We start from the raw sequence: 71,471 nt of genomic DNA, 5'->3' as shown, positions 1-71,471 counted from the left end.
GGCCGCGTCCGCCACCTTCCCTGTGTGACACGTGTCCAATTGAGGGCGAGCATACCATCCTTCATCGAACACGCTTCTGCAACAAGTGCTATGTTTCTGAAACAGACGCGATGTTGCAATGGACTATGACGGTTTATGTTTTGCAACAAAATCTCTGTTGCAGAAATTTTTCTGCAACAAGACCTTAGTTGCAAAAATTGCAAAACAAACTCAGGTAAAAAAGAAAAAATTGCAACAAAACATCTGCTGCAACAAGACTCGTGTTGCGAAAATAAAATAATTTTGCAACAAAGTATGTGTTGCAATGGTGAAGACGCATTCAGCCGCTCCATGCAACACATCATTTTGGCTAGCGACCCGGCTGATCTGTTAAAAAGATCAGCCGGCGGACGCGTAGCACGCCCCATATAATTCACTCATTAAAGGAGGCATCACTCACTGTTCAAGTCTTAGATGTAATTTAGATCGGACAATAATAATGCAACTTGCACATTGAATTTATGGAAATTGAGACAAAACAATATGCACTAAGAAGTTTCGAAAATTCAATATGGGTCATACTACTATATAGTCATATTATCTGCATCGTCGGTCCTTATAGGGATTTGCCATCAAAGGGTGTAATGAGCCGTATTGATATAGGGTAGGCGCTTTATGTACAGTGTTTCTGACATGGAACAGTCATCATTTATTGATGGACCTATCATGCTGGTACTCTATGGTCTCGCTGTTTACCACTTTTCATAGACCGGCTTACACACGTTCTTGGTCCGGCTCCCAGGCGTACGATGGAAGCCAGGGCAGGCGGGACTGGGATCCAGTGACTGCATTCACAGCAACATGCGCCCAGTCCAGCCATCCAAACATTGGCGCAAGTGAAAACAACCCCCACTTTTCTTTTTGACATGAAAACTGCCCAACACTTGACGCTCAGGCATTCAGCGCAACAGAACATAAAGGAGAGACTCGGCCATTAGACATACAAACAACAATTTGTGTTCGAGTCATTAAAGAGTACAAACAACATTTATATATTCAGTACTACCGAATTTGATACATTAAAATTTAGACTTAGCAGTCCTTAACACATCAAAAAATAGCAGTCCTGTATGTTGTACCAAATCATCAATATTTAGGCCCCATTCGGCAATGCGCCGGCTCCTTGAAATCCGTGGATCTGTGGAGCATCGTTTCGCCCGCTCCAAGACTTTTCACTGCAGCTCCGTCCGCTCCCGGAGCGGAGCAGTGGAGCGGATGGACACCGAATGGGGCCTTACACTCAGAAAACCCATTCATCACAAGAAATTTCAGAAGCACTTAGTTAGAATTCAGTACCACTTGTCATTGACATATTAGAAGCACTTAGTTAAAATTCAGTACCGCTTGTCATTGAAATTCAGAAGCACTAAAAATTCATATTCTGGCCAAGTGCTACTATTGATCTCGTTGCTAAACAATACAAGAAGATAAGCACGGATGTGAAAAAAGGAAAGCATTGGAACCTCTCTAACTTGGAATGCATGCTGCCATCAGTACATATACATGATTGGGCTTTATGTGGAAACATGAGCAGAGAAGATACTTCAGTTATTTGAAATTGATGCGAGTCAAGGATATTTTTTAAAGTAGGATATGCCAAATAAATGAAAGGATGCTGCAGATATGCACTTTTATTAAGACTAAGACAAGCTGTCAGGCGGTACATTTAGAGCGTCGACCCTGCCCTGCCCGCCGGCATGGTTCGCCATCGCAGGCATCACTTTCCCGTCCAGCTCGCACTCACCGGCTGCCTCTCCCGCGACCCGCTACACAACTACGGGGCTCCTGCTTCCATGAAAACGCAATATAATTTATATTCACCAAGAAGCAACAGAAGTAAGATCACTACATTGCATCCTAGTATGATGAACCATTTATGCCGAGATACATACGGAGCAACACATAGGTTAAAGTTAAATCTAGCAATATAGTACACTTGGCACCGGGTAAACCACAGATTAAACAATGTGGTAGATAGTTGTTTACTTGAATGCTGACAGAAGTATACCAAGTAACAAAGCTAGTTACTAGCAAAGCTCAATGCCTCCAAACCAAAGTTTAACTCCTAATACGAAATGTCTCCGAATCAAGCTAGTTGTGGCCAAACTTTGGAACCTGAAAAAATGGAGTGGAAAGCAAAATTAGGAAATGCAAGAGAAAGAAAGTAACATAGGATAAAATGACCTCATTGCTCCAAACATATACAGTACTGCTAAGAAATCTCCTTATTAGTTCTTTTTATAGAATTAGCCCATTGATGAGATAAAGATACTAAATATAGTTATTTCTTACAATAATCTCTGGAAGATTAGTATTACACCAAATGTTGCCAAGAAACATATACACCAGGAGAAATGGTTCTGTTTTAGAGAACTAACCGAACAAAGAGACTTCAACTAATAAAGTAGCACATAATCCGTGATGTAATCCGTAGCCACACACTTATGCCACCTTAGCTCTACCCTATTAGTGAAATAAAAGATGACATATTTTTAAACTTAATTATTATCACATCAACAAAGAAAAAAAAGTAATTTACTACTCCCTCCATCCCAAAATAAGAGTCGCTGAAACTCATCATGCAACGGAGGAAGTACTATAGTTTAGCACGTTTCTCTTTCACAAGTATAGCAGTTGAATAATGCGCAGCAATCTGAAATCCTTCACTTACAAAGAAAGAGGGAAGACATAATACATGCTTGTTAGCTCACCCATACACAGATGAGTCAGTGATGAAGTGGATTGCCAAAAAGAACATACGGGGAATAATCATATCCATGTGTGGCATACTCAGCTCCACCCTTTCTCATCACTATCTTTGGTCACTATATTTGCTAGCACCACACCAGAAGTATGAAATTCCTCACGTTGAATACCTATAAACAAAAGGAGAAATAGGAGGTTATGTCAGCGACCAATCGAAATCATCGAAACTTCAGCACATCAGTACAATGTGTTGTAGATATTTGATTAATGGATGCAATCAACTTACGCATATTTCTTCATCTTCGGATTCAGGGGTGCAGGTCCTGGATGGATTCTGTGGTGCGCCTCTATGGTCAATGCAAGCTGCGGGGAAAGAAAAGTTGAGATGTGATATCTTCAGACCAAGAACTACAATTACAGGTTCAGATTTGCTTCAAATCATTTAGGCGCAACCAAGAATACCGAGATTAAACGTTCGCTTGTAGCCCTTGATGAATCTCAGGATCTTCTCGTTGAAATCGAAGTCGGGGTTCCAGATCAGGGACCCATACCCGAAGACCCGCACCACCATCTTGTTGTTTGTTTCCCCTGCAGACAACAACAAACTGAGCGCACAAGAAGCCATTCCCCTTCCTCGAACAATAATGTCAACATCGCCCCCAAACCAAAAGCCCCAAAACAGTTCAACAAAATCCCCCCAAAAAGGTACATGTAGGGGTAGGTGGATTCGGTTACCTAGCACACCAGAAAGAATGCCGCTGGTGGGTCAGCGGCGCGCGAGGAGGAGCATGATGGGGATTTGGCTCCTCTTACCTCACCCGCGTCTCCTCTCCTCCGCCTGCAGTCTTCTCTCGTCGGATGGATAGATAGGGGTTTCTGGTCGGAGAGGGGGGAGAAGAAGACAGTGGCCTTCTCTCATCTCCTCCACCATGGTCTCCTCTCCCCGGTTCACGCCCACGCCCATCGGCTCCCTTGCGGCGCTCGTCCTTGTTGCCCGCGCCGCAGCCAAGGCCACGCCCTGCCAAGATGATACAACAATAAGAAGCCAGGGGGTGAATCATTATCCTTTAGCAGGGACACCATGATGTTTCAGCGTCTTGTCATTGCATTGAACAGGAAAGAACCTTCTTAGCAAAGGTGCATCGCTATTACCTTCGGCGGAGCGAATATTGCCACTGAACAACACTCATGGTGCAAGATAGAAATATTATTAAACGGTAAGCTAGTTCAAGTGATCATGAATAGCAAGGGAAATGGCGTGTTTTATCACTGATATTATATAGTTGAAATCTCAGTGCACATCACATATATATTTTCTAGCAATACCAAGCTTGATCTCAAATAGAACATATCCACATTACCCTCGGGATAACTGAACAACAATACCTGACTATGGGTCACCCAGTTGAATCCATCCATCTTGGCACCAAAATTGAAAGTTCCAGGTAGCTCCAGCTTGCCAAATAAAAACAGAATGATTATGATTTATGCACCTAGATGATATCCCTCTGCAGATCATGATCGTTATACTGTACCTGTTGCCAACTTTGCTAGCCACATCATAGAAATTAACACCTAAAGGGTTGAAGCACAAAATATTCAGTACTTACTATGAGTAAAGGAAAATCATAAGAAATTATATCTATGGACTTGCAAAGACAATCAAGAGCAACGGCTGATGTGAAAGCTTACACTGGGTGTATACACGACTCATCTTTTTCCACCAAATTGTCAGTGATAGCACAAACATTTGTAATTTGGAACTAACTGGACAGAAAAATAGGATGCAAATTTATGTCCTCTTGCATGAAACATATAGTTACAGCTGCAAAAATCATGTCATGGAATAGAAGCTACCATTAATCATGTTAGTGCAAGAGGCCACAAACATGCTACCTAGATACACCCTTTGGATCACCCTGGTAGCAGCCAAGCCCTCTGCCGTTCCGCCATAAGGAGATGAGATTCTTATATCTTTTATGCTTCTGAAAAAAATTATAAAAGGCCGACAGATCAAACCATCATATATATGACCATTTCAGTTTCAATAATTTATTGATTCTCTTAAAATTAAATGATGTCTCGTCATCTTGTGTTTGCTTAAATATATAATTAATAGCCAGGGATTAGAGGCGGGATGTATAAAAAAATTAAAGCTTGGCTCTTGCACAGTCATTACCAGTTGCATGGACAGCAGTGGACAGAAAGCTAGATAAGCAGGATGCCGCTTTGCAAGCTTACTCGTGCATCAATGAACCGTTGAAGAAGTGAAATCTATCCACATACCCAGGTCGCAAGCTTACTTGTGCATCAATGAACCATTGAAGAAGTGAAATCTATTCACATACCTAGGTCGCAAGCTTACTCCTGCATCAATGAACCGTTGAAGAAGTGAAAACTATCCACATACCCAGGTCGCTTTGCAAGCTTACTCGTGCATCAATAAACCGTTGAAGAAATGAAATATATACACATACCAAGGTCTATGACAGGAGCCTAGAGAGGCCATCTAGTACTGTCACCAAGGGGAGATCACTTCTTGTCGAGATCGATTGAGCCTCTTCTCGAGCTCCCGGGTCCCGATGTGTCCTGTCTTCCTCAATCTCACTGCACCATTCCTCTCCCCTTGCGGCATCCTCTCTGCTGCATAAATCATATATTGCATTTGCAGCAATATAAATGCCATTCTCAGTACTCCACAGCTTACAGTAGTAAAATATCTAGCTGATTCTCTACGGTTCATTTACTTGAGAACTGCTGACAGAATTGAATACTGGAGAGTAGCTAAAATCGAAAGAAGAGAAGGAACAAGGATGTACACGCCTGCTGGAAAGTACCTAAAACTGAAAGAAGAAAAGGAGCATGGATGTACACACATGTTAGGCTCCCTCTTCTCCAAGCTCGCACCTGCACCTTCTTCTCTCTACCTCTCCTCCTCCCTGAATCTTCCTCTTTCTCTCTTTTCTACCAGGGAAAACTAAAGCCCCGCCATGGCTTGGAGCTCTCCCTGCCAGCCATGGAGACCCGCCTCTACCTGCAAGGAATTCACACCGCCGCACCAGATCACTCCGTCTCACGCGCCCGTCCGCCGTCGCTCAGGTCCGGGGAGCTCCTGCCTAGGTCGCTGGATCCCTCGATCCGGCCTTCATCGTCGTCACCGACGACCCCCGCCTGGATACCTCGCTCGGTGAGCCCCGCCTCGCCGCCCGCCTTCAGATCAACCAGATCCGTGGAGAAGGCCGAGGTGAGCTCCTCCATGGAACCGACAGCATCGGTTGTGGCCACGGCCAGATCCGTGGAGAACGACGACGGGAGGTCGGGGAGGAAGAAGAATGGTGACGGTGGAGGTCTCCCTTTGTCGATCTAGGAGGAGATCGATGGAGGTTGAGGGTTGGCGGCAGCGATGGAGAGGAGGGCGTCGGTGGTGGCCATGGCCGAATCACGGAGGAGGGGCGGCGATGGTGACGTCTTGTGGAGGAGGACGGAGAGGGCAACGGCGTCGTCGTGAGGTGGAGAGCCAGATCGGTGATTGGGGTGCGGCGGCGGGTGCGGCTGGAGGCGGGGAGACGAGGGGTAGCTAGGAGGCTGGAGGCGGGGAGGGACGGAGCCACGTTCGTGCGGGCAAGCACATCGAGCGCATCGAGGGCACGAGGGATCGATCCCAGGGACGAAAAAAAACAGAGGTGGGAGGATGACGAAAATAAACCAGCAAAAATAAACCGTCTCGGCTGAGCGGGAGGTGGGAGCAAGTACCAAAGAAGTATCAAAAAAGACCGGATAAGGTGAGACAAAAATAAAATCCGAAACGCGACCTATCAATTGAGACATTAGGAGTAGAGAAAAGTTAAAAAAAAAAGGCTTGCAGGATAGATGCACCAAACATGCGGGGGAAATGGTCAAAAATCAACTCCCTAAACCTCACCTACCCAGAGCACCACCAATCCTGCGTTTTTTCTCTCCGCTCAACAAACACCCCGAAGACATTGCGGCCGCAGAAGCCTCCACGCAAGCGCACGCCTGCGCACCCGCCACACCCACCCTTCAAAGTTCAGACCACCCATTGCGCAGGAGCGCCATGAGATCAGACACTGCCTGCGGGCCGCGGTCCCCGACTCACCTAACGCCGTCACCACTCGTGGTTCTTTTGCACGTGCTCTGTTGGACAAAGTCAAACAATGTTTTACGTCCGTGCTGCTCTTTGTTATTTAATCGAATCGTTTCTTAAACATTGAATGATTATAACGTAGACATACACACTCGCATCATCACACACGCGCACTCACACACTATCATTGAAGACCGGATCGTATTTTTTTAACACAGTACAAACGCAAACGTTCATATTATTTTAAAATTTTATGACGGAACGTCTTTTTTCACTGAACGTGCATCGTCGAAAATTCTGAAATAAATTCAGGATAAAAACGAGAACCATGATTTAAACCCCGATGAGCTGAGTATATCTGTCCTCCTAATCATCCAACCACAAGTTGGTTTGCGACCGAATCAAAGTTGCAAGGTATCGAGATTGATGAAGCCATCATAGGCGTCTTACTAACGACGTTGTTGTTTCTTACTGAAAAATATTTTGTATTCCCTCCGTCCACAAATATAATATGTTTTAACCTTTTTTAAAAATAAATGTATATAGAAAAAATTAGGCCTTTTTTAGGGCAAAAATTAGGTCTTTTTTGGTTCATAGGATAGTATTATCATAGAAATAGGGATTTTGTAGGAAATGAGATGGCATGTATCCCAAATCCTATGAGTAGAAATAGGAAATGAGATGTTATTTGGTTGACACCAAAGGAATTTTTCCATTGAGTCTAGACTCATTTTTATTTTTCTATGAAGTGGAGGATAGGAACCAATCCTATGTAGGAATAGAAATCTATTCCTATGAACCAAAGGGCTCTAAAGGAAAAAATCTTATAAGAATTCTATCCTCTAGAATTCTTATGAAATTCCTCCAAACCAAAGGAGGCCTTAGTGTGTTTGTTCGATCATTGCAGTTTATATGTAGTCTATGCTGAAATATTTAAAACATCTCATATTTACATGTGAAGGGAGTATTAGTGAAACGCCAAAACATTGAACTAGGGCTTGATTCCTAGTGGGTTGAAAGTATCATTGCACTTCAACCATTCAATCACTTTGATTACCTATTGGTCTGTTTGTACATAATCGTGGTAGCTATTTTTCATATTTTTTAGGAAGTGTCGAACATATGTGCGTTATATAGTTCCACTTCCCCGCAAAAAAGAAAATGTTTTGACTACACCAATTATACGCACTACTCCTTCCGCACTAAATTAGACTTAGTACAAAGTTGTATTAAATCTGTGATAAAATTAATATGGATCGGCGGGAGTCGCACCTTTTCCCTTGTCAACACCGACCGGAGAAGGCAGAGGCGAAAGTGAGTAGGAGTGATCTCGACCAAGAAAGGACGGCAGAGCCTCTCCTCTCACCAAACTCACTCCGTCTGCCTCCCTACCTACCCGCCGCCGTCAACTCTAACGGCGGCCGGCTACTCCAACTCTGCCGCGCCCGTCCTTATTTAAGCGCACGGTGGCACGGTCATCCCCCAGGGACAAAACACAACAACCCAACCGCAACCGTTCCAGAGCGCCAACACACAACAGAGCGGCAGCAGTTCCCGGGCCGTTCCCGCCCCGGCCGGCGCCATGGACTTCGTCTTCGTGGAGAAGCTCCTCGTGGGCCTCCTCGCGGCCGTGGTGGGCGCCATCGTCGTGTCCAAGATCCGGGGCCGCAAGCTGCGGCTGCCGCCGGGCCCCTTCCCGGTGCCCATCTTCGGCAACTGGCTGCAGGTCGGCGACGACCTGAACCACCGCAACCTGGCGGCGATGGCGCGCAAGTTCGGCGAGGTCTTCCTCCTCCGCATGGGCCAGCGCAACCTGGTGGTGGTCTCCTCCCCGCCGCTGGCCCGCGAGGTGCTCCACACGCAGGGCGTGGAGTTCGGGTCCCGCACCCGCAACGTGGTGTTCGACATCTTCACCGGCGAGGGCCAGGACATGGTGTTCACCGTGTACGGCGACCACTGGCGCAAGATGCGGCGCATCATGACCGTGCCCTTCTTCACCAACAAGGTGGTGCAGCAGTACCGGCCCGGGTGGGAGGCCGAGGCGGCCTTCGTGGTGGACAACGTCCGCGCCGACCCCAGGGCCGCCACCGACGGCGTCGTGCTCCGCCGCCACCTGCAGCTCATGATGTACAACAACATGTACCGCATCATGTTCGACCGGCGGTTCGAGAGCATGGACGACCCGCTGTTCCTCCGCCTCCGGGCGCTCAACGGCGAGCGCAGCCGCCTCGCGCAGAGCTTCGAGTACAACTACGGCGACTTCATCCCTGTCCTCCGCCCCTTCCTCCGCGGCTACCTCCGGCTCTGCAAGGAGGTCAAGGAGACCCGCCTCAAGCTCTTCAAGGATTACTTCCTGGACGAGAGGAAGTAAGCTCTCCACTAGTCTTAATTAATTGAGACATCTTTCTTGATCCATGTCTTCCTAACTTTCCATGATTAGCTGGGCCATTTGGCTGAAAGCGAAAGGCCAACCATGAGAAATCATGGGGATGGCATGATAGATTTGCTGATATGTTGAGGCCCCTTGTGCGTGCCTGCTTGTGTGTGTGCAGGAAGCTGGTGAGCACCAAGGCCGTGGAAGACAACGGTGGGCTCAAGTGCGCCATTGATCACATCCTGGAGGCGGAGCAGAAGGGGGAGATCAACGAGGACAACGTCCTCTACATCATCGAGAACATCAACGTCGCAGGTACACTTAAATTTCTCTTCATTTCTTTTATTTCTGGCAGAGATTGCGTTGCATTGGCATTTTCGTTTGTGAGATAGCAACACTGTACCATCGCGTCACATCTGTGGTTGGAGTATAGTGCTGTCCTAGAAGGTTGGTGAAGTGTCTGGTCCAGAAGCACCAGGACTATAGAGGCATTTGTCAGTTGTCACTGTACACCTGGTCAAAAATACTCGCCTAACCTCAATTCGGTGTTCCAAACTACACCGGCCTTTTTTTCTCCGGAACTTACTACACCAACCTAAATAGCACCAGCACCAAACCCTGTACTGTACCAGTCGCTTCTTCAGCAGTAGTGCCACCAATTATCTATCTATCGGGGAACAGCTAGCAGGCACCACTCTCCCAGAGTGGTCTTCGATTGGCCCTCGTGGATTTGGCCCCATCCCTTCCAGGGGGCCGCCCTCGTGGAGGACGGTCAGACCGACGGCAATGCACCACCATGTCCGTGAAACTGTGTCGTGCTATGAGTGTTGAATTGATCGGCTGTTGAAAATGATCTCTGACGTGTTGCCTGTGAACCATGCAGCGATCGAGACGACGCTGTGGTCGATCGAGTGGGGGCTGGCGGAGCTGGTGAACCACCCGGAGATCCAGCAGAAGCTGCGGGACGAGATGGACGCGGTGCTGGGCGTCGGGCACCAGATCACGGAGCCCGACACGCACAAGCTCCCCTACCTGCAGGCGGTGATCAAGGAGACGCTGCGGCTGCGCATGGCCATCCCGCTGCTGGTGCCCCACATGAACCTCCACGACGCCAAGCTCGCCGGCTACAACATCCCCGCCGAGAGCAAGATCCTCGTCAACGCCTGGTTCCTCGCCAACAACCCCGAGCAGTGGAAGCGGCCCGACGAGTTCCGGCCGGAGCGCTTCCTGGAGGAGGAGAAGCACGTGGAGGCCAACGGCAACGACTTCAGGTACCTGCCCTTCGGCGTCGGCCGCCGGAGCTGCCCCGGCATCATCCTCGCGCTGCCCATCCTCGGCATCACCATCGGCCGCCTCGTCCAGAACTTCGTGCTCACGCCGCCGCCCGGCCAGGACAAGCTTGACACGACTGAGAAGGGTGGCCAGTTCAGCCTCCACATCCTCAAGCACTCCACCATCGTCGCCAAGCCCAGAGTGTTCTAAGCAGTCCCGTACCGGACGTACGTGCTCTGGAGTTTGGACTTCCAGCATTTTGGTTCGGTGTTGTACTTTCATGATTGTTCGCTCGTCCTAAGTATACTTGATTATAGTATCTGTCACAGAGTAGACGCACGTTTCGTTAATGTTATCCGCAAGGAACAGAGGAGCTGAAGAAATGTCGAACGGGGAGGAAAAGACTGGACGATTTCCATCAGATGTACTCCTGATGCTGCCATAAATTAAATCCTCAAAATATTGATGATTTTTTCACAAACGAAATGATCCTCCATTTGTTTCTTGTAAATTTGTGGACTCATTTTGTAACGACCACTTGTGTGGAAAACTCGCCATGGGAAGCAACGCCTTTCGTTTTCCTCAAAAATTCCATAGTACTGACTATTTCTGCATTGCAAATTGCTTTCGGTTCAAGCAAAGCTATTGAAGGCATAGGTTGCATTGGTTGTGATGCTTCAGTTTCCACTAACTCTACCTTTTTGCTTCTGCTTGTTCCCCAATTGGTTGTTGCACCAAACTTTTGGTGCTTAACCAAGCCAATCTGGTCTAGGATCGATAGGATATAAAGTCTGTCTATATAGACTAGGCGTCATGAAAAGTTAAGTGCCAAATCTACCATTCGGTTTGCTAAAATCAAACTGTCTAAAATAGATGAATTATGCTATCATTTTTTTAAAAGAATCACATTTCTTTTTTTTATCTCTACTCCTATAAAAAGATGAGATGATGATGATAGTATGTCTGTCATCCTTCATTTACAACTGTTCGATTTGCATCCAACGCATCTAAGACAAACTATATCAGTTTTGCAAAAAGACCCCACACCCCACTCCTTGTTTGTAGATAACCCCTTGCCTCTCAGCTCGTCTAGCCATCTCATGAAAAAATAAGAAGGATCTAGAGAGGTCGCTGCTCTGGTGTCGTCTGCCCTCAACGCCTCTCATGCCTTCTCTTAGGCCGCATTGCCGACCACCACCATGACTCCATCCTCCTCGCCATCTCCTTCGCCCCCTTTCAAGTCATCCTGAGTTACATTCATGGCGGTCTAGAAAAAATAAACAAAATCTATACTTGAAAAATATTTTTAAAGATCATTTTTTTACAAAGCACAATAAGTGTTATTTCTTCATGAAGTTTTGATGCAGGTTGAACACTTGAACGCTTTTGTTTGCAAAAGATATTTTTTATCTATTTTCCCTGCATTTACTCTTGACCCGGATGCATGTGAGCTCTAGAGAAGAATGAATGTCTGAAGAAACCTATCAATATTTGTTAAACATGAGATGAACCGGATCAATGCATTTCGGTGTTACGTGCAATGCACGTGCATCTTACTAGTGGTATGAAAACATTACAATTTGTGTAGGAGTTCTTGTACGAAAAGAAAGAAGGTAGATTAACTATATGAAAATCATAACCATTCACTTAAACCCCCAAATATTTTAAAATGGCAATGCTTAACCCCTTAGTCTCTGCTTGGATTGGGTGCAAATTTTGTGTGCATCCAAGCAGTAGATATTTTATCAGTAGTTTTCCTAAGAACATACAAATTTACAACTCCAGTCAATCACCCCAGTATTTGAAATCCTCTAGTTATTCAAATCCAATTATTCACCTTCTTTATGAGAATGATCTCATACGTCTACTTATAGTAAAAAGTGACAATTATTGATGGTGGCGCGAGGGTTGTGTATTGACATGTGACTATTTATAGTATTGAAATGCTTGTGTGGTTATATGGTGCATATGCTCCAACAAAATCACCTACAAAATTTAAATAAACTACTAAAACTTGTCTTCAAAAAAGACAGAAGTAAACTTGCCCCACCGCTGTATAATAGTATAAAAATGTTAAGTACGTGTAGCATAAATTGCTGGTGTATCATCACAATCATCAAGAGCAAAAATAGTTGAAGAAAATATCTGTGGACTTCTCATTATCCTTTTTTTATAAATATTGTTTAGCATTGTCTCACTGGATTATATATGTTCTATATTATGGACTTTAGATGTCAAATCCTTACAAAAATGGTTGGATGGCACCTCTGTTTTTTCCTCAAACATTTGTGATAGGTGGAATAGATAATCCAATCTATTTAGTGCACCAAAAAATTAAGACATGGAAAGTTCATAACCACTGGACCCAATAATTCCATCGTTACTGGACAAGGTGCTCACGGTACCCATAATTGTTATACACGAATAGGAGATGTCCGAGACAAATGAAGAAAGAGAACCACCTCTTCATATTGTACTAAAATAGTTATGGACAATTTTATGCACTAAGTTTCAAATCCTGATGTTCATAGATAAAAGACATACACCCGACTTTATATTAATAAAGCCACCAGAAACCAAACATAAGGTTCATACAACCCACATAAACAACCAGCTAGGCAAGTTAACGTAGTCAGTACAGAGGGGACAACCGCCAACGGGAGTTTAGGGCACAGAACAACTAACATATGAGACAACAAAAAAGAATAAGAAGAACACCGCGACCCTCCTAGGTATGTTGAGCTTGATCCCCACTCGAGATAGAGTTCGTCGTAGCCCTTATACGGCAGACCAGCAGCTCCGCGACATCCTTATCGCCCTCCTTAGTCAATGATTTCCACTGCCGCAAAAGAATTGACATTTTGAAAATGCAGCTAGGCGACTTGACTGGAAAGCAGTGCTCAATGGTAAACTTGTTCATGATAGTCCATAGGACCGAACACATGGCCCCAAAACAAACCAAAACAGATGTTTATGCTGTCAAAGGCCTAAGATCATTGAACGATGAAGGGGCCCAATACACACCCACCCACGATGAGGTGCAACTCCAAAACAAGCTAGCCAGAGGGCAACGGAAAATAATATGATCAGAATCTTCACGAGCCCCACACAATGTACAAAACTCAGAGCCTGGCCCATTACGTACAAGGAGGGGAAGGAAGGAGGAAGGGGAGAGAACTATGTAGACATGACCGAGATACATCTCCGGTCAATAACCAATAGCGGAACCTGGATGCTCATATTAGTTCCTACATATTCTACGAAGATCTTTATTGGTCAAACCGCATAACAACATACGTTGTTCCCTTTGTCATCGGTATGTTACTTGCCCGAGATTCGATCGTCGGTATCATCGTACCTAGTTCAATCTCGTTACCAGCAAGTCTCTTTACTTGTTCCGTAATGCATCATCCCACAACTAACTCATTAGTCATATTACTTGCATGGCTTATAGTGATGTGTATTACCGAGAGGGCCCAGAGATACCTCTCCGACAATCGGAGTGACAAATCCTAATCTTGATCTATGCCAACTCAACAAACACCATCGAAGACACCTGTAGAGCATCTTTATAATCACCCAGTTACATTGTGACGTTTGATAGCACACAAGGTGTTCATCCGGTATTCGGGAGTTGCATAATCTCATAGTTATAGGAACATGTATAAGTCATGAAGAAAGCAATAACAATAAATCATAGTGCTAAGCTAATGGATGGGTCTTGTTCATCACATCATTCTCTAATGATGTGATCCCGTTCATCAAATGACAACACATGTCTATGGCTAGGAAACTTAACCATCTTTGATTAACGAGCTAGTCAAGTAGAGGCATACTAGGGACACTCTGTCTGTCTATGTATTCACACATGTACTAAGTTTCCGGTTAATACAATTCTAGCATGAATAATAAACATTTATCATGATACAAGGAAATATAAATAACAACTTTATTATTGCCTCTAGGGCATATTTCCTTCATCTACATGCCTAGAGTCCCTGTATAAGTTCTGCAAAGTTGTTATTGCTGTGTTTGGCCGTATGCCTAGAGTACATGTATAAGTTCTGCAAAGCTGTTATTGCTGTGTTTGGCCGTGAGTACTTGAGAGAGCCGACAGCTGAAGATACAACCCGTTTGTTGGCGATGAATGCCAGCAGGGGCTTCCTAGGGATGCTTGGCAGCATAGACTACATGCACCAGGAGTGGAAGAACTGCCCTTCTGCTTGGCAAGGGCAGTATAAGGGCCATGTCAGGGCTTGCATTGTCATACTAGAGGCCGTGGCGTCTCAAGATATCTGGATTTGGCACTCTTTCTTTGGCATGGCTGGATCACGCAATGATATCAATGTGCTTCAGTGCTCGCCGGTGTTTGCTAGGCTTACCAAAGGCAACAGCCCATCGGTGAACTTTACTGTCAACGGCCACAACTATGACAAAGGATACTACCTGAGTGACGGTATCTATCCTCAGTGGACCACTATTGTCAAGACAATACCCAACCCTGTCGGAGAGAAGAGGAAAAGATTTGCCCAAGAGCAAGAGAGTGCTAGGAAGGATGTCGAGCGTGCCTTTGGTGTTTTGCAATCTTGATGGGGCATCATTTGGTATCCTGCTAATACCTGCAGCACGCAGAAACTTGGGAGGTGATGACTGCTTGTGTGATCATGCACAATATGATCGTAGAAGACGAGTGTCCGGAACGTCTGTACTATCAAGGGTTTCAATTTCAGGGTGAGAATGTTGTGCATGAGCATGGAGTAGCGGCAACGTTTGAACAGTTCACCCAATTTCATCATGACATGTGATACGTCTCCGTCGTATATACTTTTCCAAAAACTTTTGCCCTTGTTTTGGACTCTAACTTGCGTGATTTGAATGGAACTAACCCGGACTGACGCTGTTTTCAGCAGAATTATCATGGTGTTATTTATGTGCAGAAACAAACGTTCTCGGAATGACCTGAAACTTCACGGAGCAACTTTTTGGAAAATACAAAAAATACCTGCAAAAGATAAAGGCCATGGGGCCCACCACCTGTCCATGAGGGGTGGGGGCGCGCCTGCCCCCCTAGGGCGCGCCCCCTACCTCGTGGGCCCCCTGGAGCTCCTCCGACTCCAACTCCAACTCTATATATTGTGTTTCGGGGAGAAAAAATCAGAGAGAAGAATTCATCGCGTTTTACGATACGAAGCCGCCGCCAAGCCCTAAAACCTCTCAGGAGGGCTGATCTGGAGTCCGTTCGGGGCTCCGGAGAGGGGAATCCGTCGCCATCGTCATCATCAACCATCCTCCATCACAAATTCCATGATGCTCACCGCCCGTGCGTGAGTAATTTTATCGTAGGCTTGCTGGACGGTGCTGGGTTGTATGAGATCTATCATGTAATCGAGTTAGTTTTGTTAGGGTTTGATCCCTAGTATCCACTATGTTCTGAGATTGATGTTGCTATGACTTTGCTATGCTTAATGCTTGTCACTAGGGCCCGAGTGCCATGATTTCAGATCTGAACCTATTATGTTTTCATCAATATATGAGAGTTCTTGATCCTATCTTGCAAGTCTATAGTCACCTATTATGTGTTATGATCCGTTAACCCCGAAGTGACAATAATCGGGATACTTACCGGTGATGACCGTAGTTTGAGGAGTTCATGTATTCACTATGTGTTAATGTTTTGTTCCGGTACTCTATTAAAAGGAGGCATTAATATCCCTTAGTTTCCGTAAGGACCCCGCTGCCACGGGAGGGTAGGACAAAAGATGTCATGCAAGTTATTTTCCATAAGCACGTATGACTATATTCGGAATACATGCCTACATTACATTGATGAACTGGAGCTAGTTCTGTGTCACCCTAGGTTATGACTGTTACATGATGAACCGCATCCGGCATAATTCTCCATTACCGATCCATTGCCTACGAGCTTTCCATATATTGTTCTTCGCTTATTTACTTTCCCGTTGCTATTGCTATCATCACTACAAAATACCAAAAACATTACTTTTACTACTGTTACCTTTTGCTACCGTTACCACTACTATCATATTACTTTGCTACTAAATACTTTGTTGCAGATACTAAGTTTCCAGGTGTGGTTGAATTGACAACTCAGCTGCTAATACTTGAGAATATTCTTTGGCTCCCCTTGTGTCGAATCAATAAATTTGGGTTGAATACTTTACCCTCGAAAACTGTTGCGATCCCCTATACTTGTGGGTTATCAAGACTATTTTCTGGCACCGTTGCCGGGGAGCATAGCTCTATTCTTTGAGTCACTTGGGATTTATATCTGCTTATTATTATGAAGAACTTGAAAGATCCGAGAACTAAGATTTATCCCTCAACTACGAGGGGAGGTAAGGAACTGCTATCTAGCTCTGCACTTGATTCACCTTCTGTTTTAAGTAAGCTTGCGACACCTAAACCTGCTTCTGCTATTCGTTCTTATATGTCGCATGTTATTGATGATGCCACTTCTGCTATGCATGATACTTATGATGAAACTACTTCTATGCTTGATACTACTGTGCCACTTGGTGAATTTCTTGACGAACAACTTGCTAGGGCTAGAGAGATTGAAAATATTGAATCTGATAATACTGATGAAATTGATGATGAAGAATTTACTGTTATTCCTGAGGGTTATGTTTTTGATAAAGAAGCTTCTTTAGCTATTTTAGCTTGCAAAGATAGATACGAACTCAAGAGGTTATTAGCTAAATGGAATAAGCAATCTCTAAATGCTAGAATGAAACCTGACCCTGCTTTTGCTACTTCACCTATCTGTGTTACTGATAATGATTATGAATTCTCTGTTGATCCTGATATAATTACTTTGGCTGAATCTGATCCTTTTCATGGCTATGAATCTGAAACTATTGTGGCACATCTTACTAAATTAAATGATATAACCACCCTGTTCACTAATGATGAGAGAACTCGTTACTTTTATATCCTTAAATATTTTCGTTCTCATTAAAGGGTGATGCTAAGATATGGTTTAATTCTTTTGATCCTGGTTGTGTGCGTAGTCCCCATGATATGATTTATTACTTCTCTGCTAAATATTTCCTTGCTCATAAGAAACAAGCTGCTTTAAGGGATATATATAATTTTGCGCAAATTGAAGAAGAGAGTCTCAGCTTGGGGGAGTCTTCTCCAATTACTTAATGCTTTGCCTGATCATCCTCTTAAGAAAAATGAAATACTTGATATCTTTTATAATGGACTAACCGATGCCTCCAGAGATTACCTGGATAGTTGTGCCGGTTCTGTTTTCAGGGAAAGAACACCGGATGAAGCTGAAATTCTATTGAATAATATGTTGACAAATGAAAATAATTGGACACCTCCGGAGCCAATTCCTGAGCCTATTCCTAAACCAACTCCGAAGAAGAGGGGTATTCTATTTCTCAGTCCTGAAGATATGCAAGAGGCAAAGAAATCTATGAAAGAAAAAGGTATTAAAGCTGAAGATATTAAGAATTTACCTCCTATTGAAGAAATACATGGTCTTAATTTACCGCCTGTTGAAGAAACATATGATCTTAATCCATTACCTATTGAAGAAACTTATGGTCTTGATAACCCGACACAGGTAGTAAAGGTAAATTCTCTCTATAGATATGATAAAGCTGAAATCCCATTTACTAAGTTTGCTAGCCCATGCTTAGATGAGTTTGATAAATTTATGGTTAAGCAAGAAGATTTTAATGCTTAATTTGGTAGACAATTGAAATACAATTCAAATATGCTTGAACACTTGGGTGATTATATGGCTAATGTCAAAGGTGAACTTAAACTTATTAATAAACATGCTTCTATGGTTACCACTCAAGTAGAACAAGTACTTAAAGCTCAAAATGATTTGCTCAATGAATTGAATAGTAAGGATAATGATAATGTTGTTAGAATTATGACTAGAGGTGGTAGAATGACTCAGGAACCTTTGCATCCTGAAGGTCACCCTAAGAGAATTGAGCAAGATTCTCAGAGAAATAATGTAGATGCACCTAGTCCTTCTAAAAAGAAGAAAAAGAAAAATGATAGGACTTTGCATGCTTCTAGTGAACCTGTTATTGAACCACCTGAGAATCCAAATGATATTTCTATTTCTGATGCTGAAACACAATCTGGTAATGAACCTGAAACTAGTGATAATGTTAATAATAATGTTCATGATGATGCTCAACCTAGTAATGATAATGATATAGAAATTGAACCTGCTATTGATCTTGATAACCCACAATCAAAGAATCAACGTTATGACAAGAAAGACTTTGTTGCTAGGAAACATGGTAAAGAAAGAGAACCATGGGTTCAGAAACCCATGCCTTTTCCTCCCAAACCATCCAAGAAAAAGGATGATGAGGATTTTGAGCGCTTTGCTGAAATGATTAGACCTATCTTTTTGCGTATGCGATTAATTGATATGCTCAAAATGAATCCTTATGCTAAGTATATGAAAGATATTGTTACAAATAAAAGAAAGATACCGGAAGCTGAAATTTCCACTGGGCTTGCTAATTATACTTTTAAGGGTGGAATACCAAAGAAACTTGGAGATCCCGGTGTACCAACTATACCATGCTCCATTAAAAGAAACTATGTTAAAACTGCTTTATGTGATCCTGGAGCCGGTGTTAGTGTTATGCCTCTCTCTTTATATCGTGGACTTGATTTGAATAAGTTGACACCTACTGAAATATCTTTGCAAATGGCTGATAAATCAACTGCTATACCTGTCAGTATTTGTGAGGATGTGCCTGTTGTAGTTGCAAACGTTACTATTTTAACGGGCTTTGTTATTCTTGATATTCCCGAGGACGATAGTATGTCTATTATTCTTGGAAGACCCTTTTTGAATACTGCAGGGGCTATTATTGATTGCACTAAAGGCAATGTCACTTTTCATATTAATGGTAATGAGCACAAGGTACACTTTCCGAGGAAACAACCTCAAGTTCATAGTATCAACTTTATTGGAAAAATTCCATCGATTATATTTGGAGGTTTTGAATTTCCTCTTCCTACTGTCAAGAAGAAATATGATATTCTTATTATTGGGGATGTGCATATCCCCGTTGAGGTAACATAGTGCTATTCGAAATTTCTCCGGTTCCATGTTATTCGGAATGAGTTCGTTAACAAGACTTGATCAACCTTGTTAGTGGATTCCTTTTGATGAGCATGAGATGGATGAAACTAGAAGGCACAACCTTCTGTACCCCACTTTTACTTTTTGTTATTTATATCAAATTAAAAAATAGTATTTTTCTGTCTGTTATCTGATTATCTGTGCAATATAAAAATACCCCGAAAATAAAAGTTCTCCAAATGCCCTGAAATTTAAATATGATTTTTTCTGAAATATTTGAGAATATTTGGCACTCAGAACACAACAGGGGGGTCAACCACCCGCCCACGAGGGTGGAGGGCGCGCCCCCGTGCCTCGTGGGCCCATGGTGGCCCTCCTCCACTTATCCTTTCACCCACACACTTCTTCTTCCTCCCCCAAACATGAATATCCAGTTCATACCCGAGTCCAAGCTCGTTTTGCCGCCATTTTCGATCTCCTTGCTCAAAGCACCTCTCACAAAACTGCTTCGGGAGATTGTTCCTTGGTATGTGACTCCTCCATTGGTCAAATTAGTTTTTGTTCTAGAGCTTTATTCATTGCAAATTTTTACTGCTTAGGTGACCCTATTCTTGAGCTTGCATGTCAAATTTATATGGTCAAAAGTAGTTTTGATGCATGATATAGGCCCTAGGCACTTGTAGGAGTAGTTGCTATCAATATTATTGAGTTTGGTTTACTTTTATTTTGAAGTTACTAAATTTTTTAAATTTATTCAGAAAATGATGAAGAGACTTTTGAGGGCTCATCGGGCCGAAGCTCAAAGGAAAAGGCACCGAAGCCTAAGTATAATCTGCCTCGCACCGCGGAGGTTCGGTTGTGTGAATGACCTTTCGATGATTTCTTGAGAGCAGCCGGGATTTATGAAGATTTTCATGAATTGGCTAAGAATGCAGGCCTCACCGCTTTCCTCCACGACAAACGCGATCAGTATCTCTTACTCACAAATATCTTTGTGCAAAACTTTCATTTCCATTCTAGGAGCTCACCACCTACGGTGGAGTTTAATTTATATGATGAGCATAAGGAGATGTCACTTTATGATTTTTGTCGGGTTTGTTTAGTCCCTTTTGAGGGCAAGACAGATGAACCACATCGCGAGGATGTGGATGAGTTTATTGATACTATCACTATAGGGGAAACAAGGAAGGTTTCCGATGCACGAATCACTAGCATACATTTTCCTGTTTTACGCTATTTTGCATTATTTGCTAGCCGTTGTTTAATTGGTCGCGGAAACTGTGGAAATCTTAGTGTCCCTGATATTATTATTTTTCTTCACGGTTTATACGGTGATAACTCTGTTAGTATGGGCGGCATTATTGCTAAATGGTTAAGTCTGAACCGTACCAAGGGCCCCATCTTTGGAGGCATCTATGCTTCACGCCTAGCTGCACATTTTAACATACCTATTAGGCATTATGAGAAGGAAGAAAAAGTGTTGCCTCGTGTTTATTTAGATTACAAAAGTATGGTGGCACATGATTTTATTGTTAAGAATAGGGAAGGAGAGCTTAAATACAAATTGTTCTTTGATAAACATCATCCCGAGACATTACCCTGCCCGCTCCTTCTTTGTTTGATTTATCTACAGGCCAGTACCTTGTTCCGTTAAAGGCTATTCACGCCTACCGAAACCCTGCACCAGCTGTGGAGCCAGAGCCGGAACCACCAGTCGATCCTTCATGACAGTCTAATTACCAGTGGGATCCGGAGATGATTGCCAACCAGTGGCAATCGGAGTCTTCTTCTTCTTTGCAGTATGACCCCATCTATTATTATGGATATCCGCCAGGCTAGCTGTGGCCATAGACCAACTTAGGCCAAAAGCCTAAACTTGGGGGAGTACATATTTCCCACCGATATTACATTTATGCTCACACACTCATTGCTAGATGTCGGTGCTCATACTTTTTCATTGTATCATCCAGCTAGTTTATTTTCTTTTTATGCTTTCTTTTTGTGTGTTTAATAAACCTTAAGAAAAAAATCAAAAAAATTAGTTGTAGCTTTTAATTAGTTTACTTTTCATGCTTGTAGTAGTAATTAAAAAGAAAACCCAAAAAGATTTCATGTTCTTCTTTTACTTGGGAGCTCTTCCGTGTAAATAGTTTTATTTCTTTTCTTTTCTTTGGGGGTCGATAGGAGAAGACCTTAATTAAATTGTTGAAGTGGCTCTTGTATGCATAATTGTTGATCTGACAAAAAAGCCCATATTGCCTTGTCTTCTCCTGTTTATCGAATGCTTGCAGATTCTAGCTTAGTCCAATGCACGTGCACTATTATTATTATTCACATCATTCGGTCGTGCAAGTGAAAGGCAATTATGATGATATATGATGGACTGACTGAGATGAGAAGAGTTGGTATGAACTCGACCTCTTTTGTTTTTGTAAATATGATTAGTTCATCGTTCCCGATTCAGTGTATTATGAATAAACATGTTTGCAATGACAACTAGAGATCATAGTTTCTTGTGCCATGCTTGATTAGCTATGAGTTATAATGGTTTACCTTGCGTGCCAACATGCTATTAAAATGGTTATGATGTGGTATGATAGGGTGGTATCCTCCTCTGAATAATTTAAGTGACTTGACTTGGCGCATGTTCACGCATATAGTTGAAACAAAATCAACATAGCCTTCACGATATTTATGTTCATGGTGGATTATATCCTACTCATGCTTGCATTTGGTGTTGATTAATTTTAATGCATGTTCATGACTATTGTCGCTCTCTAGCTAGTTGCTTTCCAGTCTTTTGCTAGCCTTCACCTGTACTAAGTGGGAATACTGCTTGTGCATCCAACTCCATAAACCCCAAAGTTATTCCATATGAGTCCACCATACCTACCTATATACGGTATCTACCTACCGTTCCAAGTAAATTTGTATGTGTCAAACTTTAAACCTTCAAATAAATATCCTGTTTTGTATGCTCGAATAGCTCATTTATCAACTAGGTTTGTCCGTATCTTCCATGTTAGGTGGGTTATTCTCAAGAGGAGTGGACTCCGCTCCTCACTCACAAGAAAGTGGTTGGTCACCGGGATGCCCAATCTCATGCTTTATGCAAACTAAATCAAAATAATTGCAAACAAAACTCCCCTGGGACTCTTGTTAGTTGGAGGCACTCGTTATTTCGAGCAAACCATGGATTGATGCTTGTTGATGGAAGGGGGAGTATAAACTTTACCATTCTGTTTGGTAACCGCCTATAATATGTGTAGCATGGAAGATATCGCCATCTCTTGGTTGTTATGTTGACAATGAAAGTATACCGCTCAAAATATTATTCACCTCTATTTCAAAACCGAGCTCTGGCACCTCTATAAATCCTCGCTTCCCTCTGCGAAGGGCCTATCTATTTACTTTTATGCTGAGTCATCATCCTCTTATTAAAAAGCACCAGTTGGAGAGCACCGTGATACGTCTCCGTCGTATCTACTTTTTCAAACACTTTTGCCCTTGTTTTGGACTCTAACTTGTATGATTTGGATGGAACTAACCCGGACTGACGCTGTTTTCAGCAGAATTACCATGGTGTTGTTTTATGTGCAGAAAACAAATATTCTCGGAATGACCTGAAACTCCACGAAACATCTTAGAAAACAATAAAAAATCCTCGCCAAAGATGAAGACCGAGGGGCCCACACCCTTCTCACGAGGGTGGGGGGCGCCCCCCTAGGGCGCGCCCCCTACCTCGTGGGCCCCCTGTTGCGTCTTGGACTCCAACTCCACCTCCATATATTGAGTTTCGATGAAAAAAAATTAGAGAGAAGAAAATCATCGCGTTTTACGATACGGAGCCGCCGCCAAGCCCTAAAACCTCTCGAGAGGGCTGATCTGGAGTCCGTTCGGGACTCCGGAGAGGGGGATTCATCATCGTCGTCATCATCAACCATCCTCCATCACCAATTTCATGATGCTCACCGCCGTGCGTGAGTAATTGCATCATAGGCTTGCTGGACGGTGATGGGTTGGATGAGATTTATCATGTAATCGAGTTAGTTTTGTTAGGGTTTGATCCCTAGTATCCATTATGTTCTGAGATTGATGTTGCTATGACTTTGCTATGCTTAATGCTTGTCACTAGGGCCCGAGTGCCATGATTTCAGATCTGAACCTATTATGTTTTCATGAGTATATGTGAGTTCTTGATCCTATCTTGCAAGTCTATAGTCACCTACTATGTGTTATGATCTGGCAACCCCGAAGTGACAATAATCGGGACCACTCCCGATGATGACCATAGTTTGAGGAGTTCATGTATTCACTATGTGCTAATGCTTTGTTCCGGTTCTCTATTAAAAGGAGGCCTTAATATCCCTTAGTTTCCAATAGGACCCCGCTGCCACGAGAGGGTAGGACAAAAGATGTCATGCAAGTTCTTTTCCATAAGCACGTATGACTATATACGGAATACATGCCTACATTACATTGATGAATTGGAGCTAGTTCTGTGTCACCCTATGTTATGACTGTTACATGATGAACCGCATCCGGCATAATTATCCATCACTAATCCGGTGCCTACGAGTTTTCCATATACTGGTTCTCGCTTATTTACTTTCCCGCTGCTACTGTTACAATCACTACAAAATACCAAAAACATTACTTTTGCTGTCTTTACATTTGTTGCTGCTACTACCACTATCATATTACTTTGCTACTAAACACTTTGCTGTAGATACTAAGTTTCCAGGTGTGGTTGAATTGACAACTCAACTGCTAATACTTGAGAATATTCTTTGGTTGCCCTTGTGTCGAATCAATAAATTTGGGTTGAATACTCTATCCTCGAAAGCTGTTGCGATCCCCTATACTTGTGGGTTATCAAGACCAATTTCTGGAGCCATTGCCGGGGAGCATAGCTCTATTCTTTGAGTCACTTGAGATTTATATCTGCTGGACATTATGAAGAACTTGAGAGATCCAAAAACCAAGATCTATCCCTCAACTATGAGGGGATGTAAGGAACTGCCATCTAGCTCTGCACTTGATTCACCTTCTGTTATGAGTAAGTTTGCGACACCTACATCTGCTTCTGGTATTCGTTCTGATATGTCACATGTTATTGATGATGCCACTTCTGCTATGCATGATACTTATGATGAAATTGCTTCTATGCCTGATACTACTGTGCCCCTTAGTGAATTTCTTGATGAACAAATTGCTAGGGCTAGAGAAAAAGAAATTATTGAATTTGAATACGATGATGATAGTGATGATGAAAATATGCCTGTTATTCCTGAAGGTTATCTTTTTGATATGGAATCTTCTGCCGCTATTTTTGCTTGCAAAGATAGATATGAGCTTAAAAGGTTATTAATTAAATGGAACAAAGAATCGCTTAGAGATAGAATGAAACCCGACCCTGCTTTTGCTACTTCACCTATATGTGTTCCTGATAAAGATTATGAATTCTCTGTTGATCCTAATATAATTACTTTGGTTGAATCTGATCCGTTCTATGGCTATGAATCTGAAACTGTTGTGGCACATCTTACTAAGTTAAATGATATAGCTGCCCTATTCACTAATGATGAGAGATCGCGTTACCTCTATATACTCAAAATATTTCCGTTCTCATTAAAGGGTGATGCTAAGATATGGTTTAATTCTCTTGATCCTGTTTGTGTGTGTAGTCCCTAGGATATGATTTATTACTTCTCTGCTAAATATTTCCCTGCTCATAAGAAACAAGCTGCTTTGAGGAAAATATACAACTTTGTGCAAATTAAAGAAGAGAGTCTCCCACAAGCTTGGGGGAGGCTTCTCAAGCTACTTAGTGCTTTGCCTGATCATCCTCTTAAGAAATCTAAAATACTTGATATCTTTTATAATGGACTAACCGATACTTCCAGAGATTACCTGGATAGTTGTGCTGGTTCTCTTTTCAGGGAAAGAACACCGGATAAAGCTGAAATTCTATTGAATAATATGTTGACAAATGAAGATAATTGGGCACCTCCTGAGCCAACTCCTGAGCCATCTCCTGCTCCAGTTACTAAGCCTATTCTTAAACCAACTCCGAAGAAGAGAGGTGTTCCATTTCTCAGTCCCGAAGATATGCAAGAGGCAAAGAAATCTATGAAAGAAAAAGGTATTAAAGCTAAATACGTTAAGAATTTACCTCCTATTGAAGAAATACATGGTCTTAATTCATCGCCTGTTGAAGAAACCTATGATCTCAATTATTTATTTACTGAAGAACCGCCTGATCCCGATATCCCGACACAGGTAGTAAAGGTAAATTCTCTCTATAGATATGATAAAGCTGAAGTCCCTCCTACTAAAATTGCTAGTCAATGCTTGGATGAGTTTGATAACTTTATGTATAAGCAAGATGACTTCAATGCTTATTTTGGTAGACAATTAAAAGACAATGCTTATATGATTAGACGCTTGGGTGATTATATGGCTGATATTAAAGGTGAACTTAAACTTGTTAGCAAACATGCTTCTATGGTTACCACTCAAGTAGAACAAATACTTAAGGCTAAAAAAGAAGTGCTTGATGAAATGAATAATAAGAAAAATGATTATGTTGTTAGAGTGGCTACTAGAACTGGTAGAATGACTCAAGAACCTTTGTATCCTGAAGGCCACCCTAAGAGAATCGAGCAAGATTCTCAAAGAAATAATATTGATGTTCCTAGTTGTTCTAAAAAGAAGAAGAAGAAAAATGATAGAACTGTGCAAACTTCTAGTGAACCTATTGCTGAACCACCTGATAATCCTAATGATATCTCTATGTCTGATGCTGAAACACAATCTGGTAATGAACATGAACCTAGTAAAAATATTAATGATGATGTTCATGACGATGCTCAACCTAGTAATGATAATGATGTAGAAATTGAACCTGCTGTTGATCTTGATAACCCACAATCAAAGAATCAACATTATGATAAAAGAGACTTTGTTGCTAGGAAACATGGTAAAGAAAGGGAACCTTGGGTTCAGAAACCTATGCCTTTTCCTCCGAAACCATCCAAGAAAAAGGATGATGAGGATTTCGAGCGCTTTGCTGAAATGATTAGGCCTATCTTTTTGCGTATGAGATTAACTGATGTGCTCAAAACGAATCCTTATGCTAAATATATGAAGGATATCATTACTAATAAAAGAAAGATACCGGAAGCTGAAATTTCCACCATGCTTGCTAATTATATTTTTAAGGGTGGAATACCAAAGAAACTTGGAGATCCCGGAGTACCTACTATGCCTTGCTCCATTAAAAGAAATTATATTAAAACTGCTTTATGTGATCTTGGAGCCGGTGTTAGTGTCATGCCTCTCTCTTTATATCGTAGACTCGACTTGAATAAGCTGACACCTACTGAAATATCTTTGCAAATGGCTGATAAATCAACTGCTATACATGTCGGTATCTATGAGGATGTGCCTGTTGTGGTTGCAAACGTTACTATTTTAACGGACTTTGTTATACTTGATATTCCCGAGGATGATAGTATGTCTATTATTCTTGGAAGATCTTTTCTTAATACTGCAGGGGCTGTTATTGATTGCAACAAAGGCAATGTCACTTTTTATGTTGATGGTAATGAGCATACGGTACACTTTCCGAGGAAACAACCTCAAGTTCATAGTATCAACTTTATTGGAAAAATTCCATCGATTATATTTGGAGGTTTTGAATTTCCTCTTCCTACTGTCAAGAAGAAATATGATATTCTTGTTATTGGGGATGTGCATATCCCCGTTGAGGTAACTTAGTGTTATTCAAAATTTCTCCGGTTTCATGATTATCGGAATGAGTTTGTTAACAAGACTTGATCAACCTTGTTAGTGGATTCCTTTTGATGAGCATGAGATGGATGAAACTAGAAGCACAACCTTCTGTACCCTCTCTATATTTTCTGTTATTTATATTAAATAAAGTAAAAATAGTATTTTCTGTCTGTTTCCTGACTTATCCGTGCAATATAAAAACATTCCGAAAATAAAAGTCCTCAGAATGCCATGCCAATTTAATATGATTTTTTCGGGAATATTTGAGGATTTACTATGCAAAAATTACCGCGGGAGGAGCTGCCACCTGGCCACGAGGGTGGTGGGCGCACCCCCCCTAAGGGCGCGCCCCCCTGCCTCATGGGCCCATGGTGGCCCTCCTCCACTTATCCCAGCACCCATCTTCTTCCTCTATCTCACACAAACCCGAAAAACCAACTCAAGCACGAGTTCCAGCCACTTTTGCTGCGATTTTTTATCTCCTTGCTCAAAGTACCTCTCTCAAAACTGCTTGGGGAGATTGTTCCTTGGTATGTGACTCCTCCATTGGTCCAATTAGTTTTTGTTCTAGTACTTTATTCTTTGCAAATTTGTGTTGTATAGGTGACCATGTTGTTGAGCTTGTATGTCATGGTTCCAAGTAGTTCTAATGCTTGATATAGCCTCTAGACACTTGTAGGAGTAGTTGCTATCAGCTTTATTGAAGTTGGTTCACTTTTATTTTGAAGTTACTAAAAATTTCAGAATTTTTCAGAAAATGATGAGAAGATTATTGAGGGGCTCATCGAGCCAAAGCTCGAAGGAAAAGGCACCGAAGCCTAAGTATAATTTGCCACACACCGCGGAGATTCGGGCGTGTGAATGGCCTTCTGATGATTTCTTGAGAGCAGCCGGTATCTATGAAGATTTTCATGGATTGGCTCACAATGCAGGCCTCACCGCTTTCCTCCACGACCAATGCGATCAGTATCTCTTACTCACAAATACCTTTGTGCAAAACTTTCATTTTCATTCTAGGGACTCACCACCTATGGTGGAGTTTCATTTATATGATGAGCATAAGGAAATGTCACTTTATGATTTCTGTCGGGTTTGTTTAGCCCCTTTTGAGGGCAAGACAGAAGAACTACATCATGATGATGTGGCTGGGTTTATTGATAATATCACTGTAGGAGAAACCAGGAAGGTTTTCGATGCACGAATCACTAGCATACATTTTCCTATTTTGCGTTACTTTGCATTATTTGCTAGTCGTTGTTTAATTGGACGCGGAAATTCTGGAAACCTGAGTATCCTTGATTTAATTATTCTGCTCCAAGGTTTATACAGTGATAACACTTTTAGTTTGGGCGGTATTATTGCTAGACGGTTAAATATGAACCGTACTAAGGGCCCCATCTTTGGAGGCATCTATGCCACACGCCTAGCCGCACATTTTAACATACCTATTAGGCATGCTGAGAAGGAAGAAAAGGTGCTGCCCCGTGTTTATCTAGATCATAAAAGTATGATGGCACATGATTTTATTGTTAAAAATAGGGCAGGGGAGCTTAAATATCGATTGTTCTTTAATAAACATCATCCTGAGACTATTACCTTGCCTGCTCCTTTTTTGTTTGATTTGACTGCACGCACGTACCTTGTTCTGTTGACGGCTATTCACGCCTACCGGAACCCTGCACCAGTCGAGGAGCCAGAACCGGAACCATAATTTGATCCTTCACGGCAGTCTAACTATCAGTGGGATCCGGAGATGATTGCCAGCCAGTGGCAATCGGAGCCTTCTTCTTCCTCATCACAGTATGACCCCAACAACTATTATTATGGATATCCGCCAGGCCAGCCGTGGCCATAGACCAACTTAGGCCAAAAGCCTAAGCTTGGGGGAGTACGTATTTCTCACCGACATTACATTTATGTTCACACACACTCATTGCTAGATGTCGTGCTCATACTTTTTCACTATAATATCCATGCTAGTTTATTTTCCTTTCCTGCTTTCTTCTTGTGTGTTTGTTAAACCTTAAGAAAAACAAAAAAATAGTAGTAGTTTATTTTTCTGCTGTAGTAGTAATAAATTAAAAGAAAACCCAAAAATATTTTCCGTTCTTCTTTTGCTTGTTGGGAGCTTTTCTGTGTAAATAGTTTTATTTCTTTTCTTCTCTTTGTGGGTCAGTAGGAGAAGACCATAATTAAATTGTTGAAGTGGCTCTTATATGCATTATTGTTGATTTAACCAAGAGCCCATATTGCCTTGTCTTCTCCCGTTTATTGAATGCTCGCAGATTCCAGCTTAGTCCAATGCACGTGTACTCTTATTATTATTCACACCGTTCGGTCGTGCAAGTGAAAGGCAATTATGATGATATATGATGGACTGACTGAGATGAGAAAAGCTGGTATGAACTCGACCTCTTTTATTTTTGTAAATATGATGAGCCCGTCGTTCTTGATTCAGCTTATTATGAATAAACATGTTTGCAATAACAATTAGAGATCATAGTTGCTTGTGCCATGCTTGATTAGCTATGAGTTATAATGGGTTACCTTGTGTACCAACATGCTATTGAAATGATTATGATGTGGTATGATGGGGTGGTATCCTCTTTTGAATGATTTAAGTGACTTGACTTGGCACATGTTCACGCATGTAGTTGAAACAAAATCAACATAGCCTTCACGATATTTATGTTCATGGTGGATTATATCCTACTCATGCTTGCATCCAATGTTTATTAATTTTAATGCATGCACATGGCTGTTGTCGCTCTCTAGTTGGTTGCTTCCCAGTCTTTTGCTAGCCTTCACTTGTACTAAGCGGGAATACTGCCTGTGCATCCAATCCCTTAAACCCCAAAGTTATTCCAGATGAGTCCACCATACCTTCCTATATGCGGTATCTACCTGCCGTTTCAAGTAAATTTGTATGTTCCAAACTCTAAACCTTCAAATAAACATTCTGTTTTGTATGCTCGAATAGCTCATGTATCAACAAAGGTTCTCCTTATCTTCCGTGTTAGGCGGGTTATTCTCAAAAGGAGTGGACTCCGCTCCTCACTCACGAGAAAATGGCTGGTCACCGGGATGCCCGGTCCCATGCTTTATGCAAACTAAATCAAAATTAATTGCAAATAAACCCCCCCCCCCCTGGGACCTGATGTATGTTGGAGGCACTCGTTGTTTTGAGCAGGCCATGGATTGATGCTTGTTGGTGGAGGGGGAGTATAAACTTTACCATTCTGTTTGGGAACCGCCTATAATGTGTTTAGCATGGAAGATATCGCCATCTCTTAGTTGTTACGTTGACAATGAAAGTATATCGCTCAAAATACAATTTATCTCTATTTCAAAACTAAGCTCTGACACCTCTACAAATCCCTGCTTCCCTCTGCGAAGGGCCTATCCATTTACTTTTATGTTGAGTCATCACCCTCTTATTAAAAAGCATTAGCTGGAGAGCACAACGTCATTTGCATTCATCACTGTTAATTTATATTGGGTGTGACTATGATTGGATCTCTTTTACCATGAATTACAATGTCTAGTCAGTCCTTGATCTTTGAAGGTGCTTTGCATTTATGTTTTGCGGTCTCAGAAAGGGCTAGCGAGATACCATCTTGTTATATTATATTATGATTGTTTTGAGAAAGTGTTGTCATCCGAGATTTATTATTATGACTTGCTAGCTGATTATGCTATTGATATGAGTAATTGTGAGACCTGAGAATTATTGCAAAAGTGGTTAGTTATGATCTATGCTGAAAACTTGAATGCTGACTTGACATAGTTACAACAACAAAAGCAAACAGAGTTTGTAAAAGTTTTTCTTTCTTTCTTTCAGTTTGTCAACTGAATTGCTTGAGGACAAGCAAGGGTTTAAACTTGGGGGAGTTGATACGTCTCCGTCGTATCTACTTTTCCAAACATTTTTGCCCTTGTTTTGGACTCTAACTTGTATGATTTGAATGGAACTAACCCGGACTGACGCTGTTTTCAGCAGAATTACCATGGTGTTGTTTTATGTGCAGAAAACAAATATTCTCGGAATGACCTGAAACTCCACGGAACATCTTAGAAAAAACAATAAAAAAATTGTCACCAAAGATGAAGACCGGGGGGCCCACACCCTTCTCACGAGGGTGGGGGCGCTCCCCCCTAGGGCGCGCCCCCTACCTTGTGGGCCCCTTGTTGCGTCTCCGACTCCAACTCCACCTTCATATATTGAGTTTCGATGAGAAAAAATCAGAGAGAAGAACTCATCGCGTTTACGATACGGAGCAGCCGCCAAGCCCTAAAACCTCTCGGGAGGGCTGATCTGGAGTCCGTTCGGGGCTCCGAAGAGGGGGATTCGTCGCCGTCGTCATCATCAACCATCCTCCATCACCAATTTCATGATGCTCACCGCCGTGCGTGAGTAATTACATTGTAGGCTTGCTGGACGGTGATGGGTTGGATGTGATTTAACATGTAATCGAGTTAGTTTTGTTAGGGTTTGATCCCTAGTATCTATTGTGTTCTGAGATTGATGTTGCTATGACTTTGCTATGCTTAATGCTTGTCACTAGGGCCCGAGTGCCATGATTTCAGATCTGAAACTATTATGTTTTCATGAGTATATGTGAGTTCTTGATCCTATCTTGCAAGTCTATAGTCACCTACTATGTGTTATGATCCGGCAACCCCGAAGTGACAATAACCGGGACCACTTCCGGTGATGACCATAGTTTGAGGAGTTCATGTATTCACTATGTGCTAATGCTTTGTTCCGGTTCTCTATTAAAAGGAGGCCTTAATATCCCTTAGTTTCCAATAGGACCCCGCTGCCACGGGAGGGTAGGACAAAAGATGTCATGCAAGTTCTTTTCCATAAGCACGTATGACTATATACGGAATACATGCCTACATTACATTAATGAATTGGAGCTAGTTCTGTGTCACCCTATGTTATGACTGTTACATGATGAACCACATCCGGCATAATTATCCATCACTAATCCGGTGCCTACGAGTTTTCCATATACTGGTTCTCACTTATTTACTTTCTCGCTGCTACTGTTACAGTCACTACAAAATACCAAAAACATTACTTTTGCTGTCTTTACTTTTGTTGCTGCTACTACCACTATCATATTACTTTGCTACTAAACACTTTGCTGCAGATACTAAGTTTCCAGGTGTGGTTGAACTGACAACTCAGCTGCTAATCCTTGAGAATATTCTTTGGCTCCCCTTGTGCCGAATCAATAAATTTGGGTTGAATACTCTACCCTCGAAAGCTGTTGCGATCCCCTATACTTGTGGGTTATCACACCGCTGTCATTTGCATTCATTATTGTTAGTTTACATCGAGTATGACTTGACTGGATCTCTTTTACCATGAATTACAATGTCTAGTCAGTCCTTGGTCTTTAAAGGTGCTATGCATTTATGTTTTGTGGTCTCAGAAAGGGCTAACGAGATACCATCTTGTTATATCATATTATGGTTGTTTTGAGAAAGTGTTGTCATTCGAGATTTATTATTATTGCTCGCTAGTTGATTATGCTATTGATATGAGTAACTTGAGACCTAAGCGTTATTACGAATGTGGTTAGTTATAATCTTTGCTGAAAACTTAAATGCTGGCTTTACATATTTACAAGAACAAGAGCAAATAGAGTTTGTAAAAGTTTTTCTTTATCACTTTCAGTTTGTTAACTGAATTGCTTGAGGACAATCAAAGATTTAAGCTTGGGGGAGTTGATACGTCTCCGTCGTATCTACTTTTCCAAACACTTTTGCCCTTGTTTTGGACTCTAACTTGCATGATTTGGATGGAACTAATCCGGACTGACGCTGTTTTCAGCAGAATTATCATGGTGTTATTTATGTGCAGAAATAAACGTTATCGGAATGACCTGAAACTTCACGGAGCAATTTTTGAAAAATATAAAAAATACCTGCAAAAGATGAAGGCTAGGGGCCCCACCACCTGTCCACGAGGGTTGGGGGCGCGCTTGCCCCCCTAGTGCGCGCCCCCTACGTCGTGGCCCCCCTGGAGCTCCTCCGACTCCAACTCCAACTCCATATATTGTGTTTCGGAGAGAAAAAAATTAGAGAGAAGAATTCATCGCGTTTTACGATACGGAGCCGCCGCCAAGCCCTAAAACCTCTCGGGAGGGCTGATCTGGAGTCCGTTCGGGGCTCCGGAGAGGGGAATCCGTCGCCATCGTCATCATCAACCATCCTCCATCACCAATTTCATGATGCTCACCGCTGTGCGTGAGTAATTTCATCGTAGGCTTGCTAGACGGTGATAGGTTGGATGAGATCTATCATGTAATCGAGTTAGTTTTGTTAGGGTTTGATCCCTAGTATCCATTATGTTCTGAGATTGATGTTGCTATGACTTTGCTATGCTTAATGCTTGTCACTAGGACCCGAGTGTCATGATTTCAGATCTGAACCTATTACGTTTTCATGAGTATATGTGAGTTCTTGATCCTATCTTGCAAGTCTATAGTCACCTACTATGTGTTATGATCCGGCAACCCCGAAGTGACAATAATCGGGACCACTCCCGGTGATGACCGTAGTTTGAGGAGTTCATGTATTCACTATGTGTTAATGCTTTGTTCCGGTACTTTATTAAAAAGAGGCCTTAATATCCCTTAGTTTCCGTAAGGACCCCGCTGCCACGGGAGGGTAGGACAAAAGATGTCATGCAAGTTATTTTCCATAAACACGTATGACTATATTCGGAATACATGCCTACATTACATTGATGAATTGGAGCTAGTTCTGTGTCACCCTAGGTTATGACTGTTACATGATGAACCGCATCCGGCATAATTCTCCATTACCGATCCATTGCCTACGAGCTTTCCATATATTGTTCTTCGCTTATTTACTTTCCCGTTGCTATTGCTATCATCACTACAAAATACCAAAAACATTACTTTTACTACTGTTACCTTTTGCTACCATTACCACTACTATCATATTACTTTGCTACTAAATACTTTGCTGCAGATGCTAACTTTTCAGGTGTGATTGAATTGACAACTCAGCTGCTAATACTTGAGAATATTCTTTGGCTCCCCTTGTGTCGAATCAATAAATTTGGGTTGAATACTTTACCCTCAAAAACTGTTGCGATCCCCTATACTTGTGGGTTATCAACATGCGTGATTGAGAAACTCACGTGCAACTGCAAAATGATTTGGTTGAACATATGTAGGCTCATGTTGGCAACCAATAGATGTATTTTTTATTCGTTTGCAAACCTATGTGAGACATTTTTTATTTATATTCGGCTTGTAAAACTATGCTATTTTATTCAGTTCAAACTATATTATTTGACTATATGTTTTCATCAATGCAAAAATTGAGCGGCCAGCTGGCACATATGGGTCGGTGCGTTGGTCGCGCCGCCGACCTATATCTAAAACAGGGCGGACACCGGGCGGGCAGCTGATCCAAACGAACAAAAAGCGAACGAAATCGCCGTCCGTCTGGGTCGTCTCATTGGAGTTGCTCTTTCACTTTTTTTCTCTCGAAACTCTAAAATGCCTTACACCAATCACGTAGTTGGTAAGTATTACTCCCTCCGTTCTGAATTATTTGTCTTGGATTTGTCTAGATATGGATGTATCTAGATTCATTTTAGTGCTAAATACATCCGTATCTAGACAAATCTAAGAGAGTCGTGCTATGCACATGACATTCTTTGGACGATGCACGGACGATAAAAAAATCCGGCCGGACATATGCATGATTGAACAGGGCGCTGGCCGCAGGATTTAGATGTCGTGCATAGATCGGCCAGTTGTATCGTGCATGCAGCAGTTTCGAATGTAAGACAAGTACGTAATTTGGAACGGAGTACCTCCGCAACATATTACAAGACGTTTTCAGAGTAAAAAAATACAGATTACGCAATTTGACATGGAAAGAATTATACCAATCGCATCCTGTAAGCATGAGCTGTCATCCTGCCTGTCAACCAATCACAGTTGGAGATTCTGACAGGCAAAGGGGGGATATGCAAAACACCGCACCCATCTTCGCCCCCTTGCAGGCAGGTCCCCACGTGCCGTTTCCCCCTCCCCGTCTACCTCCCTGGAAGCGGCCTCCACCCCGTCGTCCTCCCCGGATCTACCCCGACGCCTCCTCCTCGCCCTCCCGCACAGCCACCCACCGCCGGGGGGAGGCGACCGAGGGAGCCCAGTCGTCACCCGGAAAATCGAGGGGGAACGCGCCGAGGGAGCAGAGCAAAATGTTCAAGTTCCTCAAGGACGTGGTCGCGGGATCCGGATCGGGCCTCAAGGACTTCCCCTACACCATCGGCGAGCCCCACGCCTCCGCCTGGGGCTCCTGGACGCACCACCGCGGCGCCTCCAAGGTACTTCACGCCCGCGTCCTCCCCGCCTCCTGCCTACCGACCGGGGCTGGGCCGATTGGATCCCCCGTAGGGCATGCGAGCTTCTCGATGTCGTGCTGAACTGGCGATCCGGGAGCTGGAGCTGATTGCGTGCGCTTTTCTACGGGGATTCTAGCCTGGGCTTTCGGTGCTTCGAGGCCTCGTACGCGCTGGACCGTGTATGCGCCTGTGCTCTGTAACAGTGTCAGGGCAGGGTACAGTTTTCTAGTTCGTGTTAGGCTGGTGCTAGCTTCGGCAACGCTGTAGGAAGTCAAATGGCTGAGTTCAGTGCCCTTAGGAAGTAGAATTCGTGGATCCAGTGCTTAGTTGATAATCTCGGTTAGTGGATGGTTGAACTTGAAATGGATGCATAATTTGTGGAGGCCCCCCATTATGATCCAATGTATTGAAGTGTGAAACGTTTGTGCACAATGTTACCACTAACCACCCATGTTATTTTCACGTCATTCTGTTTCCAACATAACCGTTCCCTTGTCTTCTCCAGGACGATGGATCGCCTGTGTCTATTTTCTCATTGTCAGGGAGCAACCCTCAGGACAGGCACATGGTTGCTGGTCGTAATGGGGTTAAGAGATTACGGACGGTAAGTTTCTCATTTTTATCTGCAAGATTATTGATAACTAGGAGTGCTATTACTGCGACATATTAGAGCAAAGTGAGTGGTGGTAAACAATTGGTCTTAAAAACATTATGACCAACACAAAAGTTGGGAAACAACTGTAGACATCATATGTTTAATAATGGTGCTATATCTCAGCTTTGCAAACATGATTTTCTAATATACTTTGAGGGAAACAACTGTAGACATCATATATTTAATAATGGCGCTATATCTCAGTATTGCAAACATGATTTTCTAATATACTTAGAGGGAAACAACTGTAGACATCATATATTTAATAATGGCGCTATATCTCAGTATTGCAAACATGATTTTCTAATATACTTCAGTCAATGTTTATCATTTTTGTATTGGCACCTGCTAAGTGCTAAGTCAGTTGAGTGTTGTTCGTAATGCAGGTGCGCCATCCAAATATATTATCCTTTCTTCACAGTACAGAAGCAGAAGTTCCTGATGGACCTGCTATAAAACACACAATATATATAGTCACAGAGCCTGTTACACCACTTTCTGAAAAAATCAAAGAGCTGAACCTGGGAGGTACACAGAGGTACAATGCGCTTCTCTTGTCTTCTCATGTTTAACAAAACTTGGCATGCATGTGCATACATTGTCTACACCGAGGCTAGTTAAAGCTGAGTGATATGATTTGTGGTAACTAGATTATATGTGATCCACACTAACTGAACAATGATTCCATAACGCTGAGGATCTGTAATAACATTTCTGTGTGAAAATATCTAATAACCAGGTTTGGATCTGCTGGTAGGGAAACCAGTGGTGTTGTGTCTGAGAAGTGCAGAGATAAAGAGTTCTTATCATCATATATGTGTTCACTGTGGTGCTACCTGGCAACCAGTGCTCGTCTCGGACTGTTCACACACCCAGTAGTTATCACATGACCTAACCAACTTGATTATGCGGCCTAATCGGCAATTGCACTGATAGGGGCACACAGTCACTGTATATGAATGGGTATACTTCATAGTAGACAGCAGTTTATAGAGCATGGTACTACACAAATTTTAGTCAAGAGTCATTGCTATGTTGGCTTACTGTGCCGTTGCCACCCATTTCTTGAGATCAAATTTTTGCAGTTGGCTGGCTATCTTCTTTTGTCCCCAAGATTTTATTCCATTTTTATTTTCATTTTTGTTCAGTAAACTTTATTCTCATCAGTAAGTTGTTCCAGAGATGAGTATTTTGCTTGGGGTCTTCATCAGATATCAAAAGCTGTGAGCTTTCTCAACAATGATTGCAAGCTCGTAAGTTCCTGCCTTAATATGGAACCTTATATTCTATTTATTTTCCATGCTAGCTGTTTATTAAAAAAATCTTTATTTGTTGCTATCTGATATCCGCTTATAGATTTGATTACTGCTAATGGTTGCTGGATTGCTGCTTGCTCATTATATCGTTCTATTTTGTTCCAGACACTAAAGCAAATTTTATATGTATATTGTGCCAATCAATTTGTCGCATCATGCTTGAAGCCCAAGCCATTTTCAGAACTTCTTTGTTTATTGGGTTCTATAGCTTTCGAAATAGAGCTTTTTCTAGTTATTACATGGCTGCCGCTTGAGCATACAGACTTTTTTCACCGGAACAACTTATTTTTTGTGAGATACTTAATTTATTTATCTTTTTCGTAGTTAAAAAAGGCGTGCCTAGGCTCTAGACAATACCAAAGAAAAGCGCAAGGCTATGGCAAACCACACAATTAACGCCTAGCTCTTTTAAAAAAAAGTTTCATCCTTTTTAAAAGATTAATGTGGGACATATAACTTTGGCATTAGATCATGCGTTCAACCTAACACCAAAGTCTTGCAAGCCTTACATTCCAAACCCTTGCTGCAGATGAGGCCAAAGTTAAAAAAGGCACGCCTAAGCGAGCGCTTAAGTGCGCCTAGGCTCTAGGTGCTAGCAAAACGCCAGCGCATAACTGCGCTTAATCTGCGCATAAGCATGCGCTTTTGTCAGAAAAGGGCAAGGCGGTGGCAAAACGCACAATTAACGCCTAGCACTTTTTTGAACTATGGATGAGGCCAAGTATTATTGCACTGTCAAACGGCTTATACTGTGTTACTTCATTGATCATTTGATTTCTGCTTTACATTACTCCTTTACCCTGCCTTTTTGAGAGGTTCTCACGAATCATAAAATGCCATGTTTCTCTTGCTTTACTGCAATTTATATTTATGTCTGTGAACTGTGTCAAGCCAACCTTGTTAGTTGACATTACTTGTTGACAGATACTTAGAGGATCTATATAATGCACATGTAGTAGATATTACTTGTTGAATGTGCAGAGATGTCTTGGTGACGGTAAAATCATGCTGGAGGATGTTTTTTGGGGTCATATTTGACCTTATATTGTGATAATTCATAATTTTATTGTTGAAATTAACAAGTACTGTCAGTATTTCAGTCTTAAATGAGCTGATTGCTGTCCCTTTATCAATTTCAGGTTCATGGAAATGTGTGCTTGGCTAGTGTAGTTGTTACTCAAACTCTGGACTGGAAGCTTCATGCTTTTGATGTTCTCTCAGAATTCGATGCCAATAACGAAATCGCCGGTAGCCCCATGTTGGTAATGCCTCTCAATCGACACCTTTATTTATGCTAGTCAGATGTAGCACTACATGCAGCTATGTTTTGGTACTGTTTAAACCAGCTTTTATGTCAAGCTCGGAAATTCAGAAATATATATTATTTTCCGTGATTACATCATATAGATGTTTGAACCTATGTCAAGATCTTCTCTTTTTATGTTCATCTGCAGCAATTTGAATGGTTAGTCGGAGCGCAGTACAAGCCACTGGAGCTGACAAAGTCAGATTGGGCTTCAATTAGAAAATCACCTCCGTGGGCAATTGATTCATGGGGATTGGGTGAGCTGACCTAACTCACTGCATTCTAATAGGGTTCCCTTTCCTCAATTGCATTCTTATGTGGCGATTCTGTTTATTCTTCCTGTTTAAGAATGGGGAAAAACTTCTTTTTCAAACGGTTCTTACCACTACCAGTTGCGCACTCGCTCTTCTTTACTTAACCTATTGAAGTTGTTCAGTTATTTCGTAATGGGTGTTTTCTCTGTGCGTGAATGCATGGAAGTCTTTCATGGTAATTTTAGAGAAAATTCCTTATTTGACACTACCTTAAAATGCGGTTCTTTATTTGACCCTGAAGAAACTTTTCTTCCCTATTTAACATGCAGTCTAAATTTCTTTCCTTACGTGACATCGCCGTCGGTTTCGTTACACTGTTCCGTAAAAAAAATTTAGATGGACCAAAATACCCCAATCCTAGTCGCTAGCCCACATCAAGCAAAAGAAAATATCCCGATCCAGATCTAGCCGTCCCTCTCGTCTTTGTTGCTTGACGTGTTTTTGTGCTTGTCGCTTTGAGAAAGCTAAGTCCAGTTGCATTTTTTTAATGCAAGTTACACATACATTACGTACCCTGGCCGATTACATCGTGCAACAGTCTACGTATTTGATCATGTAGCTAGCTAACCTTGCAGATGTAGAGGTCTGGAGCAGTTCCCGCTGACGTCTCATCGACTCATACATATATCTGAATGTCCGCGCGTCAGTTCCGAATACCCGTATATATACCGGCGGCCTGGCCGGCGCGTATTATACTTCTCCGAATACCCGAATACTTGACTAATGCATGCATGCACCAGTATAGTCTGGACTGGTCGTGGCGTGTTAAATATGGTTGAGTTCTACTATGTACATGCACGTATACGCAACGGAGCTCGTAGACGGGATTTTATATCTATATCTTTCCATGAAGATCGGAACAAACGCTCGCGTTCTGCCTATCTTCCTTCACTATAAATACAGAGGCACAACCGCACAAGGCCATTCGCAGGACTCACGCACGGTCAGAGAGGGGAACCATACATCGTTCACAACATCAATCCATTCGCCAACGCCCACACCCATCCAGCACTCTCATCTCGCGGAGGCGTTCGGCAGCGTCGGAGTCCTCGGAGCACAGTACATCCAACCACCATCTGCTCAACACCAACACCGACGGCCGTCTCGTATGAGCACCAACACCAATTTTTTGGATTGAAATCAGTTCATTGACCAAATTATGGGGTCTCAATTGGTCATTTAACACGACCAAATATGTAACATATCTGTAGATATTGTCATGTACAGATTTTTGGTCACCTTATGCACCAGGGGTAAAAAGGTCTTTTCACGTCTGTCTTTAACACCGTTAGTGAACAAAATGCACTAGAGTGTCATATTGGGAAAGAAATTTAGAGCAGATGTCAAACAGGGAAGACAAATTTCTTCAGGGCCGAATAGGGAACCACATTTTAAGGTAGTGTCAAATAAGGAATTCTCTCGTAATTTTACCCAGTTTGAATTCTAGACCAAGTCAAAGGTGAGATTGACCAAAAAACTTGTCAAGTCTAAACTAAGAAAATCAGATGATATTAACTCTTCTATGTGGTGATACTTCTGTTTGGTGCAACATCCCTCTTGTTTCTTCAATGTTGCTCCTTATGCACAATGAAATAATGAGAACATATGACACAAGGTACCTTTCACTAAAAGGACAACATATGTCACTCATTGCAGGGTGTTTAATTCATGAGCTCTTTTCTGGTGGAAAGTTGAGCAGGACAGAGGACCTTCGCAACATTGCTTCAATCCCGAAGGTTAGCTTGCATGACTGTGTGCTGGGGTTTGGTTTGTTCTTGAGCTATCTTGTGAACACATCACATTCTCCATTGTCTGTACCGTAGAACATCATTTTGACATGGTTCCTCTGGCTTTTAATGTTATTGATTTCGTTTTCGTTTTGTTGCAGTCTCTGCTTCCAGATTACCAGAAGCTCTTAAGTTCTACACCTTCTCGTAGAATGAATCCTTCAAAACTTATTGACAACAGCGGCAAGTTCAATAGTTTTCCCTTTTTATTCAAGCACTATTGTTTTCATTTTCTCTGTCTTTCTTTTATTAACGTCCATCTTCTTCAGCCTTTGTTCTTAATGCTGTAATTAACGATTTGGCTTTTAATTTCAGAGTTTTTCCAGAACAAGTTGGTAGAGACCATCCAGTTCATGGAAGTTCTTAATTTAAAGGACAGTGTTGAGAAAGATAGCTTTTTCCGGAAACTTCCAAATATAGCAGAACAACTTCCCCGTGAGATAGTTCTGAAAAAGGTACCGTGAAACTCCCAGTTAGAACCCATGAGGCCTGAGTTTGGACTGTGTTTATTTCCTGTGCAACTAACTGGAGTTCCCTGTTTATGTTCATATCTTGTCTACTTTGTGAATAGTTGCTCCCTGTGTTGGCATCTGCTCTTGAATTTGGTTCTGCTGCTGCTCCAGCCTTGACTGTGCTGTTAAAGATGGGCTCCTGGCTTCCAGCTGATCAGTTTAGTACTAAGGTTTGTCATCATTTATTTTGCTTTTGCTCAATATATATTTTGGTTCTTTGACCATCCAGTAAAGATGGTTTGTGGGCTTGTCACTCATGTTGAGAATACTGGCCCTTTTCAGGTTTTGCCAACTATTGTGAAGCTTTTTGCCTCGAATGACCGAGCTATCCGAGTTAGTCTTTTGCAGCACATAGATCAGTTTGGAGAGTCATTGGCATCACAAACAGTTGATGAACAAGTATGCGGTCTATTTTTATATGGTCATATGTTTGTTTCTGAGTGTTCACATTTGACAGGATAATTCTGGATTTGCAGGTTTTTCCTCATGTTGCCACTGGGTTCTCTGATACTTCTTCTTTGCTCCGTGAACTGACACTGAAGTCGATGCTTGTATTGGCACCAAAAGTGAGTTGCACGTACTTCCATGCTGAGCCTAAGTTTTATTTGACTAGCTCTACCATTTTAGGTTTAGTTCATTTCAAGATTTTGGAACTATAACCATTCTTGCTTCGGAATTTTGATTTTTGTTGTCCCTTTAGTCATAATTGTGGTTTTAAAGAACAATCCAGGGACTTCAGTTTGTTCCATGGTACTCCTCTATTACATGAGATTTTCTTTTGTCTTTTGTGCTAATTGGCTGATCTGTTACTGTAGTTATCTCAGCGTACAATCTCAGGATCTCTCTTGAAGTATCTCTCTAAGCTTCAGGTGATGTTTCATTCTAGTTAAATTTGGTTTCAACCCAGTGATGCCTTGTTGGATATGAGAAGGGTTGTACAGTTGAGTAAAGGCATTGTTGTTTGTCTTCAGGTCGATGAAGAACCTGCAATCCGGACAAACACTACAATTCTTCTTGGGAATATTTCAACTTACATGAATGATGGGGTTTGTTCCAAAGATGCTCTACCTTTTTCGTTGCTGTTATTGCTAGTTTTCCTTTGAAGTGTTGCTTAGATATGCTGCACTAGTGATGCTGCGGAATTCTAGATGTGCCAATTGGCATATTTGGGGAGATCTTGACCATGATTATTTTTAAGTCTTGAATCCTAGATATTCTCCATGAGTAAGGTTCTATTTTTTGTTGAAAACTAGCTGGTTGCTGGCGGCAAACACATACAATAACGAATGAAGACCAGAAGAAAACAGTACTAGTTGGCTGGAAATACCAGAAAATTAGTTGGGTGCACGATTTGTCACAAAATGGGAAGATAATAACAATGTCTAGGGGCAAGCTTAAAATCTTCTCTTGTTTGATTGTGCAATGCAAGTGCAACTTCTGCCTTTTCTTCTGTGGCCTGGATATGGACTTCATTTGATTGTTTTACAGTTCCACCTTATTTATAATCTTTGTTAATGCGGCTCTAATTTTTGCAGACTAGGAAGCGAGTATTGATCAATGCATTCACAGTCCGTGCATTACGTGATACCTTCCCGCCTGCTCGAGCAGCTGGTACATTAACCTGAGCAGATGTGTTGTTGTACTATTGATAGAGCATTCTTCCACTGATTATTGTGACAAAGTATGAATCATTATTTTGCCTTGACAGGAATCATGGCACTGAGTGTCACTAGTTCATACTACGAAATGACAGAGATAGCAACCCGTATACTGCCTAACATTGTTGTCCTTACATTTGACCCAGACAGGTAAGTTAGAACCTTTAGCTCTAGCTGTCTCTAGTTTGTCATTGCTGAAATAGAAGACTGTGCTGGCCTAATCACTACTGCCTCCAGTTGTTACATATGTTGTTTTTAGACATGTTTGCCAAATACCATGTTGTGGTTTATTAGTGTTGTTTATTATGAGACTGTCCCTAATCACTCCCTTTAGCTGGAATTGCACTCTTACAGACTAGCACTCTTACAATACTGCCCCTACCTAACTCCCTTTTGTTTGAACTGCACTCACAATAAAGTGATAGTTTCCCCCTTTTAGCATTGCGTTTAGGGGCTTTAAGCCAGTTTTATGGATTACATTCTTTAATATAGCATCAAAATTAAAAAGCAACATAGGCATTTATCCCATCCATCGACTGAGGAAAACAGCTGTATTACACTTGTAAACTCACCTAATTTTATTATTGATGCAAATTCGAGCTCCCAAATTCCGTCTGAGTGGATGTTGCGTCCTATTTTAACAACCAAAGTGGTCAATGCCAAGATGGCAAAATGTGATGTGCATCACGTTAAAGCCTTCTTCATTTGTTCTTACTTTACTTTCTTGACTTGGTCTTTCAGCTAATCCATTCTTATTTTATTTATAGTGATGTGAGGACCAAGGCTTTCCAGGCTACTGACCAATTCTTGCAAATAGCAAAACAACATCATGAAAAGGTAGCATATCTAGTTTATCTGCCTACTATAAATCGACTGTTTTATTACACTAGCTATGAATTGTGGCACAATATGCTGGCTGTTAACTTAGTGTTGCAACATGTCCTTTTGTTTTCTTTATTCCAAATCTAATATGTACGTGTGCTATTTGTTTTTGTTACTTTGAAACCCACTTTTTAAAATTTCAAAATAGAAAGAACACATATGCTCAGGTGTACAAAATCCACGTCGTATGCATGTTTATTATCATTAACTCTTTCTTACATTTATTATTTCCTTGATCTGCCCGGATGTTGGCTGGTGAATGTACCAGATCTAGTAAAATAGAGGGAGTAGTAATGATACTTTAGTACTGTTGAGTTACTGCATCCTAGCCTAATTGTTCCAAAAATACATTCATGTATATATATAATTGCTGTGATAAGCATCTCTGCTGTGATGTTGCTAATACAACATATGTACCTCTACCCTTTTGTTTTATCAATGTTGCTCTTCTTATATTGTGATTATTTTTTTGCTTTGTTGTGTTTTATAGCTTAACACAGGAGACAACAGGGCAGCCGAAGGTACTGGTGTTCAGTTAAAGCCTGGAAATGCTAGTTTACTTGGGTAAGTTGTCATATGTTCCAATCATCATACGCAAGCTCGCTTATGTCTTTCAAGGTCCTACATGTACTGCAAACTAGAGTTTTCCTAACTAAGCTCGTTTTAAAACAGTATCTCTACTTGAATGCTTAGAATTGTGTCTAGAATGTGTTTAGAAATTAAAACAATCTTAGACTTCAAGATTTCTTATCTATTTGAAAACAAAAGTTTTGGACATATTAATATCAAACTGAACTTTCATAAACAAAGGAAACATCCAAAAAAATAATTGATTGTGGGAACCATGCTGTAAGCTATCGCTATCTCAGCTCCTCAAAAGGAAAAAAAATGCCTCTATACTATTTTACCAACAGGAAGGAAAAAAGAGGTCCTATCTTATTTATGTTAGGCCAACAGTGTATATGCACTTGCGATTTGAGATTAGATATATTAGTGATGCATAGTGTTGTCCACTTTTGCTGTGGTCATAACTACATGTACACTATCAAATGGCGCTTGATTCATGGCTGCAGCACACAATTTTTTTTTTGTTATTTCTCCCTCTACTTGTGCTGATGCTTAAGCGGTTGGTGAATGTAGTTATTTAGTACTCCATCTGTTCACTATTATAAGATGTTTTGGATATTTCAATATGGACTACATACGGACTGAAATGAGTGAACAAACACACGAAAATGCGTCTATATACATCCGACTCCGAAAGAAAGTTACTCCCTCTGATCCGAATTAAATGATGCAGCCTCTATACAATGTCCATTTTACGTTGTATAGAGGCCGCGTCAATTAATTCGGATCGGAGGGAGTAGAACATCTTATAATAGGGAACAGAGGGAGTATACATATCAACTCATGTAGCAGATGCTGCTGAATATGTCTGATGCTAGCATGCTTGCTAGGAAACACCCACTTCTTAAGGCAACCGTGTCAATTTTGCGCTGCATTGTGCTGTGGGATCTAATAACGTCCATTAACCTTTGAAAACTAGGACACTGATAATTTTCTTGCTTGAAACTAACTAGTTGCTGTATACAAGAGCAGAAACTTAGCTAGTTCCCTTTTTACTTAGCCAAATGAAGCCTGAATGATGTATGCGTCTACACTTGTACTGGAGCTATCTTTACGCCTTTTCAGTTTATCTTTAGAATTTTCTGGTTTTGTATGCAATTGATTTATTACTTACTAGAAAGCGTACATATACAGGTGGGCCATGAGTTCTATTACTCAGAAGGGAAAACCTTCCGACCATGGCCCAGTATCTACTGCAAATGCCAGTAACTCTCAAGTTTCAGCACCCCCCAGTACCACCTCAGGTATTATTCATTTTCTAAATTTCTTAAATCCTCGGGAGCTTTGATCTCAGTTTTCATCACTTCCATAAACCTGGAAGGCTTATGAAGGTGACAAGGTGTAATTTTGTGGGATGAGGATTAACAGAAGTTATAGGTGTGTTACATTGCTTGTGAATCCTTATGTTGGGTATTATATTGTCACAGCTACTCACTCTGCCCCAGCAGCATATGCACCAGCAGCCGCTTCCAACTCTTTTGATCAAACTGCACCAGCATCAGCAAGCTCATCTATGGATGGATGGGGTGAGCTCGAGAACGGTAACCAGGAAGAGAATGGTAGTGATAACGAAGGATGGGATGATGTAGATCCATTTGAAGAGAAGTCACCGCCATCTCTTCTTTCTAACATACAAGCTGCCCAGAAACGTCCGGTGGTGCAACCGAAGCAACCAAGTAAGTTTTACATTTCTGTCGTGGTGCATTTGTATCTCAAGGAAGGACATATGCATCTCTGTTAAAACACTTATTTGCTAATTTATTTTCTCAATTCAAAAATTTCAACCATAGTTCCAAGTTCATCAAGATCAAATCAGCCAGCGGCACCAAAAGCAGAGGAGGATGCTCTATGGGGCCCTACGGCTGTTCCAGCACCCAAAATCGCACCGAAGTCTGCAGGCATCAAACCCTCGGTATCGCACAATGATGATGATGATCTCTGGGGTTCAATAGCTGCACCTCAGCCAAAATCATCTGGGAAGGCTTTGAAGCCTGCAGCAGCGAATAATGACGACCTATGGGGTGCCATTGCAGCACCCCCGCCGGCAACCAAAGCTAGGCCTCTGGCGTCATCCAGTAGGGGTCGAGGAGCAAAGCCAGCACAACCAAAACTTGGTGCTCAAAGAATAGGAAGGACCTCCTCAACTGGCATGTAGAGTGCCATGATACAGTTGTTGTACAAGGATGCAACTTTTTCTCCTTTTCTTTTGTCCTTGATGTGTCTAGGAGATCCTCTTTGTAAACTAGCCCAATCATTTATACGACATGAACATTGCTTGAACTCTGCCCGTTGTATAATATCACAATTGTGTAATATGGTGGTAGCTCAGGAAATTTATGTACATCACAGGTACAGTGCTTGAACTGTGCCATCAATATATGATTTTGCCTTTGTTTTCCTGGGCTTAGATTTGTTTGGACGAACCAGACAAGGTTTCTACTACAGATCTTCCAAATGATCGTCTGGATTCATCTAAGAATAGTTCTAAAATTTTGGTGTTGCATGTCGATAGCCTGTGACCAGCATTGTGCAATTTTACGATGATATGTACTCCTGTCAGCAGCTACCACCGTTGCTTTCTATGATGAACTGGGGATGAACATGCAGCTCTAGCTTCCATGTTGGAAAACCGCCCGAAACCATCACCAGCCTGTTGCAAGCAACCACATATCTCAGCTTATAACACAGCATGAAATTGTTCACCGTATTAAGATGCATACTCAGCAACAATTTGTGGGTTAGGAAATTGTTTGCAGTAGCTGTCAGTAAGCGCAGCACCCAGTAGGTGCTGTTGCAACAAAGCATAGATCACACTGAGCTCAACCAACGACGGACAGTATATCGAAACCTGACGCCGCTGCTTTCCTGGTGTGCCTGATCTTGTTATCCTGGCAACCATCAGTGCACTAGAATGGCAAAAATAGTGGATAGCAACATGACTGCAACGATTCCAATGACAAGAATACAAAATTGTCTACAAAATCGACTCACACCAGTGGAATCAATAAAACTCTAAAATTGGCGCGCGCATGAAACATAAAGCTCAGCATCATGGTCATTTTTTTCCTTTGCCCTTCCATCAACCCTTTCCTGATGCAAAAGATGGCGGTTCATTCTTTATATTTGACTAAACAACCGACCTGAACCATGCCAACGATGCAGAACATGCTGATCATCGCTGGTGTACTCTGAACCACATCTGGTAAAAAAATCTGGCATTGTCTCAAACAGGGCCGGGTAATTCCTCGTAGAAGGTCCAAGGGCGTGGGTGGAGCATCGCATTTCCACAAGCAATTGCATGAGGGGCAATGCCAATTGATCAGGAGTAGACTGCAAGCCTCGATAAAGTTCACACTTTGTTCTACTGGCTGTCCAGCACCAGGATAACCATCCATGAACCGGGTTCGATCTGAGAGTACTGGTCAACCTAACAGCGAGTCCATCATGCCCGCTGTTGATCCAGCCCTCCACTTTTCTCGTAGCTAGAGTGGAAGGACAGTAGTAGCATAGTCACCAAGCCTGTTCCAGTGCAGTGAGCACTGAAGATCCGGAGTGAAATATTCCTTTCTCCTAACAGGGAGCACCAAATTCTTCACCAGTAGTCTTTGCAGGAGCATGCTCCACCTTCGAAGCGATGGAAGCGGCTCGCGTCCCTGACGAGAAATGCCCGGTTGGCAATTGCAGAGACCGCCTTCAGGAAAGAGTGGCAGTCCCCACATACCCTTAGGTTCTTGATCACCACAATCTCACTGTCATCAGTGTTCAGCATACCGAAGGCCACAGCGAGCTTCTCACTGTGAAAGCCGATCAACGGCGCAGCCATCTTCCCAGAGTACCCCTCGTCCACTCTGCCTTGCCCAGTTTCCACAGTGCCATCTGTTTTCTCCGTCACCATTTGTTCAAGCTTAATCACGAGCTCGTAAATCCTCTTTGCCTGCGGATGTGAGTGGTCGTCAGCCATGAAGAGATGAACCCTCCCCTTGTTTTCGACATAGCTGCACCCAGGCTCCTTCTTGAGCCCACGCTCCCTCATCATCGCACGTACCCTCACCACACCCTCCAGTTGTCCTGTGTCTGTGTATATGTTTGCCATGAGCACATAGTAGCCGACATTGCTCGGTTCGAGCTTGATGACATGCTCGAAAGCCTCCTCCCCTATCTCCACATTCTTATGTATCTTGCACGCCCCAAGAAGGGCACCCCACACCGCACCGTCGGCTGGCATGGGCATTGAGGAGATGAGTTCTTGTGCCTCCTTGAGACGGCCGGCCCGTCCAAGGAGGTCCACCATGCAGGTGTAGTGCTCCAGTGTAGGCCGCAACTGGTATGTACTCTCCATTGCTGAGAAGTACTTGCGCCCCTCCTCGTACATTCCAGCGTGGCTGCACGCCGACAAGAGGCCGACCATTGCGACATTATCTGGCCGGATGCCTTCTGACACCATCGCCTGGAAGAGATTTACAGCAACATCGCCATGCCCGTGCATGCCGTACCCAGTGATCAGTGCCGTCCAAGACACAATGCTCTTCCTGGGCATTTCGTTGAACAGCCGCTGTGCCTGGGGCAAATTGCCGCAGCGTGCATGGAAGTTGATGAGAGAGTTGCAGAGCTGCATGTTGGCACGGAAGCCTGGGAGTCTCTCTTGCATGTAGCGTTCGACACCCAGGCCTACACCGCGCGCTCCAAGGTGGGCACACGAGGAGAGCACGCTCACGAGCGTCACGGCGTCTGGCTCCACGCCGCCGCCATCGTGGCCACACATGCGGCTGTAGAGATCAAGGGCGTCCACTGCGAGGCCATTCTGCGCGTGGGCTGAGAGCACGGCGTTCCACGAGACGATGTCACGGGAGGTCAATGGCATCTCGTCAAACACCTGCCGGGCAAGGCCAGCGCCGCGGCGCGCGTATGCTGATATGAGGCAGTTGGCCACGTTTGTCTGGGCGGCCAGCCCTGCTTTCCCCACGAGGGCATGGAGCTGCGGCACGACGCTCTGAGGAGCGGCGGGGAGCAGCGTCATCAGCGTGACGGCATCGAAGGGGGCGCTGGCCGCCCGCATGCGGCGGAAGAGGGCGAAGCAGGCGGCCGGGAGCGCGTGCAGCGCGCATCCGGAGATGAGGGAGTTGAAGGCTGTGCGGAGCGTGGTGGGAGGCGTGGACGCGAGGGGCATTTCGTCGAGGAGTTGGTGGGCGCGCGGGAGGAGGCCGAGGCGGGAGTAGGAGGAGAGCAGCGAGGAGAGGAGGTAGGCGTCGGAGGAAGGGAGCAGGCCGCGCTTGCAACCGAGTGCCTGTATCTGGGCGACGCCGGAGACCAGGGATAGCGCCGTGCAGGAGATGACCGCGGCTGGTAGCGCAAGGGCGTGCGGCGGCGGCGAGGGGTCGCCGTCGCGGAGCAGGGCCAGGACCTCCCGGTGCCGGCCGAGGCGCGACAAGGTGCGCACGCGGGCGCTCCATGGCTCCGTGCCGTTAGCGTCGCCTGCTAAGGCGGCGGCGGTGGAGGTCGCCGCGGAGGTGGAAGGCTCCGTGGTCATCTTTAGCCAGCACAAGCCGGGAGTTTTTTTTTGTTTTGAGTAAATTTTGAGGGGACGAGATTATCCCGGCCTAGTTGCGAAACGGTGCCTCCCTCCGAGGGCCCAGGTCGCTGGTTAGCTCTTGGCGGCCCAACAAGGCCCAGGTCGCCTAAACACGTGATTCCCTTTATGTTTTGGCTCTCGTCGGCTCTAGAACAGCGCATTTTCTCCAACCTCAGCAACTCCTCGCGCCGCCGCCGCCGCCTCCTCCACGCCGGCCTCCCAAGGCATGCCACCCCCCCTCCCGTCCTCCCCATCCCGCCGCCGCTGTCGCCTCCCGATCCGATCCGCCCAGCCCCTCCTCCCATCCCGCCCAGCCCCGCCGCCTAAGTATGTGTTACAATCTATAACAACTCTGGTTATGCAGGTTGCGACGATGGCGCTGCTAACCAATGTTTCTGTGGATCAAATGGAACAGCTCAATGAGGGTTTTGCCTCTGGATTGGACGTCCTTCAGCAAGCTCTGCATACCGTATGTCGGACTCTTCCACTCTATATTCTTACTTTTTGTCCACTCTATGCTTAATTTGTTTCTGGTTTCAGATCAACAAGCTCGTTGAAGCGGCACAAGAGTGGCCGACGAGTGGCCGACGTTACAGCTCCAACAGCTGACGGAGAAGCTTGAAAGAGAAGCCCATTCCAGAGCTGACTTGGAGAAGGAGCTTGACAAGGAGAGGAAGACCAAGGCTCTTGTGGAGGAGGAGGTTGACAAGGAGAGGAAGGCCAAGGCTCTTGTGGAGGAGGAGCTTGACAAGGAGAGGAAGGCCAAGGCCACGTACAAGCAGCAGATAGCAAAGAACCAAACTGAAGCGAAGAAAAGGAAGAGTGATATGGCCACTATCTGAAGCAGACAACAGCCGCATCCAGCAACAATTAAAAGCAGCAGGTTAAAACAATTATTTTGACTCGTACGTGTTTTTTTTTCTGTATTGCTTAATTCTTATAGGATGTAGTTTAGCTTCACACATTTGCTACTATTGCAAGTATCCACATGGGCGTGCTTAGGCTTTTGGCAAAATCTACTTTCTGATGAACTGTGAAGTGCTGAATACTTGTCAAGCATGTTGTTTTATTTTAGTGAGAAGCAACTGACATGCCTTGCTATCTTTGGACTGCATGTATATGACTTCTTTCCTGAAGATGTTCCATTGGCTGTGCGTAATTGTTATAGGATGTAGTTTAGCTGAGTAAAAATGTACAGAGAGATGTACAGCCATAGTCCGATTCTGGGTGAGTAAACAAATATGTCCAGTCCTACAATCACATACTGTGTTATCACCATGGCACTTGTTATTTGTGACCTCTAGTACAGAGAGTTTTATGTGCTGTATTTTTTTGAATGATCACAAATTATCCCAGTTAAGACAAGTTATATAATTCAGAATAACAACAAGTTTGCCCTTTTTTTTGAATGATCACAAATTATCCCAGTTAAGACAAGTTATATATTTCAGAATAACAACAAGTTATATAATTCAGAATAATTGCGCTCAAACTCCATTGGGGCCGATCCTGCTTCTCTACCACGGGATTCGGTTGGTGTGTAGAAGAATTGGCCTTGAGGAGCTTTTAGCAACTGCAGACAAGTTAACATCTGCCCTTTTGAAACTTGTAACACCCGCGGATCTGCGGCATTGTTCGTTGGCCACTTGAGTGGCCACTTGACTCGAACGAGCGGCCAAGCTGAGAGTAGAAACTGCATCTTGGCAGGAAACTTCTTCCTGTATCAACCATGAAGTGATAAGAGAAGCAAACAGCCACAAGTAATGGTAGCTTAATATATTCTGGACCACATGTTCTGTTTACTTAACAAAGATTCTCTGCTCAAGAGGGGGTGGAAAGGGCCCAAAGAATGTGTATTGTGTGGTAAAGATGAATCTGTAGACCATTTGTTTTTTTTCATGCTCTGCTGCCTCTCTTCTGTGGAGTTTAATTAAATGTGCCTTTATCTTTGATCTATGCCCAGTTCAGGTGTGAAATGTTTTGGCAGGTGGATTAAAACTTTTGCTAAAAATGATCAGAAACTTGCTATGGTTGGCGTGGGTGCTTTGATGTGGACTGTTTGGAAATGTCGCAATGCCGTTATATTTGATGGCAAAAAACGTAATGGTCCTATGAATCTTGTTCAGTCTATGACATACTGGATTACTTCTTGGTCTATTTTACAGACAAAGGACCAAGCAAGAAAAATGCTGGAGCTGGGGTCAAGACTTCTCGAACAGGTGGCAAGTGAGGTTTACAGGGCATCACAAGGATGGAGGATCAACGACGCGAGGATTCAAGCCTGAGGCTGCTTTGGTGGTGTGGATTTGTCTCCACAGGCGCTGATCTCCTTGTAATAGGTCTAGTCTACTTGTTGATGCCTGTTTTGCTTAGGTGACACTCCTGTTGTGCGCTCCCTGGTGGTGGCTTTTGTTTAGAGGGCTTAACTCCTGCGTTGGATCTTATTACTTTGGGCTTTGTTAGTTAGCTGTTTGCTGCGTTTTTTGTTTGTGTATTTAGTTCTCATGACTTGCAGCTTTGTCAGGGGTTGGGTGTGACATATGCCAAGAGATGACTTATCATGACGGGAGCGAGTAGAACGTCGCCGGTGCCCGGAAGCGGGATGAGGCGTAGACACGAACACCGGCGTACTTTACACAGGTTCGGGGCTCTCCTAGGAGATAACACCCCTAGTCCTGTTCTGTGGGGTCTCCGCATGATCACTAAGGCACTAGTGAGTACAATGGTGCTCCTCGAGCTGTATGCTAGAGGTAGAAGAAAGCAGGGTTAGCTCTCTCTTCTCTTTATGTGTGAGTCTAGGTCTAACAGGTTGGGAACCCTTTGCATGGGTGCCCTGGGGGGTTTATATAGGCCTACCCCCCAGGGGTACAATGGTAATTTGGCCAGGTATAGGACCCGACTGTCAGTGTCTCCTGTCGTCGGCTTCTCCGCCGGCCGCTGGGGCCCGCCGACTGGTCTGGTGCGGAGCCGACAGGCCGCCTCTGCCGCTTGCGGGTCTGGCCGGCTGCTTGTTACTGTAGCCGTAATGCTAATGACGTATGCTTGGTCGGAGGGAGGGAGGGGGCGTGGCTACAGTCCCACCGTCTGGTGGGAGATCACTGTAGCCACATTGTGTCTTCTCTGGTTAATGGCGCGCGAACTTCGAGGGAAGAGGGGGTCGCCTGCTAGAGAACGGCCTCCCTCGGGTCCGACTGATCAGGCTCTGTCGCCTTCCGGTCTCTCGCTGCCTGGTAGGGCCCGCCGCCTGCAGGCCGTACCGACAGGCCGTCGTGGGAGCAGGGCTCCGCCTGACAGGGGTGACGTAAGGGTGGAGCGCTAATAGTGCCGTCCTGTGCGGAGATCTTCGCCTGTACGGGGCACTGTGGCCGCGCCGTGCCCTGGATATGGGGGTGATGGGCTATACTGTAGCCACACCCTGTCTTGTCTTCTTAATGGGGGTGCAGACTTTGAAGACGTCATGGGCCGCCTGCTAGGAGCTGGCCTCTCTGGAGGCCGCCTGCTAGGAGTCGGCCCGTCTTGAGGCCGTCTTCTGGTGCTTGTCCGTCTTCTGGCAGCCGGCCGCATGAGCCAGCCGGCCACCAGAAGGCGGCGCTTTATCCTTGATGCTTGAGGGGCGCAGCCGGCCTCGATGTCTTAAAATGGTCAGGGACCTGGGTTAGGCTACTCGTGGCCCATTACTCCGACAGTAGTCCCCGAAGTTGGTGAGGCGTCGCGGCTGATAAGTCGAGGTGCCTCAGCAGTTTCCTTCTCCGAGTGCTCTTGTTGAATGCTTTGTCCGTCTCCTGGTATGCAGCCTGCTGGGAGCCGACCGCGACCAGGCGGGCTCGTCTGATAATTTTTGAAACGCCAAGGCGGGAACCAGGTGGCATGCTTGCTAGGCCTCTAGGCCCGCCGCCCGCTGCGAGCACGCCACACGGCACCAACTAGCTGGGTCAGCCTGCCAGCCCACACGCACGATGGGACGCGACAGCAGGCTGGGCCCGCCATTACTGGGCCTCGGCACGCGAGCGGATCCGCTGCGGCCGAGGCGGGCGGTTGCGATTCTATGCGGAGTTACTGCGCGCAATAATCTCGGGGTCGTGGGTGCAGTTAATCCCATGATCCCACTCCCCGCCCCTCGGCTTCGTAGCCCAGGGGCTATAAGTAGGGGGAGGAGGGAGAGCGACAGAGCACACGCGCCCTCCTCTCCCTTTGCCATTTCCATCCTTCTCCTCCTCTTGCTGCCGCCACACTCCTACGCTTTGCCGAAGCACTGCCATAGCTCGTCGCCGTCGATCTCCTCCGCCCCAAACCTCTTGCTTCGCCGCGGTCTTTGCCCCACCGCCGCGCCATCTCTCCGTCCAGCCTGAAATCCATGGCGCGCGAACGGGGAGGGGATTGGGACGGCTCACTCGTGATCGACGACCATCTCGCATTCCTTCGCGCCACACGGCAGCTGCCCGGCGCGGGCTTCGTCAAGGTGCGCGTGCCACCGAAGAAGGAGATCTCGCCGGCGCCGACAGGAGGCGAGCGGGTTATCTTCCGCTTGCACTTCCTCCGCAGCTTCGGCCTGCCGGCAAGTGGGTTCCTCCGTTCCTTCCTTGACTTCTATCATCTCCAACCTCATCATCTGACGCCCAACACCGTGACATTGCTGTCCGCCTTTGTCACGATGTGTGAGGGCTACCTCGGCATCCTCCCCACCATCGAGTTATGGGGAGCGTTCTTCTACACCAAATTGGGCACCTCTGCCAAGGAGAAGGCGGCCCAGTGCGGCGCCTTCGTCGAGGTGCGCCGTCCGTCTGCGAAGTATGCCTTCCCCGCCATCAAGCTGTCACAGTCGGTCAAACTGTGGCAGAAATCATATTTTTACGTGGAGAATGTCGACCCGGCCATCGACTTCATCAACCTGCCGCCCTACGAAGCCGGCCCTCCGGCCGAACCTCGGGCCAACTGGGGATACAAGCCGAAGCCCATGTCGGCCGACGCCATCGCCGCCATCAACCGGCTCCGGGTGCTTACTGATGAGGAAGGCCTCAAGGCGTCCAACCTGCTGGTCGCGTTCGTCGTGCGCCGAGTTCTCCCGCTCAAAGGCCGGCCTCATCTGATCTGTCGGATGAGCGGGCACTGCGACCCGAGCCGGATGTGTATGAGGGACATGCCGACCGTTGAGGTTGCCTGTATGGTGAACGAGATCTCTGACCTCAAGCTGTCGGAAGGGTCTTGGCGGTTCGGCAAGCGGCCATACTGCCGCGCCAACCCGCCGCCTGCTGTAAGTTCTTCAACTCTTTCCTTTTTAGTACTTGCCTTGGTTCTGGTCTTGAATAGTCGGTCTTTTGAACGCAGATCTACATGTCTCCGGCGACGGCCGCCGTCGTGGGGCCGGGTGGAGGCTACCAGCCGGACCGAGAGGTGAGTGACGTGGACGACCCCGACTTGGGGGCGACCGCCCTGCAAGACGACACCATAGGCGCCGGCGATGTAGCAGGCGGCTCCGAAGAAGGAGGCGGCCTCGAGACCTGGCCCAATGATGATGATGATGAGGACGAGCCGCGCCATGCGCGAGGCACCTGCAAGGCGGACGTGGCCCCCCCCACCGAGCCGGTTGCTCAGGAAGGCACGCGCAAGCGTAAACAAGGCGCCGTCTTGTTCGGCAGCGTGATGAAGAAGACCAAGAACCCGACCGCCACGACCAGGCGGAAGGAGGCCGCCGCGAAGGCGGCCAAGTTCCAGAAGCTTCCGAAGGCGCCTCCTATGGTGTCGGCGTAAATATCTTTTCCTTGCGCTTTCTTTTCTTGTTGGTTCCGCCCGAGCTTCCTTGCTTTATTTTTCTTGACTTAGGGCCCCGCTCTCTCTTGAGAAGTCGGCCGCCGCCTCCGTCATTGGGTCGGCGGAGACCTCTACCACCACCCAGCGAATCGACCCTGCAGCCGACCTCCTGGAGGCGTAGGAACGAAACGCGCAGGAGGCGTGCGAGGAGCAGGAAGCCGCCCGCAGGGAGAAGGCGGAGGCGGACAAGGCGGAGGCTGAGGCCGATGCCGCGGCGAAGAAGCCGCGCACCGTCAGACACCGATATTCGTCGTTCCCTTGAACTCCGAAGCCGCCACCACTAGAGTTCACGGCGCCGACTGGGGGAGCCGGCGACAAGCATCCGATCATGGAGAGGGAAGGCGGCGATGTCGTCATGCCGCATGTAGTCGTGCCTCCGCCGCCGCCGTCTGGAGGAGCGCAGGACAAACAGCCGGCTGCCCCGCTGGTGCCGCCAGCCGGAAACGAGGTGGTGACGGGCCCGACTCCGAGGCCCGCACACCATCGACCCGTCGAGGTGCGAAGGCGGCTTCGACGCCACGACCGCTGGAAGCCGGCGTTGCGAGCTCGTCCGTCCCGGATGCCGAAGCAACCAGCGCCACACCTGCTGAGTGGGTGCGTGGAGGCGGGACAGGCGCCCTAAACCAGGCGATCCTAGACGTCCAGGCCAAACTCCGAGCCGAGGCCACCGCTCTCCAATAGTGCAACAGGGCATTCTTGGACTCGCGAGCGGCCATTCGGGTATGTTTCTTGCTTCTTCATCTTTGATTCTTGCATTTCTCTATGGGAGCGCGCCAGCGCACCCACTGGGTGTAGCCCCCGAGTTTTGGGCCGGCTGCTGAGCAGGCGGCTCGGAACTTCAATCGGCAAATTCTGAGTGCTAACTTTATCTGCTATCTTCATTATAGGACTATCATAACCTCCGCGCGATCACCTTCAACTCCAACGTCCGAGAGCTGGACCGACGCACCGCTGACTTGTCGGAAAGCCGGAGTAAGTCCTTATTTTCTTTCTCTGCGGGGGCGCGCCAGCGCACCCGCGGGCTGTAGCCCCTGAGATTTGGGCCGACTGCTGAGCAGTCGGGCCGGATCTTCCTAGCAACTGCACTTTCTTTCTTGTTGACTATTGATAACTTCTTTCTCTGCGAGGCGCGATAGTGCACCCGCGGGCTATAGCCCCCGAGATTCGGGACGACTACTGAGCAGTCAGGCCGGATCTCCCCGACAACTGCACTTCTTCTTTGTTGATTGTTGACGTCTTTTCTTTTCTCTATTCCTGCAGAGGCCAACGCTGCCCTACAACAGTAGCTGGGTGAGACCAACACCGCGTTGCGCGCCAAGGAGGCGGAGTGCAGCGAGCTGGCTCAGGAGCTGACCGACTAGACAAGCAACTTACGGAGCAGGCGAAGCTTCTCCAGAAGGCTCGGAAGAAGGCGAAGGCGAAAGAGTCCAGTCTCCTCGCCGAGTTCGAGACTGAACGCTCCACCTAGACCAACAAGGAGGCGCTGCTGAAATCCGGCTTCGGCATGATTGAAGACATAGTTGATGGTAAGCTTTCTTCTTTTTCTTTCTTTGAGCTGCCGACTGCCGATCGAGGTGGCTTCTAGCTTACGACTTCTGATTTCTTTTGCTTTCTGCCTGAGCAGACTTCTTTCTTGGCCACTCTGACGCCGCCAACCAGGCTATTGAGGCTTATCGTGAAGAACGGAGGGCGGAAGGCGTGCAGATCGCTGCCGACGCCCCCCGGACCCTTAGCGAATAGCTTCTCAGCATCCAGGCCCGCCTTCCACCGGCTCATCGGATGCTGCACCGTCTTCAGCTTGCCGGGGCCCAAGCGATCTCCGCCCTTTGGCCGGACATGCCGGCTCCACGCACTCCCAGTCGGACTACCGACTGGCTGGAGGTGACGGCCAGCCGACTTGAGGCTTGGAAGGGTTCCTCGGCCCGGGCTGGAGGGCACCGGGCCTTGGAGTTCGTCAAGGCGTGGTATCCTGGGCTAAATCTAGCCCAGTTGACCACGTTTCGACAGGAGGCCCAGGAGGAACCGGTGGCGGTGGAGCGCGACTTGTCAGGCGGGCAGCGGCGATCGCCAAGTACACCAACACCAGCATCTTCATTCCTGAGCTGGCTAAGAACGGTGCCGAGGCGCCACCAGAGTGGTTCAGGCTGAACGTAGAGGATGACGAAGACTCAACCGAGATGATCGACTCCAGCGACGAGAGCTGGCCGTGCCTCAAACAACAAGCCGCGCTCGAGTGCGCTGACTGCTGCTGGAGGCGACCAAGCGGAGACTGACCAGCCGTCCACTCCACCAACCGGCACTACCGACTTCGCCAGCCAGCTGGACCCCTCTGCTGCTCCCTAGGCCGCCGACTTATCTTTATTTTTCCTGCTTTATCAGTCTCGACAAACTTTGTTAAATTTGCAGAATTCCACCCGCGGGGTGTATTTCAAACTCTGTTGAATGCCGGCCAAGGGCCTTTTGACATGTAAATATTCCTCCACACAAGTTGTGCTTTTGCCGAGCTCTGACTTTTCTTGCTTTCTGCTCCTTGGCTTTTTTCCTTTGCCGCCCTCCCTTGGCTGCCGTCTTGCCAGCCAAACAACCACTCTGCGGACTGCGATTGGGTCAAGTACTTACCTACTTTCGAGAGAGCAAGTACTTAGCCGACTAGAGCGTTAGCAAGTTAAGTAGAAGCCAGCCGGCCGGCTGCTCAGCAGCCGGTCGATGAGGCGGGATGCCGGCCTGGACTATGTGCGTGATTTTCTGTCCTTAGCCATTTTTTGTGTGGACACCCTTTCTGCAACTCCTGCCCACCGGACAGTCGCTCTACGAGCTGCGGCTTATGGCAGGAGAAGGTTTGGGTGCCAACACACTACTTGTTCGACTGCAGGAACCACCACATAGTACAAGGCGGGGAGCCCCTGGGCCGACTGGTCGAACCCGGTGCCAGGCGGAATAATGAAATGACACATTTATAGGCATAATACTTATCATATAGATAAAAGAGGGTAGCCCCCGAGATCTTCTCGGGGGACCCGGAGTCTTCTACTTAATACAAAAGGTAGCGTGGTACGTACTGCATCAACTGTAAAATCTTCGAAGGAGGTTTGCATTCCACGGCCACTCTGTCTCCTTGCCGGAGTTGTCTCTCTTGCGTGCTTTGGGCTTCTGAGCATCGATCAGGTAGTAGGAGTCGTTGCCCAAAACTTTGCTGATGATGAAGGGGCCTTCCCAAGGTACCGAGAGCTTGTGCTGGCCGGATGTTCGCTGGATCAGCCGGAGCACAAGGTCTCCCTCTTGGAAAGATCTTGGCTTGACCTTCCGATTGTAGTATCGGCGTAGACTCTGCTGGTAGATGGTTGACCGGCTGAGTGCCAACAGCCGGCCCTCTTCCAGCAGATCGACACCGTCTTCCCGTGCTTCTTTTGCCTCCTCCTCAGTGTACATGGTGACTCGAGGGGAGTAGAATTCTATGTCCGTCGGGATGACGGCTTCGGCACCGTAGACGAGGAAGAAAGGCGTGAAGCCGGTTGACTTGTTTGGAGTTGTGCGCAGGCTCCAGAGGATGGTCGATAGCTCATCGAGCCAACAGCCGGCTGAATGCTCCAGAGGCTCGACCAGTCGGGGCTTGATGCCGGACAAAATGAGGCCTTTTGCTCGCTCCACCTGGCCGTTTGACCGCGGATGAGCAATAGACGCTAAGTCCAGTCGGATGCCCTGCGTTGCACAGAAACGAGCCAAGGCGCCCTTGGCGAAGTTTGTGCCGTTGTCAGTGATGATGCTGTGTGGTATGCCATACCGGGTGGTGATGTCTGCGATGAAAGTCACAGCAGTCGGGCCATTCAACTTCTTGATTGGTTTTGCTTCTATCCACTTGGTGAACTTGTCCATGACGACAAGCAGATGAGTCATGCCGCCGCGTGCTGTCTTGAATGGTCCCACCATGCCCAGCCCCCAGACGGCAAAGGGACAGGCAATGGGGATGGTCTTGAGTGCAGAAGCTGGCAGATGTGGCTTGGAGCGGAACTTCTGGCACCCCTTACATTTCTGGACCAAGTCATTGGCATCTTCTAGAGGAGTCGGCCAGAAAAAACCATGGCAGAAAGCTTTGGCAACAAGTGATCTTAAAGCCGTGTGGTGACCACACTCGCCTTGGTGGATATCTTTGAGGATTGCTTGGCCTTTTTCCGGCTCCACGCGGCGCTGGTACACACCAGTGACACCGCGCCTTACAAGTTCTCTGTTGACAATGGTGTATGCTGCTGCTCAATGTTGCACTTGTCGGGCCGAGATTTCATCAGTCGACAGCTCCTTGTTTACCAGAAAGTTGAGGATGGGCTGCGCCCATGAAGGTGCTGCTATTTCTTCGACTGCTAGAACCGCTACTTGCATGAGGGCGGTTGGGCTGGGAGACGGTGGGTTGGAGTCAGCTGCCGCTTGCTGTGTCGATGAAGTCCCCGGGCTGACTGCTGCAGCCCCGGGCCAGGTTCTGAAGTCTCCGGGCCGGGTGCGACTGCTGCAGTCCCCGGGCCGCCTGTCAAAGTCCCCGGGCCGACTGCTGGGATCCTCCAGTCGGATCCGACTGCTTCGGGAGGAGCCGACACGAAGATGGAGTCTGACTCTAGTGATGGCTTGACAGACGGCTTGAGGAGGCGTTGTAGGGCGATGCCGACTGGTATTGCTTGTCGGGTGGAGCCGATCCATGCCAAGGCATCGGCTTGCTCATTGTCATTTCATGGCACATGGAGGAACTCGCACCCTTCAAAGTATCCACTGAGTTGCTGGGCGAGGAAGTGGTAGCTTGCCATGTTTGCATCCTTGGCGTCCCAGTCGCCTGACGACTGCTGGACCACCAAGTCGGAGTCACCATAGCACAGGATCCGGCAAATGCCGAGTTCCTTGGCAAGCCGGAGCCCGTGTATGAGTGCTTCGTATTCAGCTATGTTGTTGGAGGCGGCAAAATGAATTTTCAACACATATCTGAGTTTGTCGCCTTTGGGAGAGGTAAGGATGATGCTGGCTCCCAAACCGGTGCGCATCTTGGAACCATCAAAATGCATCCGCCAATGGGTGGAGTCCGGTGCTGGCGGCAGGTACTAGGTCTCGACCCACTCGACGAGGAAGTCGGCCAGTGCTTGGGACTTGATGGCGGTACGAGGTTGGTAGTAAATGGTGTAGGGGGCCAAATCTATGGCCCGTTTGGCCACTCGGCCTGAAGCGTCTCGGCTTCCAATGATCTCGGCAAGTGGAGCAGTGCAGACAACAGTGATTGGGTGCTCTTGAAAGTACGGCTTCAGCTTCTTGGCGGCGAAATGCACGCCGTAGCACATCTTCTAATAGTGGGGGTAGTTCTGCTTGGAGACGGACAATACTTCACTCAGGTAATACACCGGCCTCTGGACTGGTAGTGCTTTGCTGTCTTCTTTGCGCTCCACAACTATGACTGTGCTGACCACCCGGCTGGTGGTGGCGATGTAGAGAAGCATGGGCTCCTTAGCAGTCAGAGCCGCCAGGACAGGCGGAGTGGTCAACACCTTCTTGAGCTGGAGAAAAGCTTCGCCCGCCTTGTCATTCCACTCGAAAAAAGTGGTCTTCTTCATGAGCTGGTACAGGGGAAGAGCCTTCTCGCACAGCCGACTGATGAAACGGCTGATGGATGCCAAGCAGCCGATGAATTTTTGCACATCCAACAGTCGGGTGGGTACCTTCATCCTCTCGATGGCCTTGATCTTCACAGGGTTGCACTCTATGCCGCGTTGAGATCAGGAAACCAAGAAGCTGGCCGATTGGTACTCCAAAGACTCATTTCTCCGGGTTGAGCTTGATTTGAAAGCGACGAAGTTTTCAAAGGTTTCCTTGAGGTCCTCTAGCAGAGTGCCACGCTTCTCCGTCTTCACCACAATGTCATCCACATAGACGTGGGCATTCTTGCCGAGTTGCTTGAGGAGACACTTCTGCATGCAACACTGAAACATGGCGCCGACATTCCTCAAGCCGAACGTCATGGTCGGGTAGCAGAAGGCTTCGAATGGTGTGATGAAGGCGGTCTTGAGCCTGACGGCCGGGTTCAGCTTGATCTGGTGATACCCTGAGTATGCATCCAAAAAACTCAACAGCTCGCATCCGGTTGTGGAGTCTATCACTTGGTCAATTCTTGGCAAAGCAAATGGATCTTTTGGGCAAGCTTTGTTGAGGCTGGTATAATCAATACACATGCGCCACTGCTTATTTTTCTTCAGCACAAGGACTGGGTTGGCTAACCACTTTGGGAAGAACACTTCCATAATGAAGCCGGCTGCTAGAAGCTGGGCTATCTCTTCTCCAACGACTCTTCTCTTCTCTTCTGACAGGCGGTGCAAGGGCTGCTTGACCGGCTTGGCATCAGGTCGGACATGTCACTTGTGCTTGGCGAAATCCGTCGGAACACCCGGCATGTCCTTAGGAGACCATGCAAAGATGTCCCGATTCTCACGGAGGAAATCGACGAGCTCGCTTTCCTATTTGCTGTCGAGGTTTGCACCTATGACAGCGTGCCTTTCCGAGTGCTCCGGATCTAAGGGTATCTTCTTTGTTTCTTTTGCCGGCTTGAACGAGCCCTCAGCTTCCAACTCCTTGGGGTTTGGCGACATTTCTGGCTGCTTGCCTGCCATTGCCACAACCCGGTCAAGGAGCCGCTTCTTTGCTGCAATCACGAGGGACTCGGCTAGCCGGCTGCTGTCTGCTGCACAAGTGGACGACTTCTTGTAGTCCCCGACCATGGTTAGGATTCCCTTGGTACTTGGCATCTTCATCTTGAGGTAAGCGTAGTGGGGGACCGCCATGAACTTGGCCAGAGCAGGCCGGCCAAGTAGCGCATGATAGGGGCTCTCAAGGTCCACCACCTCAAACCAGACTGGCTCTCGGCGGAAGTGATCTTTGTCTCCAAAGAGGACGTCTATCTGGATCTTGCCGATTGGTGAGCAGGAAAGGCCAGGGACTATGCCATGGAATACAGTTCAGCTAGGCTGAAGCTGCCTCTGCTTGATTCCCAACTTTTCCATAGTGTCATGGTATATGATGTTGATGCTGCTGCCGCCATCTATCAGCACTCGGGAGAAACGAGCAGCCCGCCTCTCTGACACGAAGGTGGCTTCCAATACCAGGGCATAAGAATTAGGAGAGGGCATCACCTCTGGGTGGTCAGCCCTGCTCCAACTGATAGGCTTCTCAGACCAATGCATGAACTCAGGGGTCTCTGATGCTACCGCATGTACTTCTTGTTGCCGCTGCCGTCTGCTGTGCTTATCGTCGGCCACGCTGGTGAACACGACATAAGCTTCATGCTCTTTAGGATATTCATCTTGTATTGCGCTGACTGGCCGAACTGCCGGCTGCTGGGGAGGAGGAGGCGGCGGGCCGGCAGGCGGAGGAGGCAGGAGTCCATCGCCCTTGGCGATCCTGGTGAGCCAGTGGCACTTCTGAGTGATGTGATTGGACGGCTTTGCACCGCTGTGAAACTTGCAGGGTCCATTGAGAGTCTGCTCATATGAGAAGGCAGCCAGCCAGTTGGGCTTGCCACCCTTCTGACGCTTGGGAGGAGGTTGCCCTTCCGGCTGCTGGTCTTCGATTATCGCCACCTCCCGGCTTGTAGGAGCCGGCTGTGGCGCCTTGCGCTTGTTGTTGTTTTGCTGCTGCCGCCGACTGGTATCACCAGCTGGGGTCCGAGGAGCTTGAGGAGCCACTTTGCCGGATGCATCAACTTGAATCTCCGCCTTCATGGAGGATTCGGCCGTGGCGTATTTGTCCGCTATGATTAGCAACTTGTCGAGGGTGGTCGGCTCGTCGCAGAGAAGCTTGTGCTTGAGCAGAGTGTCTTCTCTGCACTTGGCTGTGAAGTACTCAATAGCCTGCACCTCGTGCACGCCTTCGCAGGAGTTGCACAGCTCAGCCCAGCGCGTAAGGTAGTCGCGAGTCGAGTTGTTGGGGCCTTGGACGCATAAGGAGAGGTGACGAGGATTGGGTGGCCGCTTGTACGTGCTGGTGAAGTTGCGAATGAAGGCTTCGGTGAAATCAACCCAGCTGTTGATGCTGTGGGGCTTCAGGCTGTTCAACCATGTCCGGGCGGTGCCTTGGAGCATGAGCGGAACATACTTCATGGCAACGCGCTTGTTGCCGTTTGTGATGCTGACGGCTGTGGAGTAGTCGACCAGCCAGTCTTCCGACTTCACGGAGCCGGTGTACTTGGGCGTATCAGTTGGGAGTGTGAACCCTTTGGGGAAGGGCTCGTCACGGATGTGGGGGCTGAAACAGGGCAGGCCCAGCGCGTCTTCTTCCTCTAGTGCCAGGGATTGGTTGAGGCGATCGATCTGGTGGCGGGCGTCATTTTCTTTGACTCCTTCTCGGGGGCCAAGGCGGTCGCCGAGTGTCGGGTGATCAACAGGTGGCGGAGAAACGCGCCCGTCTCTGCGCTGGGGAGGCTGGTAGTCGCCTGGTCGTTCCACCGCTCGCGGGCGACCGTCTCGGTCACGCTCGATGGTGATGTACGTCCGGCTGCGGCTTGCAGCCGGCTCCTTGTCTCATCGTCCGTGGGCGCCGCTAGTCGGCGTCCGGGAGGTCACGCCATGCTCTCGGCGAGGCAGCTGATTCTCATCTTGCAAGACAGGTTCTACCACTCGGCAGACGGCCTCTTGCTGAGTAGTAGCCGCGTCAAGGAGCTGCTGCACTCGCTCCATCATGCAGTGACGCTCATCGCCCTCCAAGTGCTCCAGCTCTGCTGTCGCCACCTGGGCGGCTCGTATGTTCTCCTGAGGCGTGGCATAAGTCGGGCGATCGGCCCCCAACATGCTGGCGATGGAAGCCCCGCGTTGCCGAACGACGCCTATGCGACTGGGCTCGCCAGCAGCCGGCGTGCCACCGATGGCGCAGTCGACCTCGCGCTGATAGGCCTCAGAAAGGCGTCTCATCGTGGCCAGCTTCTAGGCGCTGTCATAGAGCGCCTTGCAATGCGCCTTCAGCGCCTCGCCGTCGGCGTCTTCGGGTATGGGTGCGGCCAGGTCCCGCAATGCCATCTGCATCGGATCCTGGCCACCTCCGCCAGAGTGCCCGCCATGGCTGATGACAAGCACTTCCATGACGGTGCTTCCGCCACATTCCGCGCGAGGAAGCAGTTCATCGTAGACCACCACGTTGGTGCCATGTGTCGAGCGACGCTGTGTCGGAATCGACAAGCATCGGGTCGGTAGAACCAACCGACTCCAAGTCCATAGCCGGCTCGCTGGCGACGTGGAGCTGGTCGAGGAGGCTGACGAGGCGGCTCTTGGGGCCATCTGTGCCTGCGTCAGATACGGGCTCGTCGGAGAGGCGAATCTCGCCAACAAGATCGGTGAGGCAGCTCGGCGCGCAGGCGAACTCCGCACCGTGCAGCGCATCGGCGCAGACACCGTCTGGCGAGCCGGGCTGGCTGCGCTCGCCAGGAAGGAACAAGGTTCCCGTCCAGAATAGGTCTCCGAACGACGGTGCACCTCGCCCCACGATGGGCGCCAAATGTCGGGGGTTGGGTGCGACATATGCCAAGGGATGGCTGTCGGTGTCAAAACCGGCGGATCTTGGGTAGGGGGTCCCGTACTGTGCATCTAGGATCGATGGTAATAGGAGACGGGGGACACGATGTTTACCCAGGTTCGGGCCCTCTCTATGGAGGTAATACCCTACTTCCTGCTTGATTGATCTTGATGAATATGAGTGTTACAAGAGTTGATCTACCACGAGATCGTAATGGCTAAACCCTAGAAGTCTAACCTATGAGTATATGGTAATGAATCTGTCCTATCCGGACTATGTTCTCCGGTTTATATAGACACCGGAGAGATCTAGGGTTACATGTCGGTTACATAAGAGGGAATCTTCATAGTCGGTAGCTTAGCTTGCCTCCCACGCTAAGGAGAGCCTAATCCGGACACATGTATAGTCTTCGGTCTTCGTGTTTTCATAGCCCATCAGTCCGGCCCATGGATAACAGGCCGGACACCCGAGGACCCCTTAGTCCAGGACTCCCTCAGTAGCCCCCGAACCAGGCTTCAATGATGATATGTTCGGCGCTCGAATTGTCTTCGGCATTGCAAGGCGGGTTCCCTTCTTTAAGTAATGTATCCGGTCGTCGACTCAATATTGTTCCCCTCGGCTTCTGCGCGCTAATAACTTTGTCTTCCATGTGTCGAACCAATGCGGAAAGTCGGGGCATTTTTGCAAACAACACCTCGTCCACACAAGGCGAAACACCTATTTAATGAAATTGGATCTTAGATCCAGGCGATATCGCGCCGAGAAAATCCCCAGAAACTGCCAGGAGAAGCCATTCCAACATGGCTAGCATTCCCAATTACTCCTCCCGCTCCAGCCCAAAGAGAAGCGAGTGGGAGAAGTGTTCTGTGAATAATAGTCAGCTAGCAAAGCTGCAAACGCAGGGATCTCTTCCTCCCGCGGATCTGGTCCCTGTCCGAGCAGGGTTGGTCTCCTTCAATGATGTGACTCAGGCGAAGGACTCCCCCAATCCGTCCGGGGGGGAGCGAGTGTGCCTGGTCCCCTATCTGATAAGAGGCGTCGGATTTCCAGTCCACCCGTTCCTCCGAGGGCTTCTGGAGTATTATGGCCTTTAGCTGCATAACCTCACTCCCGCCTCTATCCTGCACATCGCAGGTTATGTTGCTTTATGCGAGCTATTTTTGGGTGTTGAAGCCCATTTCAAACTGTGGAGAAAATTATTTTGTCTTGTCCCTCGCAACCATGAGGGGTCAATATTCGAAGTGGGTGGAGCCAAAGTGTGGCGCATCGCCGATACCGGATACCCGTCTAGCACACCAAGGAAGGCATCTGAAGAATGGCTTTCCGAGTGGTTCTACATCGAGGATGTTGTGCTTCCCGATCCAGTTCGAAAGGGTCTCCCTGAATTTGCAAGCGTTCCGCTAAAGAAACGCCATAGTTGGCGCCCTCGGAGCCTTGAGGAGGATGACAGTGCGGAGGTTCGTCAACTCTTGGGCGAGATAAAGACGCTCGCCCGGTCCAGATTAACAATGGTTGAGGTAATGGCGACCTCCATCACACATGGGGTTCAGCCACTTCAATACAGAGGGCTCCCAATGTGGCACTACAACGGGGAGGACGATGCTTCCCGCTGCGGTCGAAAAGGTCCGGGCACCCCCGCCGCTCTGGCCAAAATACTAGCCGAGCTGTTCAAAGGGGAGGAAGAGGAATTTCTTCGGATCAATTGTAGAGATGGATATTCTATGTATAATCCTCCCAGTTGGGTAAGCCCCAATCCTTCTGCTCTACTCATTTCGCTTCCCGGATTACCTTTGACAAATTTCTAATCTGCTTATAACAACATTGGCGAAGAATCACCGAGGGGTTTTACAACCCCGCCCCACAGCCTGAGGACCACAACCGGGAGCTGGATCCCGGGTTCGAAGAAGATCCGGATATATTCGTGATACTCGCGGAAGGGGTGTTTTACCAGGCGAGCTACGATGGCACGGAAGTAGCCATTATTGCCGATTACCCTGGTCTTCTTCCTGCTTCCCACGTAAGTTGTTGAGAAAAACATCTCTCGAAAGGGCTCCCTTGCACTGCCTCACCGTCGCACTGTCTCGTACTCCACAGGGGAGATGTTTGGTGCGTCATACTACTCCAGGGGCGCCTCCGGCGCCGAGCAAGGCTTCTAAAAGGAAGGTCGGTGAAGTCACGACCGGTCCCTCATCAAAGAGGTAAGGATTTAAGGGTATACTCCTATAGTTACATCCAACTGTAACTTGTACGCTTGTTTGACACCAGGAAAAAGGTTCACCAGACTAAACCCGAGGGTCCGGCCAGCCGTACTCCTCGTGCCCGGGATTTAGACCCCGTTGGAAAGGCGGGAGCCAACATAGGAGCAGTGACGGACTGTCCTTCAGACGAGGGTTCGGAGAATATGTCTGTTACCAACTCGGAAGTGGAGAGTGCCATGAATCATCGGCGCTGTAGGGCTGTTTTACGAGACCCTAAGTTTTCGAAAGAGGCATTTAATGCCTTCAGCTCGGCCGATGCGTACATCTGAACTGCTCGAAATGGGCTTAGTAGAGCCACGAAGCAGTATTTAACAGATGTGCGGGTAAGTTTTCTTTTTCCGAAATAGGATAGCCATGTGCCAGTAGCCCCCGGGACTGAAAGCAGTTGGTACAACTGATTTGAGGACCGTTATATCGCCAGGTTCTTACCGAGAAGAATGACCTACTAGCCCAAGAGCTGGAACAGTGTCGGGCGCAGTTAAATGCTACTACCACCGAACTGGAAAATTTGAAGAAGTCATCCACTGGTAATGTTCCCCTTTATTGAGGAATAGTGAATGTATACCAACAGTGCTAATACTGCCACTGACCGCATAATAGGGTCGCTTGATCAATTTGAGAAAGAGTTGAAGACCGCCCAAGAGGGAGAAAGAGAGGCGAAGAGGCAACACGCCGTGGGCGAACGTGTGCTGACCCACGTCAGGGACGAGAAAAATAAGCTGCAGGATTCCAACACCAAGTTGGGTGAAGAATTGAAGGATGTGCGGGCCCAGTTATCCGACTCCGTAAAGGAGAATAAGAAACTGTGGGACGGCATGTTCAGTATGTTTCCGAACTTGTTTGTTTTTAATAGTTCGGAGAGAAATGAAACTGATATAGCCATGCTTGCAGGTATATTAACGGGCCGTCCTGAAGAGGAGGTGTCCGAATCATTGAGTGATCTACTGCAGAAGCTGTCGCAAGTGCACGAACAAGCGCGACTAGCAATGCGGAGTGTTGCCAAGGCTCTATGGCCATCCGCCTCCCCTCCAGGAAGTATGGAGGAGCTTGTAGAGCGGTTCAAGGGAGCGCGGCGGTGTATCCGGCTATGGACCATATCGGCCTGTCGAGAGGGTGCGCGAGTGGCGTGGGCCATGGTGAAGACTCGGTATACCAAGCTTGATCCTAATCACATGGCATGTGTCGGACCGGTTGGGCCGAATGGGGAAGAAATTCCCATTAGTTTAGTGTATGACCAAGTAGAGGTGGCCGCCAAATATTCCCAACAGGATTGTAAGTTAGATCGCCTGTTGGACGGTATAGAGGAGGAAGTGTTTGAGTCCAAGTGACTATGTACTTTCCTCACCGTGTGGAATTCTAGCTGAATTGTATATCATTTGTCATGCCAGACCTTTTCGCTTCAACCTCCGGACTCAAGGGTACGGAGTGTTTCGGATACCCTCACGACCGAATAGGCCGGGCATGCCTGGAAAACTAGGCGTAGGGGTCATAATTGCTTGAACAGACAAGTTGTATTCTGCTAGTTATGTTATATTACATTTGAGTCGTAAGAAACAACTTCCAGAGAGAATAGTTCCGTTAAGGGTTCGTTTCCCTGGGTGTGCATGCATTAGTAGACATGTCCGAATTGTGATGTGAAAAATCACAGTATTTATAACTTCTGGGGGTTCACAATAGAGTGAGTGCAAAAGAGATTTTTCATCCACCGACCGAATATTCCCTTAAGAACGCTAGCTTTCGGCTTCACCCAGTCTGAGGTACACATCCGGATGACCCGGCAGTAACAATAGCAGAGGTGCTCCCTTTACCACCTAGCCGAACAATCGAGAACGTAGGGGTAAGCACATGAGCCAGGCAACCCAGCTTGGCCAAAACTTAAGTCATATCGATGCATATAATGGCGAAGAAAAGACATGCGGGAAAGCGCGCATGTGTGATGAGCTTGATGCTCGGAAAATAATATTAACAAGCTTCTATTAAAGAAGCCCCCAGGTATAATGGGCGTACATATGTAAAGATGTGTACATCAGCAGTGTGCTGTCAAATCGAATGAGTGCTTTAAAGCGAGAAAAATTGTGTAAAATGGAGAAAGAGCAATGGAAACTATAGGGGAGAAGGAGACTAACAAAGAGTTCGGCGCTAGGCATAGAACCTTCGGAGTCTGGCCGCGTTCCATGGGTTCGGCTTTAGGTGATTGTCTGATGCGTCACGAAGGTGGTACGCTCCTCCGGTGAGAACTTCGTCGATTATGAAGGGACCCTCCCATTTGGGCTTGAGTTTGTCCTTTTTCTTCTCCGGTAAGCGTAGAACTAGTTCGCCTACATTGTAAGTCTTGGCCCGTACCTCTCTGCTTTGATACCTTCGAGCCTGCTGTTGATAAAATGCTGAACGGGCTTTGGCGACGTCGCGCTATTCCTCCAGGGCATCTAGGCTGTCCTGCCGATCCAACTCGGCCTCTTTCCCTTCATACATACGCACTCGAGGTGAGTCGTGTATAATATCGCAGGGCAACACGGCCTCGGCACCGTACACCATGAAAAAAGGTGTGTATCCGGTGGTACGGTTGGGCGTGGTCCGCAGCCCCCAGAGTACGGAGTCGAGCTCATCGACCCAGTGCTTGTTTGATTCTATCAAAGAACGCACTAGTCTGGGTTTGATGCCGCTCATAATGAGACCATTGGCTCGTTCGACTTGACCGTTTGTTGGCGGGTGGTAGACAGAGGCGTAATCGAGCTTAATGCCTAGATTAGCGCACCAGGTTTTCACCTTGTCGGCTGTGAAATTCGAACCGTTATCGGTGATGATGCTATGCGGTACGTCATAACAGTGTACCACATCGGATATGAATGCAATCACCGGTCCGGACTCGACCGTTTTAACCGGTCTAGCCTCTATCCACTTAGTGAATTTGTCCACCATGACCAACAGATATTTTTCTTATGGCTTCCCCCTTTAAGGGGTCCGACCATGTCCAAGCCCCAGACCGCAAAGGGCCATGTAATGGGGATTGTTTGTAGGGCAGTTGGGGGCATATGGCTTTGGTTGGCGAAGAGTTGCCATCCAACACAGCGTTGGACGAGGTCCTGTGCGTCCACCCGGGCCGTAGGCCAGTAAAATCCTATACGGAAGGCCTTGCTGACAAGTGCCCGGGCTGCGGCGTGGTGTCCGCCGAGACCGGCGTGAATTTCTGCCAAGAGCTGCCGCCCCTCCTCCTCGAAGATACACCTTTGAAGGACTCTGGTAGTGCTTTTCTTGTAGAGCTCCCCTTCGTGAAATTTATAGGCCTTCGAACGCCGAACTATGCGGCGAGCCTCGTTCTGATCTTCTGGGAGCTCCTTCCTATTAAAGTAGGCCAAGAATGGTTCGGTCCACGGGGCAAATTACTGCCATGATGAGGTGGGCCGATGGTGTTACTTTGGTGGTTGAGCCTCCGATGATGTCGGCGTGTTCGTTATCCGAGTTTGTG

General features: G+C 46.3%; 3 protein-coding genes and 1 long non-coding RNA gene across 4 annotated transcripts; 3 read left to right on the top strand and 1 right to left on the bottom strand.

The window, feature by feature from the left end:
• The first annotated feature begins 8,328 nt into the window (after window positions 1-8,328).
• On the top strand, window positions 8,329-10,982 carry LOC119269412 (trans-cinnamate 4-monooxygenase). Its single transcript, XM_037551242.1, has 3 exons — window positions 8,329-9,217; window positions 9,403-9,539; window positions 10,108-10,982. Exons 1-3 carry the CDS (start codon window positions 8,433-8,435, stop codon window positions 10,704-10,706), a joined length of 1,521 nt encoding a protein of 506 aa, XP_037407139.1. The 5' UTR covers window positions 8,329-8,432; the 3' UTR covers window positions 10,707-10,982.
• A 24,469-nt stretch (window positions 10,983-35,451) lies between these two features.
• LOC119269409 (N-terminal kinase-like protein) lies at window positions 35,452-47,246 on the top strand. Its single transcript, XM_037551240.1, has 21 exons — window positions 35,452-35,773; window positions 36,297-36,395; window positions 36,833-36,984; window positions 37,627-37,699; window positions 38,902-39,024; window positions 39,217-39,325; window positions 41,039-41,118; window positions 41,271-41,352; window positions 41,485-41,624; window positions 41,741-41,851; window positions 41,964-42,080; window positions 42,158-42,247; window positions 42,497-42,550; window positions 42,653-42,727; window positions 43,217-43,292; window positions 43,390-43,489; window positions 44,107-44,176; window positions 44,712-44,785; window positions 45,983-46,092; window positions 46,276-46,524; window positions 46,639-47,246. Exons 1-21 carry the CDS (start codon window positions 35,648-35,650, stop codon window positions 47,001-47,003), a joined length of 2,475 nt encoding a protein of 824 aa, XP_037407137.1. The 5' UTR covers window positions 35,452-35,647; the 3' UTR covers window positions 47,004-47,246.
• Window positions 47,045-50,376, bottom strand: LOC119269411 (putative pentatricopeptide repeat-containing protein At3g11460, mitochondrial). Its single transcript, XM_037551241.1, has one exon. It carries the CDS (start codon window positions 50,373-50,375, stop codon window positions 48,441-48,443), a length of 1,935 nt encoding a protein of 644 aa, XP_037407138.1. The 5' UTR covers window position 50,376; the 3' UTR covers window positions 47,045-48,440.
• A 136-nt stretch (window positions 50,377-50,512) lies between these two features.
• On the top strand, window positions 50,513-52,910 carry LOC119272230. The gene is made up of 3 exons (XR_005134719.1): window positions 50,513-50,886; window positions 50,958-51,300; window positions 52,583-52,910. It is a non-coding gene; the product is annotated as an uncharacterized LOC119272230 (long non-coding RNA).
• Window positions 52,911-71,471: the final 18,561 nt, after the last annotated feature.

This window comes from Triticum dicoccoides, chromosome 3A (genome assembly GCF_002162155.2).
Source record: "Triticum dicoccoides isolate Atlit2015 ecotype Zavitan chromosome 3A, WEW_v2.0, whole genome shotgun sequence".
NCBI lineage: Eukaryota > Viridiplantae > Streptophyta > Magnoliopsida > Poales > Poaceae > Triticum > Triticum dicoccoides.
This window is presented reverse-complemented; position numbering and strand designations above follow the sequence as displayed.

Excerpts from the sequence above, each read along its gene's own strand:
- LOC119269412 (XM_037551242.1), top strand. The coding sequence starts at position 8,433 with ATGGACTTCGTCTTCGTGGAGAAGCTCCTCGTGGGCCTCCTCGCGGCC. Across the intron at positions 9,218-9,402 it reads TACTTCCTGGACGAGAGGAA|GAAGCTGGTGAGCACCAAGG; the intron begins GTAAGCTCTCCA and ends GTGTGTGTGCAG. Across the intron at positions 9,540-10,107 it reads CGAGAACATCAACGTCGCAG|CGATCGAGACGACGCTGTGG; the intron begins GTACACTTAAAT and ends TGAACCATGCAG.
- LOC119269409 (XM_037551240.1), top strand. The coding sequence starts at position 35,648 with ATGTTCAAGTTCCTCAAGGACGTGGTCGCGGGATCCGGATCGGGCCTC. Across the intron at positions 41,852-41,963 it reads CTGATCAGTTTAGTACTAAG|GTTTTGCCAACTATTGTGAA; the intron begins GTTTGTCATCAT and ends GGCCCTTTTCAG. Across the intron at positions 42,728-43,216 it reads CAACTTACATGAATGATGGG|ACTAGGAAGCGAGTATTGAT; the intron begins GTTTGTTCCAAA and ends TAATTTTTGCAG.
- LOC119269411 (XM_037551241.1), bottom strand. The coding sequence starts at position 50,375 with ATGACCACGGAGCCTTCCACCTCCGCGGCGACCTCCACCGCCGCCGCC.